The following is a 53,952-nucleotide window of genomic DNA, read 5'->3' on the forward strand; positions in this document are numbered from 1 at the left end:
GAGCACGGTTAGCCAGAGTTGAGGGGTGCTGAACCTGCTTTGGGCTAGAGCCCGTCCCCCAGGGCTCGTCTACACAGGGAAGCTAAGCTGGAGCGGTGAGTGAAAGTGGCAAAAGCCCCCATGTGGCCACGGTCAGACTGGAATATCGGCGCATACACGGGTCTGGGAAGGGAAAGGAGCCGAGCCAGGGAGAGGCACCGTCCCCCAGGGTAGCTGCAGCCCTGCTGGGGCTGGCGCTGGGAACAAATCAACCCCCACCCGCAGTCACCCCCGGTGAAACACCTCTGGGGCTAGCGACTGGGCGGCAGGGTGGGATGGGGGGGACAGATCATCCCCTCCCTGCTGCAGCTGGCAGAGCCGCGATCCTGGGCTCCGGCCCCATCTGTTCCCCCTCCCAGCCTGACATGGAGCTAGTCCTGGCTGTGCTCGCAGCTCGCCCCCTGCACCCTCGCGCAGGCTCCTGTGGCTCCCCTCTTCCCCAGACGCTTGGCAGCCTCTTGGGCTCCCTGGCCCTGCAGTGCCTCCCGTCCCATGTCACGCTTGGCAGGAGCAAAATCACAGGTTGCAGCCTCCCAGAATAGACCCGGGCCTGTTCGGGTGTGAGAGCCGGTCCCTGCCCGCCCTGCAGTACAGCTGGGACTTAGTGGGGGGGGGGGAGGAGTTCTGCCCTCCTGAATCAGCCCTCCCCACCCCCTCGGGAGTATTGCCCTTGGCCATCTCACTAGGGAGCATCAGCTCTGTCCCCAGGAGAAAGGCTGCTCCCCTGGTGCCCGACTGCCCCGCTGTAGTGTTGGGGGCAGGGGCAGGAAGCTCTGACCATGGGGGAAAGGACAGGGGGCAGCTGGGGATCCTGGGACCTGACTGAGCTGCCTGGCTCAGGCCCCGATAAAGCGACGTAGCCCAGAAGGGCTCAGACAGGAAGTGGTGCTGGGGAGGCCAGGGAGGTTCTGGGAATAGGCTACGGTGGCCGGCTCACTGCTACTTCCTCCCCCCTCTCCTCTCTTGCAGGCTGGCTGGTGGCCTCCCCCCCTACGCACCCAACTACTCCTCTTGGTTAGACTGCTGGAGCCAGCTGCTCAAGGAGGTGGTCAAAAAAGCAAACAGGATGTTAGGAATCATTAAAAAGAGAATAAGACGGAGAATATATTGCCCTTATATAAATCAATGGTACGTCCACATCTTGAATACTGCGTACAGATGTGGTCTCCCCATCTCAAAAAAGATATACAGGCACTAGAAAAGGGTTTAAAAGAGAACTGGATAAGTTCATGGAGGTTAAGTCCATTAATGGCTATTGGCCAGGATGGGTAAGGAATGGTGTGCCTAGACTCTGTTTGTCAGAGGGTGGAGATGGATGGCAGGAGAGAGATCACTTGATCATTACCTTTTAGGTTCACTCCCTCTGGGGCACCTGGCATTGGCCACTGTCGGTAGACAGGATACTGGGCTAGATGGACCTTTGGTCTGACCCAGTACGGCCATTCTTATGTTCTTATGAGTAACATGCCAGCCTCGCCCCAGCCCCATAGCGCAGCGACGCCGTGTGTGGGGCAGTCGTGCCTGGCACTCATCTCAGGGTGGGGGTTATAAAAGGGCTGGGAAGCGCTGGCCCTGTGTGTGGGTAGGAGGCTGGTGGTGCGGAAGGGCTAGGCAGACTGGGGCCTGGGTGACAGGCAGAGGGAAGCTGCCCAGGGCAGGGTAGGGCAGGGCAGGGCACCCTGAAAGCTGTCTCCTCTCCTCTCCGTGCAGGGGAACATGAGCCGAGGCAAGAGCCTGTTTTTCCGGAAGGTGCCTGCAGGGAAGCTGTACGTGTGGGAGGAGAAGCGGTTCCGCTGAGGCCGGAGCTGGGCCAGAGGCTGGGCCAGATGCACGGAATGATGGGAGAGTGGTGATTTCTATACAGTTTTTAAAATAATGATTCAATCTTGGGAAATGGAGACTGTGTGCAAGTCTGAGAGTCAAAGTTATGGGGCAACGCAGGCCGGCCGGCTGGGGGTGGGGGCACTGCACTGGGGGGCCAGTTCTCTGGCCGGCAGGGGGGCGCTGTGCCCTGGTGGGACTGTGCCCTGGCTGGGGGCAGGGCTGGCTCTACCCCGGGTCTGCCTGCAGATGTGCCCCCCCTTCTCTGCTGTCGGTTCTGGCTGTGAAGGAGACACCCCACACTGGCCTGGTGCCCCCGGCTGGGACCCACAGCGCTGCTCCCGGTCGTGGCTCCCCAGGATCGGTGCTAGGCCCCAGCTTTTAAACCACTCCTTGGAGGAACCCTGTGACGTGCCAGCCCCCCAAGGGGTCTCTCTTCCTCCAGGGCCGAGCACACGGCTCCAGCCCCCCTGCTTCACCACGTCCCACTGAGCCAGACCCCTGGAGAGACCTGGCTGCTCTTTGGGGACCAGTGTCCCCAACCAGTGTTTGCAGTGACATCCCAAAGCCTTTTCCACACAGCACACAGTTTATTGGTCCCCGGGAACCCGGCCTGGGAGGTCCCTGGGGCAGCAGAGAGAAGTGAAGGTGAAGACACAGGCCAGGGCCCCACCCAGTCAAGCTGCTGAAGAGCCAAAAATGGATCCTGTCTCCATCTCTTTCAGTCCTAGCTGGGAGCTCCTGAGTCCCACCGAACGCCAGCTCCTCTTCTTTGTGGAGCCTCCGTTGATCTGGGTTGGTTTTGATCCTGAACGCCCAGTTCCTGCCCCCCAGCCATGTGACACTCCCCCTCCTGTCCCTGCTCTGCCCCAGGAGAGGCTTTTTAACCTTTTGGCACCCACTGGGCAGACATGCAAAGTACAGAAGGAAACCGAGGCACACAGGCATCAAAACTAATACAGAAAATTCTCTCTTTGTCCCACCCCCTGAGAGGAAGGGGATGCGTGTCCCTGGGGCCTGCAAGGAGCCGGAGTGCCCCACCCCCTCTCCACACGGCTACTGACCTACCAGCAAGGGGGAGGAGAACCTTCCATGTCTGCTGTGGGGGGGTCCCCTCCCCCCCAACCCCACAGCTCACTGGGGCTGCAGCTGGGCCCAGCTACATGGGGAGGAGCAGCCTGTGCACTGGGGCTGGCAGGGGGCAGGTCAGTCCCAAGTCGCCTGCCCAGGGCCGAGGACGTCCATTCTGGGGGGCAGGGAGAAGAGCGGATGCTCCTCCCTGTGTTCGGGCCCAGCAGGGCTCTATGATGGGGTCCTATGGCCGCTCCCCTCCCGCGTGTAGTGCACCATCATCAATACAAGCCCTGGCCTGTTTTTCCAGCTGGCTGCTGGCCCTGGAGCAACCGTGCAAGGCCAGCACCTGCCCCCTATCACCACAGGGGAGGTAAGGGGTGGGCCACAGCTGGGACCTGTGGTCGGAGCCCAAAGGAGCTTGCACCAAAGCTCTGGCAAGACCAGGCGCAGCTCCTGAAAACGGGACCCCCCCACCACAGCCCCAGCCGAGCAACAAACTGCCTGGGGAAGGGAGTGGGAGAGCACCCCCTGCTGAGCCCGCAGCACAGGGCACGGGGGCAGGACTGTGAGTGGGGAGCGCCCCCTGCTGAGCCCTCACCCTGCTCTCTTTGGGGCCAGCACTGACTGCCGGGGAGAGCGCCCCCTACTGAGCCTCTGCCCTGCTCCAGGGGATAATGGAGCATGAGCTAGTCTCCTCTACCAGGCCCTGGCTTCCCAAGGGCTGACAGCTGAGCTCCCTGGTGGCTGGTCAATGTGTCCCCTTCTCGGGGGTGGCAGGTCCCTGGGCATGGCTGGGCTGTGTCCCTGTCTCATCCCCTCCCCGAGGGCTACGTGCTGGCAGACCGTGGCTGTCCCCAAGAGCTGTGCGCAGGGCCCTAGGCCATGTCCCCTTCTCCTCCTCTCCCCTCCCCCCGTGCTATGTGCTATGTGTGTGTGGCCGTTCCCCAGAGCTGGGCGCAGGATCCTGGGCCGAGGCCAGGGCACTGGCTGGCTGGGACTGGGTGAACCCAGGCCTCACCATCAGCTGGTAGAACACCCCAGGCAGGATGTGGAAGCCGAGGCGTTGCAGGGTGTGCAGTGAAGGCTCGTTGTGGGGCAGCACCCCAGTGTATACAGGGAAGCCGCGGGCATGCAACTGTGCCGCCAGCGTCCCCACCACGGGCCTCGTGTGGTGCTGGCCGCGATGCTCCGGGAGGGTGTAACCGTGCGTCAGGGCAGCCAGCTGGTCGGTGAGGGACCAGGAGATGGGGGTCCCCTCAGGGGCCAGCAGGCAGGCGTTGGGGAAGTGGCGGATCAGGAGGCACAGGTACCGCAGGCTCCGGCTGTTCCCCCCAAAGTTCCAGGTGTCTCTGAGCAGCATGGCGTGGGCGGGGGACACGGGGGCCAGCCTGAGCCCCTTGTCAGGCCTGCAAGACAGGGCAGGGGGGAGAGAGACACAGGACGGGGTGGGGTGAGCACAGAGGGGGTTGACCTGGCAAGGGGAGGATGTCAGCGCATGGGGGGCAGGGGGAATAGAACCAGCAGGAGAAGGGGTAAGTCTAGGGGAGGGGAGCGGGGAGCAACCAAACATGGGAGGTGTGAACATAGGGGGATATTGACCCAGCTTCGGGCTTGGGGTGCAGTGAGCTGGGGGTACAAGGGAATGAGCCCGGGGAGCAGAAATTGAGCTGGTATGACATGGCATAGGAGAGGAGCAGTGTCCGGCGGCGCCATCCTCTTCCCAGTTGTGGGGCTGAGATGGGCTGGACAGAAAAATGGAGGGGATGGGGGGTTGCCGAATCTCAAACTGGAGGGCATGGAATGTATCCTGTGGGGGAGGGGTGTGCCACCCAGCTCGGAAGGCAGCGCCATCGCCAGCAGCAGCCGAGACCGACGGGTGGCATGGTATGGCATTGCCATCCTTACTGCTGCGTAACGTTGGGCCTTTGCACTGGGAGGGGAGGCTATGGAAAATTCTGGGGTGTCTATAGCCCCCATATCGCTCCTCCCAGTGTCCCCCATGGAGGGGAGGGAGGCTGGAGGGGGAGTGACCTGGCACAGGGAGAATGGGGGGAGGCTGAGAGAGGATAGACCTGGTGTGGGGGAGAAGGGGGAGCCCTGGGGGGACGGGATCAAGTCAGGCCCTGGCACATGCGGGGAGGGGATCGACACACTCCCGCGGCCTCAGCACAGGGGCTGTCTGACAAAGCCCAGTCCAGCCCCAGCAGAGTCATCGGTGCCAATGGGCCTTGGCTAAGCTCAGCTCCCTGAGATGAAAGCACCAGGGCTCAGTGGGCAGCGAACACCCTTCCCGGAGACCTACCCGCTGACAGGAAAGGAGGGACCAGGGGACTCTGTGCTTGGAGCCCCCTCCCCTCAGAGGGGACGGCTCTGGGGTCAAGGACCCCTGGCTGTCCATCCCAGGATACTGAAGGGTTACAGGCTGCCCCTCCCCCTGCTCTCCCCATCCTGGGACCAAAGAGGTTCCTTGGCCAGGCTGCGTTGCCCCTGCCCCCTGGCGAAGCTCTAGGGCTGACTCAGCCCTGCCCTGGAGCAGGATGGGAAATCCTTGGCAGCATGTGCCCAAGGCCTGGGGCTGTGTGTGTGGCCGTGGTGATGCCCTCACTCTGCCAGCACCGTTAGCCTGGGGAACTCATTGCCACCAGATCTAGGGTGCAATGGAGGCCTCTGGCCTGGCACCCCGGGGTCCTTCCCTTCCCCCAACCCCGCTCCCCCCTCCAGCTAGCACAGGCTGCTTGTGTACATTGCCCCATTCTCTCACACACACCCCATATCTGGGGGGCACCTACCGGTACTGGGGCATGGCAGGTGGGTCTGGGTGCAGCAGCGGCCGGTACGGATACGTCTCCATCTCAAGCCCTCTGGCCCTGGCGATGTCCCTGATGGTCTCGTATACCCCGTCCTGCAGCCCTGCAGGGACAGCCGTGCGCTGTCAGCAGGGGCCCCTGAAAGGTGCCCATGGACGTGGGGGGCCCAGCCCGGTGCTGGAGAGCAGCAGGGAGGGGCCAAGGGCCACTGTGAGCCAGCATGCCCAACTGGGGGTTCCCAAGCTTGGCTCATTCAGGATCCCGGGTCTGGATGGAGAAGGGGCTCAGGTGAGCTCCTCGGGGCTATTGGCCCGTGGGGGGGAGGGGCCCAGGCAGGCTCCTCAGGGCTATTGGCCTGGGGGGCGGGGAAGGGGCCCAGGCAGGCTCCTCAGGGCTATTGGCCCATGGGAGGGGGGAGCGGTCCTGCCCCCCATGTGGCAGGTGCTGGATGGAGCAGGGCTGGAGGGGCTCACCCTGTATCTGGAAGGCCTGGCCCCAGTCCACAGCGCGGCTGTTCTCCAGCAGGGCCCGGCAGGCACCCTCGTCCCGGTAGAAGGCCGTGTACAAGTTGGTGAAATAATCGCTTGGGTCCCGCGCCACCTGCAGGGGGGACACTGCCTGGGGGTGAGCGCAGCCTCTGCCCTCCCCCCATGACCCTCAGGGACGGCATCGGAGGAGCGGGGCACAGTGGGCCCCAAGTAAGAGATTGAGGAGGGGGGAAGGGGCCCTGTGAACGGAGCCAGGGGGCTTAGGGGAGAATGGGAAAGGGGCTCTGGGCAGCAGAAAGGGGAAACAGGCTGTGGGGAGGTGGGGCAGACAGAAGGGGGAGGGGTAGAGATGACACCAAGCAGGGAAAGGGGCAAGAAAGTCGGGGAGGGGCAGTGATGGCATGAGGTGGGGGAGGGGAGCAGGGCAGTGATGGCGTCGGGGGGGAGGGGAGCGGGGCAGAGATGGGGTCAGGTGGGGGAGGGGAACGCGGCGGATGGGAGGGGCCCAGCAAAGGCCGCACTTCTCTGCGTGGCCGGGTGAGGACCGTTTTGAACGCTGGCCATGAATCCACCAGCACCTCCTGGCCAGCCGGGTTCCCGCGGTTCACATGCATCACAGCGCCGTAGACCTGCCAAGACACAGGGGTCAGAGTCCGGGGATGTCCCGGATCCCCAGGATCGATGCTGGGCCCCAGCTTTTACTCTGCCCCTTGGAGGAGCCCTCAAAGTGCCACCCCCCAGGGAGCCCCACTCTTCCTGCAGGGCAGGCCACCGCCTCTGAGGTTGAGCCTCTGGGCTCCAGCCCTCCTGCTCCACCCCGCGAGCTTTGCCCGGTGCCTCCCACTGAGCCAGACCCCGGGAGAGACCTGGCCGCTCTTGGGGGCTCCCACACCCCAGCCTGTGTTTGCAGTGACACCCGGCAGCATTGTCAAGCCAGGCTGGTTTATGAGTCACGGAGCGGCCTTAGGTCAGCAGAGAGAACTGGGGGTAAAGCAGTGTCCATTGCGGTCAGCCAGGGCCCAGCCAAGCTGGACTGAAAGTCCCTTTCCAGGCTGTCTCTGTCTCCGTCTGACCTCCTTGGCCAGCTCCAGGTGAGAGCCTCCATCTTTGTCCAGTACCCCCCACCTCCCAGTCCTGTGTTCTCGAGCTGGGGTCTCTGCTCAGCCTCCCGGCTGAGAGGCGGGGAAATCCAGGAGTCAGCAGCGCTTGCCTTGTCTCTCTGGGTCACTTAAACTAGTGACTGTCCCAGTGAAGTTCGAACCCCCAAATGCTATCCATAGAAGCCACAGCATCTTCCCCATCCCTGTCCTTCCAGGCACTGTCAGCATGCTCACAGCTGGCTCGAATCAAACTCACCCTTTCCAATACCCAGCTCAGAGCAGGCTCACATCCACCGTCAGGGCAGGTCTGTTCACTGACACTAGCAGGGGGCAGTGGGGAGTTTTCATGCAGTCTCAGCACATTTTGCCACCCCAAAACCTTTGGGTTTGAAACTGGGATGGGATCCAGCCACTGCACCCCCCCATCTGCCAGGGAGTGAAGAGTGTCATGACCCCACCCTTCCTCCATGTGTCGGCCATCTTGGCTGCTCACTGGGGTGTCCTGACCCCTTGAGCATTTGGGGGATCAGTGTAGGTGTGTCCCCCTGCGAGGCTGGTCTTAGCCCAGCCATGTCTCTGGGGTTCTGGTGTCCCAGGGTCTGGTGATGCAGGGGGCTCCCCTACGCTGGTTGTCCCAACCCCAGGGCTGTGTGTATGCCAGGAATCCATTTCCCCTCCTGGGGTTAACCTGTTGCCCTCACCCCAGGCCAGGACCCCCCTGCTGGCGATTCCGGGTCTTAACCTTGGCCATGCCCTGCCCGTGTCTGCCCATGCTCAGCTGGGGGCTCAGCTCCCACCAGGTTCTGCTCTGACTCTGTTTCCCCAGGGAGAGCAGGCTGTGAGCTGGCTCCCTTGGCCACAGCCTCAGGGAAGTTCTGCCGGAGCCCGTGTGACTCACATGTCCCGTGTGGAGATTGGGGGGGGGCGGTTCCCCTGCCCCACTCAAATACAGGGGGTCAACTTCCAGCCAGACAGGTGTCCTGAGCTCAACAGCCTTTCCTTAGTGTTACAGGCAAGGGGGGGAAAACCCTGCTCCCTGACGGCCGAGCTATTCGCCTTTTCACTGACACCTCCAGTCTGAACCTCTGGCTCCTGGGGTTCAAACCCTTGGCTGGGGCAGGATCAGGGACTGGATTTTGTCTTAAGGTGATACAGAAAATCTCAGCAGGAGGTCAAAGCCGATGTCCAGGAGAACCATGACTACCAGCCCCCCCCCCACCCTGAGTCCTCTGTCTGCACTGGGATCCGAGCTGTCAGGAGGGCTTCTCCCAGTCGGCAGGTGGCTTCCATTTAGGTCCCACCCTGGGTCTTTTGCACACCCCAAAACCTTTTCATATAAGCCTCAGGTGTCAGGTCAAACATAAGCAGTGGAGCCTTTTTGAACAGTTCCCAGTCCCCAGTATTAACGCCGTCCATCTGGCTGTACGTCTCTATGGCTTTGGGGGCCCGAGCATGGGGGTGAGACAGCAGAGCCGGTGCGAAGGGTAAACCAGGATCAAATCACAACCCTTCTCAAAGGCATTGAGGTTGGTGTCTACAGCCCCTCCTCCTCCTTAAACGGACAATTTAGTATCCAGCTCCCTGCGGAATTCAGCATCCCTGGGGCCTTTGCCCACTTACCCTTTGCTGCATTTCTTCACATTTTTGCTGCTTCTCACAGCCAGCTGGTTCCCTCTCACGGTTTGCTTCCCGCACTGGGTAGCCAGGGGAAACTGAGGCACACATAGGATTCATACAAATATATAAAAGGCCCATTTTGTCAATGGTTTAGCTGGGTGTGGTCAGAGCCACCCATGGTGAGGACCAGGAGGAAATTCAGAGCCAGGGGGGTGGGGGTGGTCAGAGCCATGCTTGGCTAGCACCCAGCTGTCCCACACTGTGATTGGCTGCCATGGAGCCGCCCACATGTTCATTGGCTTACGCAAACCCTGACCATACTGAGATTGGCTGGCACAGAGCCCGCTTGTGCTCTGATTGGATGGGCAGGTCCTGGCGGTTACGCTGGGTGAGCAGTAGGCATTGGTGCTGGATTTGGACTTTGGGAGGCAGGGGGGTGAGTGAGGAGAAGGGCCAGGGGAGGGCTCCTCCACCGCTACCTCTAACCTAGGGGAAGGGCCTGCCACCCCCCTCCCACCACTACCTCTAACCTGGGGAAGGGGCCTGCCCTCCTGCTGCTACCCCTAACCCAGGGCAGGGGGCCTGTGTGATGAAGTAGAAGCTTTCTGTAGTATCTTTCTGATTCAAATGTGTGTCTCAGTTTCCCTCTGCATCCTGTACTGCTCTGCGCAGCGTGTGAAGGGAAGGGACGGGTTGTGACTCATGTAACAGCCCGGCTGGAGACCAGCCTCATTAACCAAGGGAATAAAGTCTACACACACGCAAGGAGGATCTGGAGAGACCATGGAAACCCCAATGGCTGGGGTGGATGTTCACACCGAGCGAGTGAGATTCCCCCTCACGGCTCTGCAGCAGAGAGGCCCCCAGCTGAAGAACAGCGGCCACGAGGGGTCAGGATATGGGGCTAAGAGCCGGCTTTTGGGGGGTCTCAGCATCTTTCACCTTGGCCTAAGAACAAAGGGACAGAGACAGAGCGAGCCATGGGGCCCATGACGTCTTGGCTGGCTCATTGCCCAGGCTTGGCCAGGCTGGGCTGTGGCTTAACCTTTGATTCCCTGTGCTAACCTGAGGAGTCTAGCCAGGTGACTAATGAACCGCTACTGTGTTTTGCAAAGGCTGCCGGGGTCTCTGCCAACACACACCGCAGGGGCCCGGTCCAAGCCTCCCGCAGGCATCTGGTTCTGCTGCATTCGCTGCAGGGAGCCACGGAGAGAGATGGGAGGGCTGGTGTCAAAGGCCCAGTGGTGGAGGTCACGGGCCTGCCCCTGTGGAGCTGTGTGGAGCCTCGGGCCCTGGCTCACTACCGGGGTCGCTCCTAGGGGACTGGTGACAAGCTGGGGTACGGCACATCCCCTGTGGATCTATGAGAGCCTGCCCGGCCCCTGAACTGCTGCCCCCTGACCTGGAGAAAGGGTCTGCCCCCCAAACTGCTACCCCCTGACCAGGTGGAAGGGCCAGCCCTGCATGTACCCCAAACCAGGGGATTGCACCCCAGTCCAATATGTGCCCCATCACCCAGGTGTCTATCAGGGACTTTGCCCTGCTCTCTGCCCAGCCCAAGGGTGGGAGGGTTCGGCCCTGCGGGGGCAGGCGAGTCCTGGTCACCGGCAGCGTGTCAGGCAGGCCCCGCTGTAGCATCCCCTCCAGCAGCCGCAGCTTGGAGGAACAGCTCAGGATCAGCATCGCTGGCCGGGATGGGCCTTCACAGCTTCCAGCGGGACAGTGCGAGGGACACCTGCGGGGACAGGAGACCCATCAGTTCCCTGTGACTGTCTCCCAAGCCCAGAGACAAGCTGCCAGCTCCCAGCCCTGCCAAAATAGCAAACACTATGTGTAGAGCCCACAATAGCTCACCAGTCTGTGCGCAGCCCCCCGTGTGTTCACCAGAGACCCTACAATAACTCACCAGTCTTCTGTGCATGACCCCCGTGTTCACCAGAAACCCTACAATAACTCACCAGTCTGTGTGCCGCCCCCGCGCTCATCAGAGACCCTACAATAACACACCAGTCTGTGCATGGCCCCCGTGCTCACCAGATACCCCAAAAGAAGAAGGCTGCTGTAAGGCCATGTGATGCCAGGGCTGTCCGTACAGGGCTGGGGCTTCCACTCACCTGGGGTGACTCCGTGCCAGGGGAAGGAGCAGTTCCTGGGTGTCTGTGGAGCTGCGAGGTCCCTGTCTGTCTCTCCTTCAGGGGCTGCTCCAGCCTCTTATTCCTCAGCGAATGAACCATTAACAGAGTCTGCCAGTCCTGGAGCCCAGAGGCGGTGACATCCCTGCACCCGCTTGGCACAGTTGATTGGGATTTTGCTCTGGGCAGAGGTGGAGGGGCCTCCGGGGAAATGCAAATGCACCCAGAATGCACCAGGTCCAGGGGCAGAGTGAGAGCAGGGGCTGCCTGACCCCCTTCTCCACCGGTGCCCCTCAATCCCGACCTGCAGCCCCCTGCTATGCCGGCCTGGTCTTGGTCACTGTGTGTCCACGCTGCACCCAGCACAATGGGGTGCCAATGACCCTGAGTATGAGCGCCGCACAGCAGGAAATGTATTTCCTATAACATACCAGGATTCAGCTTGGGCCTTCTCATCACATTTGAAAGCCCCAGCGTCCTGGAAGACAGTGCCATGGTGAATAGAGCCACTTTGGGTCAGATCAGCCAGTGGGGGGGAAAAAACCAACAAAACCAGGGGATTGGTCCCTGTGACAAAGTGGGAATTTTTTGTAGTATTTTATGACCCGTGTATGTGCTTCAGTTTCCCCTATGTGTTGCAGTGTTACCCTGTGGGGAGAAAAAATAGGAGCAAGTTTGCTCTCAGGACAGGTTCCGAGCCATAGGTGGGCGTCACCTCCCTGTCTGGGTGGAGGAGGGAGTCATTAAGGAACTAGTTGAAATTGACCCACATCAAGAAAGGGGTCAGAGAGACAATGCAAGCCCCAATGGTTTATGGATTTCCCTGCCTCTCAGCAGGGAAGCTGAGCAAAGACACCACCTTGAGAACAAAGGACCGAGAGGGGGAAGGTAGGGGAGTGTGACAGAATGTACCCTTGTGCCCACGCCGTACCCACTGTTGTAATAATCTTTGTACAATCTTGCAATGTATTATTTGTAAATGTATAATTTGCCGGTCAGTATTGCCCTGATCTAATATGTGTGTGGCAACATTGTACGTGAAGTGATAAGATTCTCCTTTATGGTGTTAACACGTGCTCTAACCTGAGGTTGGCAAACAGGCCTGTCTCAACAAAGGAATGGGTGCTCTGTTTAATTTGCATTTAAGCAACAAACAGAGTCATCAAGCAGGAAGGGAAACAAAAGAAACTCCAACAGGGGAGGAAAAAGCAGCAGGAAGCATCCTTCCCTACAGACTCTCTCTCCTGAATCTCAGCTGCAAATGTTTTCCAAGTGTTTCCAGCCCTCTGTGGAGAAAGAAGTGGTTCAGGACTATTTAGAAAAGATGGACGAGCACAAGTCCATGGGGCTGGATGCATTGCATCCGAGGTTGCTAAAGGAGTTGGGAGATGTGATTGCAGAGCCACTGGCCTTTATCTTTGAAAACTCATGGCAAGTGGGGGAGGTCCCGGATGACTGGAAAGGCTAATGTAGTGCCCTGGAAAAATCATGGAGCAGGTCCTCAAGTAATCAGTTTTGAAGCACTTTGAGGAGAAGAAAGTGATCAGGAACAGTCAGCATGGATTCACCAAGGGCAAGTCATGCCTGACTAACCTAATTGCCTTCTATAATGAGATAACTGGCTCTGCGGATGAGGGGAAAGCAGTGGACGGTCTCCCACAGTATTCTTGCCAGCAAGTTAAAGAAGTATAGGCTGGATGAATGGACAATAAGGTGGATAGAAAGCTGGCTAGATCATCAGGCTCAACGGGGAGTGATCAATGGCTCCATGTCTAGTTGGCAGCCGGTATCAAGCAGAGTGTCCCAGGGGTTGGTCCTGAGGACGGTTTTGTTCAATATCTTCATTAATGATCTGGAGGATGATGTGGACTGCACTCTCAGCAAGTTTGCAGATGACACTAAACTGGGAGGAGTGGTAGATATGCTGGAGGGTAGGGATAGGATACTGAGGGACTTAGACAATTAGAGGAAAGTCATTGAACAAAATGCAGGGGCCAGGAAAAGGAGTGAAACGGTGAAGGTCAGCCAGGAACAAACAGAACTGTCTCATGGCCCTGAATCCGGTGTGTTTTGGGGAAAGTTGAAGAGACCACAGAAAGCCAGTTTGTTAAATGGGGAACATGGAGACCTGGGAGATGGGTCGGAAATAGGAGGGAGCGTGGGCTATAATGGCAGAGAGAAAGGAGGGTCAGGGCAAAACTGGGAGGCAAAATCAAATCAGTATTTTAGATGCCTATATACAAACACGAGAAGTATGGGTACTGGTGAGTTATTGTAGGGTCTAAGCAGGAAGAACTGGAAGTGCTAATAAATAAATACAACTATGACATTGTTGGCATCACCGAAACTTGGTCGGATAATACACATAATTGGAATGTTGGTGTGGATGGGTACAGCTTGCTCAGGAAGGATAGACAGGGGGAAAAGGGAGGAGGTGTTGCCTTATATATTAAAAATGTACACACTTGGACTGAGGTGGAGATGGACATAGGAGACGGAAGTGTTGAGAGTCTCTGGGTTAGGCTAAAAGGGGTAAAAAACAAGGGTATGTCATGCTAGGAGTACACTACAGGCCACCTAACCAGGTGGAAGAGGTGGATGAGGCTTTTTTTAAACAACTAACAAAATCATCCAAAGCCTAAGATTTGGTGGTGATGGGGGACTTCAACTATCCAGATGTAACCCTTCTGCCCATCTAAGTTGGCAGCAACAAGGGCCGGGTTCTGTATCTAGGGGTTCCGTTTCAATAACACAATGCAAAACCGGCTCGAGCCCCCACCCAGTGACCTGGGACAATTACATACCACCCCCCTGGGTACCTCTAAGAGGCAATACTTCCCCTCTCGCAAGCACGGAGTCTTAGTGTAGCAGAAAATGTTTAATAACATGAGGTAAACGACATCAGCATAAAATTGGAAAAACACCACAAACAGGATTCATAACACAAACCATGAGCAAAACCCACCCCAGCAAATTGGGCTGTGTCCTTTCCCTTTGGCTCTTGAATCCAACAACCCAAAAATCACCCAGAGTCCCCAAAGTCCAACACCCCCAAAGTCTCTTGGGTCCAGCAACCACCCAAAGTCCCAAAAGTCCAACAACCCCCAAAGTCTCTGTCCCTGGTCAGTGCAGCCCCAGAGCAAAAAGGGGGGGGCACGCAGGGTGTTAAGGGGCACCTTACGTGATCCGAGGCTGGCCAGTCGTCTGTTTCTCCGTGGGGGTTCCGCCGCAGCCTTCACCACGAGCCAGTCCACTTTCCTGCCATCCCACAAACTGCTCTGCTCTACAAGCTGCTCCGCTCCGCTCACCGACCTGTGAGCCGTTCCAGCCGTCCCCGCAAACAGCTCCGCTCGCCGTTCCTTGGGCCACTCCAACCGGCCCCGCAAGGCTCCGCGCCACTCGCTGCTCCTCCAGTCGTCCCCACAAATTGCTCCGCCAGCTGCTGAGCAATATAGCTTCAGGCTCCCCCACTAGTTAACACAGCACTCAGTGATCTCAGCTCTTAATAACTTTAGCTCTTTTGTGATTTCAGCTCATAGTATAGTAGGGGAGCCCCAGTGCTGGTGCACCATTGGCCCAAAGTGAATTCAGCTCAGCAGCCTGTAACTAGACTCCTAATGGAATCAAAGTTAGCTCTGACATTCAACAGTGGAGAGAGGAGGTAGTGCAATTGGTGTTTCAAACCCTCAGAGGGAGGCCCATACCATCAAGTACAAATACCTGTCCCCATCCTCTCTCAATTCACTGGGTTTTGTAACCCATGCCCCTTGTCAAGCAAGTGCTACTTAGGTAATGGTGAAGGACTCACTCAGTCCTTCTGTCATACAACAGTTCCACTGGCCTTGATTCACAGAATCAGGGTAACAAAACTTTATTCTTCCTGCCCCAATAATAGAGAAACTGGGGATCCCACACCAGCCAAAGTAACCACTTTCAATTGCTGTTGTTCCATGCCAGGCGAGTGGGTGTGCCTATGCAAACAAGATCAGCCCCTGGAGTTCTTTTCCACACTCGCCATAATTCACCACCAGATGTCAGGGTAGAGCTCATCCTGACTCTGCTTACATCCTCCCCCCAGCCGAGAATTTGTCGTCCCGACAAATCACACTCCCTATTATACCAACTCACTGGTTCCCTCCAAAGGGCCTCAGATAGCCCACTTTAGCTTCCACAAGCCTGTGTGCTAAACATATTGGTTCCTCACTAGTCACCCCAGGTGCATCATAAGTCAACCGTTTTACTGGTCTTATTACCCTGTCTCGTCTATTGAGACTCTCTGTTACCGTGGTAGAGTGGACAGCGTCTTGAACGACAGATGGGGAGGTTTCCTTTGAGGGCCCCTCGGCTACTGGCATAGGCCCCTGCAGTTCTAGTTCTAACAGTGGAGGGTCCAAGGTGCCCAGGACATCCTCCACCTGTATGTCTCCACTGTCCAATAACCTGTGTGTGTCATCACATGGGGGTCCCACCAGTGGCCCAGTGGTGTCAGGAATGGGCCTAAATACTTCTGCCATGGGGTTTAGGGAGGAAGAGGAGGAGCTCTCTTTTGATGCTGATCGAGACTGAAATCTTGTCTCCATCCCAGGATACACCATGGTTGTGTCTTCCTCCTCAGACTCACTCTCGCATGTGCTGCATAGGGGTAGGTTAGCTGCAGGGGGCTGGCTGTCCACGTTGGAGGGCAGCTTTGGTCCAGCACCTTCGTTCCGCCCGATTGCCCTGTTGTGGCCCATCTCATACGGGGTGTCTACCAATTCCCCCACAGGGAGCAAAAGGTTTCTATGCACTGTCTTTGTCTGCCCTGGACCATCTTCAGGTTTGATCTTGTAGACCGGCAGATCTCCTAGCTTTTCCATCACCAAGTAAGGTATTGCCTTCCATCTGTCAGCTATCTTGTGTTTGCCAGTAATACCCAAATTTCGCAGCAGGACTCTGTCCCCCGGCTGGAGTTCTTGCAGACGTACCCTAGCATCATATCGATGTTTGTTCCGGTCTGCGTTCTTCCGAGCCGCAGATGTAGCTAAGTGATAAGCATCCCGCAGCTTTTCTCTTAGTCGGGATACATATTGCTGATGAGTTTCATAGCTATCTCCATCCTCTGATACACCAAAGCACAGGTCTATGGGTAATCTTGGTTCTCGCCCAAACATTAAGAGATATGGGGTGACTCCTGTAGCATCATTCTTTGTGGCATTGTAGGCGTGCACCAGAAATGCAACATGTTGGCTCCAGGTTGCCTTCTGCTCTGGCCGCAAAGTCCCCAACATATCTAATAGGGTTCGGTTGAACCTCTCTGGCTGTGGATCACCTTGAGGGTGATAAGGCGTTGTCCTAGACTTTTTAATTCCCGCTATCCTCAGCACCTCCTTCAGAAGGTGACTCTCAAAGTCCCGCCCCTGATCCGAGTGTATCCGGGCTGGAAATCCATAAACTGAGAAATATTTCTCCCACAGTACTCGAGCAACAGTGATGGCCCTCTGATCACGTGTGGGATATGCCTGCGCATATCGCGTATAATGGTCAGTCACTACTAGAATGTTCCCAATATTTCTCTTGTCTACTTCTAAAGACAAGAAATCAATGCATACCAGCTCCAGAGGTTTGTTGCTGGTGATGTTCTTCAGATATGCAGCCCTCGTGGGCAGAGTTTTCCTTTGAACACATCTAGCGCAGGTCTCACATTTCCTGCGAACATCTTCAGCCATCCGAGGCCAATAGAACCTACTACGAATAAGTTCCAGGGTCCTCTCCATCCCTAAATGGCCAAAGTCATCATGCAGGGCCCTCATGGCCAGGGCTCTGTACTCTTTTGGCAGCACTAGCTGTGCTCGTTGCTTTTGTAAAGGGTCTGTGGTCACTCGGTGTAGCACTCCCTGAATCAGTTTTAGTTTGGTCCATTCTCTCAATAGTAGTTTACCCTCCGGGTTAGGTGGGACAACCACAGCTGGGCTTCGCCCCTCCCTTTTGGCAAGTAGTGTATCACGAATGTCAATATCTTGCAGCTGGGCTTCCTGCCAGTCAGCCGCATTGAGCATGGGCAAAGGAGATTGGTCCAACGCAATATAGTTCACTGAAGCAGAAGGCACGCATTCAGGGGGCAGGCCCAAAGCTTCTGCAGCACATCCATGAAGACTTTCATGGGACTCTGGCTCCCGGCGACTCACACTGCAAATAGCCCTCACTCCATCTGTGGGTATCACAGCAACTCCTGGTGCCTGTGGACGCCTGGACAATGCATCTGCATCTACATTGCTTCTCCCTGATCGGTATTGAATGCTGAAGTCATAGCTAGCCAAAGCGGCCACCCATCTTTGCCCTGTAGCATCCAGCTTAGCACTTGTTAACACATAGGTCAGTGGGTTGTTGTCTGTCCACACCTGGAACTGAGCACCATACAAGTAGTCTCGAAATTTCTCAGTGATGGCCCATTTCAAGGCCAAGAACTCCAGCTTGTGGGTGGGATAGCGAGTTTCACTATCAGACAGTCCTCGGCTGGCAAAGGCTACAGGTTTACGTTTTCCTTCCAGTTCCTGGTACAGTACTGCTCCCAGACCCTCCAAACTGGCATCAGTATGCAGGATAAATGGTTTGCTTGGGTCAGCAAAGACTAGGACTGGAGCATGAGTTAGGCAAGTAATGATTTCTCGAAAAGCCCTTTCACATCTCTCATCCCACCGTGGCCCAAATGGTTCAAAGGGGCCATAGTGTCTCTGCACAGGAGGCTTTGGGGACCTCCCCTTATTCTTGGTCTTAGATTTGTTCCTGCTGGACTGGTATCCCCTGGTAAGATCATTCAGAGGTTTTACAATCGTAGCATAGTTTTTCACAAATCTGCGGTAGTAGCCACTAAACCCAAGGAAAGTCTTGAGTTCTCTGTAGTTACTTGGACATGGCCATGTAGTGAGTGCTTCTATTTTATCGGGATCAGTACTCACACCCTCTTGGGACACGATGTGACCCACATACTTCACTGAGGTCCTGCAGAACTGGCATTTGTCAATTGAAAGCTTCAAACCATAATCCTCTAACCTATCAAGCACTTTAAGAAGTCTTTCTTCATGCTCCTCCAAGGTTCTTCCAAACACAATCAGGTCATCCAAATAAACTAACACTTGCAGTAAATTCATGTCTCCCACAACTTTCTCCATAAGACGTTGAAATGTGGCAGGTGCTCCAGAAATCCCTTGGGGCATGCGTTTGTCGTGGAAAGAATCACCCACGCAGTGATTTTAGTTCACAGACTCAGAGCCTGAGGCCTTTATTGCAATACATACCAACGCATTGGGGTGCAGTTTTTCAAACTGGCACCCCTAGCAACAGCTCACAGGCTGCTTTTATTCCATTAAACCACAAGCAGGGTACAAACAATACGTCATGAATTAAATCATTGGGGGCAAATCACAAGCTGAGCAAGGGTTGAGCACGAGCTTTGGGGACAAATCACAAGCTGGGCAAGGGTTGAGCATGAGCTGATCACGAGCTAGGAAGCAGGGGTTGGGGTCAATCTTCTCACCCCCCTCCCTACCCTCTGACTTAATTTCCGAGGAGTGGGTGTTTGTTTGGGTAGAAGGGCGCTTGGTGGTTTCCGCAGGGGTGGTGCTCGGCCCTAGCTTGGGTACATTTCTCAAGACTTGGACTATGTCATTTTCCGGGGGATTTCAGCAAAGGCTTAAGGGGGGGGGGGTTCCAGGGGAGCTTAAAGGAGAGCTATCATTGGTTAAATTGCAGATAGCTGGACTTGGAAAATATTGCAAATAGTTATAGCAGCAAGGATGATTAACTCTCTGCAAAACAATTTACAAATCACAAGCATCTTACGTTATTTCCGTAGCTTGCGGTTATCATATTTCATCAGTTATGAACATATTTCATTAGTACTGCTGCAGGGGGGGGGGGGTTATTCTCCCATTCCCTCCTCTGGACATGACCCTTGACCGAGTTTGGCAGAAAACTGTGCAGTTTAGTCTCGTTTAAGCTTTAGGCCTGCCCTACTCTGTGCAAAGGCCATCAGCATAACAGATCTCTGTTGGAGGGTTTATTTTGGGGCCTTCAGATTCAAAGCTCTGGCTATCAAAAAGAAAGCCCGCCCCCCCTCTATTTCCCCACAATTTCCCTCCTCTGATGCCCTATAGGCATCACTACTATTATTAAACAAAGGGGCCATAGGACAGTATTTGGATTTAGAAATGACACTAAGGTGGTCGATTTCCGGATTTGAGGGACAATACAGTGTGGGGTGGAAAATAAAGGGCTTCCGGTGGTGGTCGGGGCTGAACCGGGAGCCGGGGCAAACGGCAAAATTTACATAGACAACAAGCAACAGCCAACATTAATCTGCAACAAATTGCTAGAACAATCTAAAATAGAATGTGAAGAGTAGAAGAGGTTAGCCAACTGGGTGTAACTTGGGCGATTTCCTTAGAGGCAAAGCATGCAATGTCATAGGAGGAGCATAAGGTATGTACTCGATAAGCAGTTTGGAAGGCTTTGGCCTTTTTGTTGTATTCTATTTCTATTACATGCATTTGGGTTTTGCAGGTGAGATAAGTTGGAGAGCAGAGGGAGTAGAGAAGTGAGGTTTAGGAAGCGGTTAGGGATAGGGGAAGTCCAATTAAATATAAAAGGAACACTTGGATGGAGGGTTACATAAACCTGAGGATTAGCAGGCCATACAATAAAGCGGCTTCCTTGTGCAGCGGTTAAGTTAAGGTGAAAGGGGATAGGGATGTGGGGGTCCGATGGCAGGGCACATCCCTGGCTTTTACTAAATAGTAATTTTTCCTTTGGATTTTTACCTATCGCTTCCCCTTCCCAACATGCCAAATTAAAACGTTAACTACTTCTTCAGGATGCAATTTGCGGAGGCAAAATAGCTGTGGGGGTTCCAAGGGCCATAATGACCACAAGGTTCCGATACCCACCCAGATATGTTGAGCAGCGAAATCAGAGGGAGTGGTGATGAAATGGCTAGGTTCATGGGGTGGTTTAACTTCCCATACCTGCCGGTGGATAACCCAGTCCCATAGACAATTCGCCCAGGGTTTTGGCACAAGTAAGTGCACTGGAGCCCAGGTGCCATTTACCAGTTCCGAAGCTTGGAAGGTACATGCAACAGAGTCACAGCTTTATTTTGACAATGTTCACGTATTTCTCCACTTCCACAGCTTGGGTGGCACTCCCACAGTAGTGGTAAGGGTTTTAGGCCACCGCTGATTTAAAACATTGGTTTACATTTTTTTTCTAAGGGACCGTTAAAGAAATCCTGCATTTGACTACAAGCTGAATCCCAGACAGTGTTCTTTCCTGCTAAGGCAAGGGTGTTTAGTTAACCCTGCCTCAGTAAGGAGGCCTGATGCTTTTTCCAAATTTTCCAGGTGTTTTTTATGGCTTTGGGCTTTGTCTATTGTTCAAATAGCGGCTACTCTAGTTAGGTCATGTAAGATTCCTTCTACTACACCTCCCTTTCCCCAATAAAAACTTTCCCACTGCACAAGCTGGGCCAGTTGAATGGCCGCTTTCTGAAAACAATTAGGGTACTAGGTAGTTATTTGGAAAGCAGAGAGGGAAATGAGAAAGTGGTGGTTCTTATAGTAGCATTTAGCACAATTCACCACTGTAAACAACAATTCCATCGGTAGGATGTGCTATACCACATTTGTTGTTCCGAGACTTGAATTTCCCTGAGGCTACGGCCAGACAGATTTGTATGGGAATTGGAGAAGATACGAGGGGGAGTAGCTGGGGAGCAGGGACTACAACAATGGGCAACCATATAGAGCTGGAATACACTGCAATACGACACAGGCCAAACCGGAGGCTACTGATTGGCCAAGATTACTTTTTCCCTCCCCACACCAAGTTCGTTAAGGAGGAGAGGCTGAGAAATATTAAAAGTTTCATCTTCAGGTAGTTTTGGCTAGCTTCTGCAAGCTATTCTTCAAGATTTCATAGTCTTAGTTCACGTAGCTGTCCGGCAATGAGGCTGCAAGGGAGGGGTTACCAGCACAATCACCTTGCTTGGTTGGAGGCTTTATTGTGGCCTCAGGTGGAGAAGTTGTTTTCTTAGAGTAGTATAAGGGCCCTACCATCAATCAAACCCTAACCCCGCCCCTTGACCCCTTAAAGCCCGCCCCTTGACCCCTTGGTCCCTCCCACCTGTCACCGGAAGTCCCACCCCATGGGGCTATTACTTCCGGGGTCACGGTGCCACCTGACCGGAAGCAAGGTGTGTCATGTGACCCCTCTAAGAACTCCCCCCACCACCCTCTACCAATCAGGAGGGGTTTTGTGCCGAAAGGACCGCCCCGAGAGGAGATTTTGACCCATCAGGGGGACTTCCGGGGCGGGGGTGACCCGTCCGGAAGTGGGTCGTGTGACCCCTCTAAGTACTCCCCCCACCACCCTCTACCAATCAGGAGGAGTTTCGTCCCGACAGGACCTCCCCGAGAGGAGATTTTGACCAACCAGGGTGACTTCTGGGTTGGGGTGACCCCTCCGGAAGGGAGTCGTGTGACCCCACTAAGAACGCCTCCCAAGGCCCTCCGCCTATCAGAGTGCAGCACCATTACCCCATAAATCCCAGTGCCAGACAGAGGAGGCGGCCATCTCTTACCAAGGACACGTGTTTTCGAAAGCGCGGAAAGGCTGCTGAGAGGAAACATGGACTCCTTCACCACCCCCGTGAGAACTTCGGACTTTGTTTTAGCCCCGAGGGTCTTTGACCGTCCGCGGAGAAAGCGCTACATCAGCGACAGTTCCGAGGGGAGCCCTTTGGCCCAGCCGTTGCTGGATACGCCGGAACCCGACCCCGAAACCCTCGTGAGACACCCCGATGAGCATGGCGGTCTCTCTTTGTCCACCCCCTCAGAGGTGGAAGGCGATTGCGGCTCGGGGGAGTCACCGGCGGACAAGGCGAACGGAAAAGACGGCGCTCAGGTAAATGATTGCTTAAGAAGCGATGGTCGAGGAGGGGTTGGTAACTCTGAGGATGATGGCTATGAGGAGTTTAAGAGGCTTTGCATAGAAAGCGTGGAAAGGCTGCTGAGAGGAAACAGGACAAGGCGAATGGAAAAGACGGCACTCAGGTAAATGAATGCTTAAGAAGCGGCGGTCGAGGAGGGGTGGGTAATGGGTTAGGAACCGGGGGTTGCGTAAATTAAAAAACAAGCAGTGAGGGGTGCTTACACGTTTTCTTTTCTGAAAATTTCTCAACAGCTCGACGATGCCTTTCTAGAGGACCCGGACAGCGATGCATCAAGCAGCGAAGATGAACTGGGCCCACCATGTTTTTGCTCAACGCCAATACGAGTTGTTGAAGAGGACTCTGAGGATGATGGCTATGAGGAGTTTAGGAGGCGGCTTGGCATAGAACTAACTGAGCCAGTGCCACATCGTGAGCGTAAAAAAGTCATGCGGACTATTGTACGCGTTGCTGTTTATGCTATCCTTAAACACTGCCTTAGGGAAAAGCTTTTTGAAGATTGTGAGGGCTGTGTCATAGATGCGCCAGGCCAAAGGCACCATGATTGTGTGACTTGGACTTCAGTGGATATAAACTGCAAGCTCCGGGGCCTGTGTGCTGAGCTGTGTTTGGAAAGCTTATTAAACACTGTTGTTGCCATAGGCCATGGTATGCAATGTCTGTGCCTAACCCAAGAACATTTAGCCCAAGGGGTGACCTTGATAAATGCTGTGCAATTCAGTGCAGACCCTGACCGTGTTCTAAGGAAAATGACCAAACCGGAAGATGCCTGCTTAGAGCATTATATTGACCGTCTAGTCCGCACAAAGAGTTACAGAACCCTGCTTAAGAAAAAAACTATTTGTAAGAAATCTAAAAGGATTAAGTTAGAGAATGGTGAGGGGACAGACATGCTATATAAAACTTGGTAGCTGTAAATTTTTTTAAAAGGGGGGGAGGGGGTTTGTGACTATTGTGTTTTGTTAGAAGGCCTTTGGCCTTTAAGTGAGCTAAAAAGTTTTAATGAAGCATCTTGGTTTTGTTTTCAAGAAGCTGTATGTTTTTTAAATATAAAAAAAATAAATTGTTTGTGAGAATTAGCTCTTGTGTTTTGTGTGTGTGTGTGTGTGTGTGTGTGTGTGTATAGCAAAAAGCTGAAATGTATGTTGTGGTGGGGAAGGGGAAAAAATCCTAAAAATGTGCTTACAATAAAAGAACCAAGGCTAGTTCAGACATGTGTCTGAGTACAATAGAGTTAATATGGAGATATACTTATCTCATAGAACTGCCTTTACTAGCAGGGCCAAATATTGATTTTGCCCCAGAGCCCTAAGTGGCCCTCTCAAGGCTTGAACTCACAACCCTGGGTTTAGCAAGCCAATGCTTAAACCACTGAGCTAGCCTTAGTCTGTTGAACTGAATAGGGTTTTAACCGCACACCCCCAGACAAAATGGTTTCACTATCCCAGATCACAAAAGGGAATGCTATGGGAGGGGTGATTAAATTAACCTGTTAGCAACTATGTTGAAGTTTTGTTTGAAACAATGGGCTAAGAGGGTATAAAAACCTCAGGTATGCAGCAGTTTGTCCTTTTTCAACAGAAAACTTTCTTGGATAGCTGCTGGACTGCAAAAAGAGGTAAGACTTGCTGTCTTTAACTCTGAAACTATATATTATATAAGGCCACTCTTTGCCCATGCGGTCTTAGTAAATAATGGTGCCTATGTTTATTGCAGTGTGATCTGTTAGCATGGAACCAGTAACTTTAAACTGCATTTCACCACCAGGCCAAGGTAAAAAAAAAAAAACATTTTAACTATAGTTGTGCTTAATACTGTTGAATTTAAAAAAAAAAAAGTATTACACAGGCTGCATAGGGATTTGGTGGTAATACTAACTAACATTTTTGCTTGTTCTTGAACCAGAAGGCTCAAGCACACATGAGGGGGAACAGAACAACCATGTGCCTGCAACACTTTATCCCATAGTGAAAGGTAACTTTTTTTTTTTTTTTTTTTTTGCAACAGGCTTTTAAATGCATGTGGGGTTTTTGAAAAGTGTATGGCTGCGAACTTGGTTTGGTGTGTTTTATAAAGCTGCTGGTGTGTGTGTGGGGCCTGTGCAAGGCATAGGGTTTTTTTTAAAAGTACTTGGCACAGGGTTTTTTTTTTTTTTACTGTGTATAATGTGATGGGTTTGAGGCACTGGTGGGGGTGGATGCTACTAACTAAACCAAAACCAAAGGCACATGGCTGGGGTCAGAACATGCATGTGGGTTTTAAACTAACAAGGGTTTCTCTGCAAAATGGATTTTAAAAGCAGTTTTGGTTTTTATTCTGCAAAATGAGATGTATTTAAGAACATTCTCAGAATGGAGAGGGGTAACTAGTGGTGTTCCCCAAGGGTCAGTCCTAGGACCTATCCTATTCAATTTATTCATAAATGATCTGGAGAAAGGGGTAAACAGTGAGGTGGCAAAGTTTGCAGATGATACTAAACTACTCAAGATAGTTAAGACCAAAGCAGATTGTGAAGAACTTCAAAAAGATCTCACAAAACTAAGTGATTGGGCAACAAAATGGCAAATGAAATTTAATGTGGATAAATGTAAAGTAATGCACATTGGAAAAAATAACCCCAACTATACATACAACATGATGGGGGCTAATTTAGCTACAACGAGTCAGGAAAAAGATCTTGGCGTCATCGTGGATAGTTCTCTAAAGATGTCCACGCAGTGTGCAGAGGCGGTCAAAAAAGCAAACAGGATGTTAGGAATCATTAAAAAGGGGATAGAGAATAAGACTGAGAATATATTATTGCCCTTATATAAATCCATCGTTCGCCCACATCTCGAATACTGTGTACAGATGTGGTCTCCTCACCTCAAAAAAGATATTCTAGCACTAGAAAAGGTTCAGAAAAGAGCAACTAAAATGATTAAGGGTTTAGAGAGGGTCCCATATGAGGAAAGATTAAAGAGGCTAGGACTCTTCAGTTTGGAAAAGAGAAGACTAAGGGGGGACATGATAGAGGTATATAAAATCATGAGTGATGTTGAGAAAGTGGATAAGGAAAAGTTATTTACTTATTCCCATAATACAAGAACTAGGGGTCATCAAATGAAATTAATAGGCAGCAGGTTTAAAACAAATAAAAGGAAGTTCTTCTTCACGCAGCGCACAGTCAACTTGTGGAACTCCTTACCTGAGGAGGTTGTGAAGGCTAGGACTATAACAATGTTTAAAAGGGGACTGGATAAATTCATGGTGGCTAAGTCCATAAATGGCTATTAGCCAGGATGGGTAAGAATGGTGTCCCTAGCCTCTGTTCGTCAGAGGATGGAGATGGATGGCAGGAGAGAGATCACTTGATCATTGCCTGTTAGGTTCACTCCCTCTGGGGCACCTGGCATTGGCCACTGTCGGTAGACAGATACTGGGCTAGATGGACCTTTGGTCTGACCCAGTACGGCCTTTCTTATGTTCTTATGTTATGTTCTTATGTTCTGCAAAATGGATTTTAAAAGCAGTTTTGGTTTTTATTCTGCAAAATGAGATGTATTTAAAAAACTTGTTTGTTGTACAGCCTGAAATGGATTATTTTGTTGTAAAGCTATGACTTTTTTAAATAGAAAAACACCCTAATGAAGTAAGTGTGATGTATGTTTACAAGACGGTTTCATGAGTTTTATTATAATGTTGTTGTTTGCTCCACAGTACAGTCAAAACATGAGAGATCCTTAGACCAGAGGGAAAACAAGCTGAAAAGAAAAAGGAAAGAGACAGCTGAAAAGGAAAATTCACCAGCATCAGTGACTGATGGATGGATGAAGCCCTGTAAATATATTTTGCTTATTGGCTTGGCTGTTCTATGAGGTTTTGTATTTTAAGTAAATACATAGGTGTGGGTGAGAGAGGTGGTAAAGTTCAGTTTTTGTAAAATGTTGTTTTTCCCCCGTCATAGGCCTGGGCAACTTTTCTGACAATGCTGTAGTCAGAGATACAAGGACATCTCCTCCAGAACTGCCAACGAACCAGGAATCTGCTTTGAGACCTTTAACAACGCAAAACAGCGCAAGAGTGCAGCTGAAACATCCGGGCGGTCCAAACCTCATATACGTCAAACCCAAGGACAAAACAAAAGACTCTGGTAAAAAACAACCATGCCACCACAACTCCAGTTCCTCAGGGCTTGGTGTGGTGGTGGCCACTGAGGAACTGGAGTTGTGGTGGCATGGTTGGTTTTTTTAATTCAACAGTATTAAGCACAACTATAGTTAAAATGTTTTTTTTTTTTTTTTTTTTTTTTTTTTTTACCTTGGCCTGGTGGTGAAATGCAGTTTAAAGTTACTGGTTCCATGCTAACAGATCACACTGCAATAAACATAGGCACCATTATTTACTAAGACAGCATGGGCAAAGAGTGGCCTTATATAATATATAGTTTCAGAGTTAAAGACAGCAAGTCTTACCTCTTTTTGCAGTCCAGCAGCTATCCAAGAAAGTTTTCTGTTGAAAAAGGACAAACTGCTGCATACCTGAGGTTTTTATACCCTCTTAGCCCATTGTTTCAAACAAAACTTCAACATAGTTGCTAACAGGTTAATTTAATCACCCCTCCCATAGCATTCCCTTTTGTGATCTGGGATAGTGAAACCATTTTGTCTGGGTGTGTGTGGTTAAAACCCTATTCAGTTCAACAGACTAAGGCTAGCTCAGTGGTTTAAGCATTGGCTTGCTAAACCCAGGGTTGTGAGTTCAAGCCTTGAGAGGGCCACTTAGGGCTCTGGGGCAAAATCAATATTTGGCCCTGCTAGTAAAGGCAGTTCTATGAGATAAGTATATCTCCATATTAACTCTATTGTACTCAGACACATGTCTGAACTAGCCTTGGTTCTTTTATTGTAAGCACATTTTTAGGATTTTTCCCCTTCCCCACCACAACATACATTTCAGCTTTTTGCTATACACACACACACACACACACACACACACGAGCTAATTCTAACAAACAATTTATTTTTTTTATTTAAAAAACATACAGCTTCTTGAAAACAAAACCAAGATGCTTCATTAAAACTTTTTAGCTCACTTAAAGGCCAAAGGCCTTCTAACAAAACACAATAGTCACAAACCCCCTCCCCCCCCTTTTAAAAAAATTTACAGCTACCACGTTTTATATCGCATGTTTGTCCCCTCACCATTCTCTAACTTAATCCTTTTAGATTTCTTACAAATAGTTTTTTTTTCTTAAGCAGGGTTCTGTAACTCTTTGTGCGGACTAGACGGTCAATATAATGCTCTAAGCAGGCATCTTCCGGTTTGGTCATTTTCCTTAGAACACGGTCAGGGTCTGCACTGAATTGCACAGCATTTATCAAGGTCACCCCTTGCGCTAAATGTTCTTGGGTTAGGCACAGACATTGCATACCATAGCCTATGGCAACAACAGTGTTTAATAAGCTTTCCAAACACAGCTCAGCACACAGGCCCCGGAGCTTGCAGTTTATATCCACTGAAGTCCAAGTCACACAATCATGGTGCCTTTGGCCTGGCGCATCTATGACACAGCCCTCACAATCTTCAAAAAGCTTTTCCCTAAGGCAGTGTTTAAGGATAGCATAAACAGCAACGCATACAATAGTCCGCATGACTTTTTTACGCTCACGATGTGGCACTGGCTCAGTTAGTTCTATGCCAAGCCGCCTCCTAAACTCCTCATAGCCATCATCCTCAGAGTCCTCTTCAACAACTCGTATTGGCGTTGAGCAAAAACATGGTGGGCCCAGTTCATCTTCGCTGCTTGATGCATCGCTGTCCGGGTCCTCTAGAAAGGCATCGTCGAGCTGTTGAGAAATTTTCAGAAAAGAAAACGTGTAAGCACCCCTCACTGCTTGTTTTTTAATTTACGCAACCCCCGGTTCCTAACCCATTACCCACCCCTCCTCGACCGCCGCTTCTTAAGCATTCATTTACCTGAGCGCCGTCTTTTCCATTCGCCTTGTCCTGTTTCCTCTCAGCAGCCTTTCCACGCTTTCTATGCAAAGCCTCTTAAACTCCTCATAGCCATCATCCTCAGAGTTACCAACCCCTCCTCGACCATCGCTTCTTAAGCAATCATTTACCTGAGCGCCGTCTTTTCCGTTCGCCTTGTCCGCCGGTGACTCCCCCGAGCCGCAATCGCCTTCCACCTCTGAGGGGGTGGACAAAGAGAGACCGCCATGCTCATCGGGGTGTCTCACGAGGGTTTCGGGGCCGGGTTCCGGCGTATCCAGCAACGGCTGGGCCAAAGGGCTCCCCTCGGAACTGTCGCTGATGTAGCGCTTTCTCCGCGGACGGTCAAAGACCCTCGGGGCTAAAACAAAGTCCGAAGTTCTCACGGGGGTGGTGAAGGAGTCCATGTTTCCTCTCAGCAGCCTTTCCGCGCTTTCGAAAACACGTGTCCTTGGTAAGAGATGGCCGCCTCCTCTGTCTGGCGCTGGGATTTATGAGGTAATGGTGCTCCACTCTGATAGGCGGAGGGCCTTGGGAGGCGTTCTTAGTGGGGTCACACGACTCCCTTCCGGAGGGGTCACCCCAACCCAGAAGTCACCCTGGTTGGTCAAAATCTCCTCTCGGTGAGGTCCTGTCGGGACAAAACCCCTCCTGATTGGTAGAGGGTGGTGGGGGGAGTTCTTAGAGGGGTCACACGACCCACTTCCGGACGGGTCACCCCCGCCCCGGAAGTCCGTCTGATGGGTCAAAATCTCCTCTCGGGGCGGTCCTATCGGGACGAAACCCCTCCTGATTGGTAGAGGGTGGTGGGGGGAGTTCTTAGAGGGGTGACATGACACACCTTTCTTCCGGTCAGGTGGCACCTTGACCCCGGAAGTAATACCCCCATGGGGTGGGACTTCCGGTGACAGGTGGGAGGGACCAAGGGGTCAAGGGGCTGGGTTTAAGGGGTCAAGGGACGGGGTTAGGGTTTGATTGATGGTAGGGCCCTTATACTTCTTAGCAAGGTCCGAAGGCTTAATGGATTTGTCAGCGGACAAGAGTCCCTCAGCATGGGGTGAGGGCAGTTCTTTGCTGATGGACCCTTATGCAAACCCAGTCCCAGGTTTCAGCGAGTGGCAGGACTGCTGTATATAAAAAGACCTAACACATTTCGTTAGTACCGGACTATTGTGTCATTTATTAAATGACTGTTTATTTGAGCTAGGCCAGCAGGGCACTGTTGGTAGCTGCATTGGGTGCCCTGGTAAAAAATTTTATGAGGGCTGAATCTGGTCCTCTGATTGGGAGTGGCCTTTAAAGGGCATTTGGCCATACTGGATCTGTGAAGCCGCACATAGCTCTTTTATAATTAGTTCAGATATGCCAGATTGTGATACAAAATCCTTAAGCAAAAACCCCATAACAGCCCCCGCATGACATATTTTACCAATGCAAAACTGTTGCAAAACCTCCGTCCAAGATCCTGCATTTGCCCTTCCTCCATAAGAAAACACACCACCAAAACTAACACATAGTAATGTATCTTCCCGTAAAAAAGGCAAATGCCTGCAACACTCAAACACCTGAACAAATTAATCCAAATATTTAGAAAGAGTTCTTAAAGAGGGACTAACACATACTTACAATTATAACATTTAAACATTTGAATAAAATTAATTCAAATATCTAGAAAAAGTTTTTAAAGAGGGAAAAGTGCTGTCTGCCCAATCATCACGTCACTGGCAGTAGTGCTGGGCCACAGAGGAAAAGTTTTACTTAACTGCAGCAATCAACGGTGCACAGTCATCCGGTGATGCACGCGAGCAAATAGGGCCAGAGCACCTGAGGCGCAACCGTCCAGGGAGTGCCAAAGGTGTACAGGGTACAAGGTGTACCCAGCAACACTTCCAGATTTCTATTTGTGGCTTTTTAGTTGATATTAGCCTTTACTTGCTATTTGTTACCAAAACAGATTTAAAATTTTCCATTCTTTTGGCTTTGACTATTTTGCTGCAGCCACAACTTTGGTCTTTATTTTAAACACTTTAAATTTTGTAAAGCATTAAGTTACTTTAAGGATCAAATGCTAAATACCAAAATCAAACAACACTAGAAAACATCTTAAACTTATAAACAAAAAATTATACACACCAGGAGCGTTTCTTAACAAATTTAACTAACTTTTTTTATATAGTCAAATGATTTTACCTTAATCATTTGATTAATATCCTTTTGCCTGGATTACCTTACAGACACTCCCAAAGGAATGGCTGCAAAGAAACCAAGAATTTCTTTTTTTAACATTTATTCATAGTTTTACCGCTTATGCCATTTGTGATGGGTTGGATTACAGAAACCCCCCTTGGAAGCTGCCACCCAATGTACCAAGACTACTTCTGCTCCTGTTTTCCCTGCCAGCTCAGGACTCCAGCACCCCGTCTTGCTGAGCCAGACACTCCAGTCTGCTCTAACACAGACCCAGGGTCTGAATCACTTGTCCCAAAGCTGCAAGTTTACCTGAAAACAGCTCACAGTAGTGTGCTTGTCTCTAGCACTCAGATGCCCAAATCCCAATGGGGCCTAAACCCAAATAAATCCGTTTTACCCTGCACAAGCCCATGCAGGGCAAACTCATAAATTGTCTGCCCTCTATAACACTGATAGAGAGAGACATTTTATATTTCTAGTTTTAGATACAAGAGTGGTACAAATCAGATGACTATACTCAGTAGATTATAAGCTCTGTAATGATACCTTACAAGAGACCTTTTGCATAAAGCATATCCCAGTCACATTATATTCACTTATTACCATATTTTTTCCCTAAAACTATTCCAGTTACATTATATTGACTTATTATTAAGTTTTTATAAAATCATATAGACTGCACAACGTCACATCATTATTTAAGCAATTACTATTATGAAAGGAAAAAAGCAAGAAGCCAACCCTGCAATTACTTAATTTCCACCAGCAACTACAGAGTTAACCCCTCAACCCCCCCCTCTTAACTTCCTCAAACTGCGGTTGCCTGCCGGTTTGGGCCCAATGCTTTTTTCTTATGGGCACAGGCATTGTTTTACTATCAATTCAGCAGGGAGGGTGGGCTGTTTTTACCAACCCTCCTTGTAGAAGAGGATTAATTATTTAACAAAGCAATTACTATTATACTTAAAGAGTGGTTAAACAACACAACAACACTAAAACACTTGCTATCATGCTGGAAGAATAGTTAAACAACACTAAAATCTATATTACACAAATTAGAACACTGCAATAAGCTCTGCTCTCTCTTCCGGGGGAGAGCAATCCTTCCCTCTTGCTCCTTTTTAAACCGGGGTGTAGCCTCACCCCTTTCAACATTCACACCACTGGGGAGGATTTATAAGGAAGGTCCTCGCATGCACCCTGTCCGGCAATGAGTTACCAATTCGCCCTTTAGGGGAACGGGGTAGGATGCCCGATTGCCCCAGGTTTTGGCAAACGATTTCCAGGGGCTCCCCTTCAAACACAGCAAGGGGAGGGAGCTCACTCCATACGCGAGTCCTTGCTCCAGAGGAAGATTTGGGGAAGGGTTTTGGTCGTAGGCAAATCACACAAAAGTTTAGGAAAGCTTTGGTCACCGTACACCTCTCCCCCAGTAGAGAGCACTGGCCCGCCTTCAAGAGAACGGGATGGGATACTCTGCTACCTAGGAGTACGCGGACGGATTCCTTGGGGCCTCCCCGCTCTCCGAGCAAGGAGGTGGTCCCCGTACACCCCTCCCCCAGCAAAGAGCACCGGCCCGCCTTCAAGAGAACGGAATGGGTTGCTTCACTGCCTAGGAGTACGTGGACGGTTTCCCGGGGCCTTCTCTCTCTCCGAGTGAGAAGGGACACAATTGTCACTTAACGGGTAAGAAAAGGGTGGGGACCTACTAGAGCGGGGGTCTCCGATTCACGGTCCCTTACCCCGCCCGCAGCTGGTCCCGGAGTCACCTTGCGACCTACAATCACACCACACCTAAACCGGGATCTTTGCTATAACAGTCCTTTCCAGCCCCCAGCCTATTGCTAGTGGGAGTCCTGTCAATCCCCGGGCCGCAGGTCTCATCAGTTCACACAGCCTATTGCTAGTGTGGTCCACCAGCCTATTGCTAGTGGGAGCTACTCCGGCCCCTTCGGCTGCACCAGGACTTCCTGGATTACACCCTCACTCCTGTTAGAGTCCAGGCAGTGGATTCCGCCCCCCTTCTACTCCACTCAGGGGATTATACCCCACCTCGCTTAAGGGGTCCACCCGCGTCCTACAGGTTCGGTGGATTACGCCCCTACTCATTATGGGGTCCATTTTCCCGGGGTGCTCCTGCAGCCGGTCCCTCACCTCCCTCTGAGATCACCACTGCCCAGAGGGATATGGCCACAAAGCTAAGCAAGCAACTATATAGAAAGCTTAAAAAGGCAAAGCATAGGAGTTTGGCGTACTTCTTGTTCTTATTAAGATTAGAAACCCTCTCAGTTGTTTACCTCTAGTCCTCGGGCCACTCAGTTCTTGAGTCAGTGGTGGTTTCCTTTATATCCCAGAGAGATCACCTAGCCTATTCAGCCTCTGTTCCTGCCTGAAGAATCTCCTGTCATCCGAAACTTGTTTTTATTCTGGGCTGGCACTCTAAAAGTGTTTAACTGCCAGATGGATGTCCCAGTAATTTCACCGAGGCTGTTCCAAGGAAACCCTTGGGTCTAAGACCTCGTGTACACACCACAAAACAGACAGTCCCCTACGCCCCCCCCCAGCTTATAGCCTAAGGAAACAATGATAGAGAGAGCGCAGCATGATGCAAGAATTTAAACAAACAAGTTACAGAACGGACACACACAAAACAAACAGGCGTCAGGGAAATGAGTCTAACCTTAAAAGGTTCGGATCACAGCGCGTTCTCACCTGAACCTAGAGCCTATGGGCAGCTCCTTACCGAATCCCAAATAGAGACAAGGGTCTCTTACTTGGCGCCTGGGATCAGTGTGGGAGCGGTCCACGGTCCTCCGGTCCGGTGGGACGTCGAGTGATCCCGGACGAGCCCCCAAATTGTCGTGGAAAGAATCACCCACGCAGTGATTTTAGTTCACAGACTCAGAGCCTGAGGCCTTTATTGCAATACATACCAACGCGTTGGGGTGCAGTTTTTCAAACTGGCACCCCTAGCAACAGCTCACAGGCTGCTTTTATTCCATTAAACCACAAGCAGGGTACAAACAATACGTCATGAATTAAATCATTGGGGGCAAATCACAAGCTGAGCAAGGGTTGAGCACGAGCTTTGGGGACAAATCACAAGCTGGGCAAGGGTTGAGCATGAGCTGATCATGAGCTAGGAAGCAGGGGTTGGGGTCAATCTTCTCACCCCCCTCCCTACCCTCTGACTTAATTTCCGAGGAATGGGTGTTTGTTTGGGTAGAAGGGCGCTTGGTGGTTTCCGCAGGGGTGGTGCTCGGCCCTAGCTTGGGTACATTTCTCAAGACTTGGACTATGTCATTTTCCGGGGGATTTCAGCAAAGGCTTAAGGGGGGGGGTTTCCAGGGGAGCTTAAAGGAGAGCTATCATTGGTTAAATTGCAGATAGCTGGACTTGGAAAATATTGCAAATAGTTATAGCAGCAAGGATGATTAACTCTCTGCAAAACAATTTACAAATCACAAGCATCTTACGTTATTTCCGTAGCTTCTTACGTTATTTCCGTAGCTTGCGGTTATCATATTTCATCAGTTATGAACATATTTCATTAGTACTGCTGCAGGGGGGGGGGGTTATTCTCCCATTCCCTCCTCTGGACATGACCCTTGACCGAGTTTGGCAGAAAACTGTGCAGTTTAGTCTAGTTTAAGCTTTAGGCCTGCCCTACTCTGTGCAAAGGCCATCAGCATAACAGATCTCTGTTGGAGGGTTTATTTTGGGGCCTTCAGATTCAAAGCTCTGGCTATCAAAAAGAAAGCCCCCCCCCTCTATTTCCCCACACGTTCAAACTGATAAAACCCTAATGGGCAGATGTAGGCTGTCTTCTCCTTATCTTCTTCACCCAGAGGGATCTGGTAGTATCCACTCCGAAGATCCAACACAGAGAACCACTGGCTTCCTAGCAAACAGTCTAAGGCATCTTGGACTCGGGGCATTGTGTACTGGTCAACCACAGTACAGCGGTTTAGGGTGCGGTAGTCAATACACATCCGGATTTTCCCATTCTTTTTACGGACCACCACAATGGGTGAGGCGTATGGGCTGCGGGACTCTGTAATGATGCCATTCGCAGCCAGCTCCTGAAGATGTTGTCGCACATCTTCCATCTCGGAGAGGGCAATCCTCCTTGATCTCTCCCTGAAAGGTCGAGAGTCATGTAGTCTGATGTTGTGCTCTACTCCTTTTGCACATCCCACATCCCACTCATGCAATGAGAACACCTTGGATCTTTCACAAAGTTTCCTCCTCAGGCGATCTTTCCACTCCTCGGACAACGGTGAATCTCCAAAGTCAAACTTTGCCGGGTCTATTGTCGGAACTGGAGTCTCACACTGGGGTTTTACAATTGATTCAGGCTCGAAGAGGTCTGCTATCTTTTGTCCTTGCTTCACAACAACATCTCGACTTGTTTCATTAGCAATCAGTATAGTCACCTTTTCCTGGGCTTCAGCAGGTAGGGTTATGACTCCACTGGGGACCAGCACTCCTTCCGGGAGCTCTCCTTCAACTGGCTGCTCTACCATTGCTAATGCCCCTTTACTGCCTTTCAGCCGGGTACTCATGACAAGCACTTCCTGCTCTGTCCTTGCAGGCACTACTAAGGGGGTTGTACCCATGTACTTCAGCGCCCCAATCGGTAGCTCAGATGTCTCCTTTTTAGCACCCTCAATCTTCCTATAGGCTTCAGCACAAAGCGTATGGATCATCAGGGTATTCAGGTACTGGTCCCCAGCCCGTCGTCTGCAGTAATCCGCGAGCACCTTGAAGAGACTGGAGTTGGTCCCTATCAGCACAGACACATCAGAGGTCCCTTTAGGGTCAGGGCATATTAATGCAGCTGTGTCCACCTCTTCTCTTACCCCAGCAACCTCCTCTGGGAATTCCAGGTGCACTATGACATACCCTTGGTAGGGGTATTCATCCATGCTGAGGCCACACAGACCAACGCCAGTCAGTGGCTGTATAGGCAGGTGCCTAAGCATCTGTTGGTAGAATGACTGAAATATAATAGTCACTTGAGATCCAGTGTCAAGCACGGCTTTACACTCCGCCCCTTCAATCTTCACCATGACCTCTGCTCGAGGCCCTATCAGTCCTGCGGGGATCCCAGCTGGACGGTCGCTTCTGGGGGAATCTTCAAATCCTGCAGGCCTGGGTGGTCCCCGTCCCCGGACTCTCTGGCAGCTACCGGATCTCTCCCAACTGATCCTCAGCTTTCCATACACTAAGGAGGGGTTTTCTTCATTATGGCACTTGCCAGCACTGTGTCCATCCTGACCACATCGGTAGCAGAAGAATTGTCCTTTCCCCCTTCGCCCAGGTGGGATGGTGGCTCTAAATGCTGACTTCTCCATCGCCACAGTCAGAGGCGCCTTATTCCTGGAAGTCTTAGCTTGGTCAATGGTGCTTTGCAGTTCAGCTATCCGTTCTCTCAGGGCCTGCATTTGTTGGGCAAGTTCCTCTGTGGTGCTCACCATCAGTACACTGGCCGTTTGCAGTGGTGTTGTGCCGGCTGGCTCCAATGTTTGGGCTTCCCAAAACTCGCTGGCAGCCTGCCTTTCTTCCTCTTCTCTGACCTCCTTTATCAGCTGGGAATAACTTGGGGGATGTTCCCGTCGTTCTCTTAGCCGGAGATGGAGTAGAATCGGGTTCTGATACTGAGCTCCTCTTACAATTTGAGCCAGTCTGGTCTGATCCATCTGTTCAGCAGTCACTGCTCCCCTCATGACAGCTCTCTGAAGCAGTCTCTCCAGCCTCTGTATATAGGCTGAAATCTTCTCGCCAATTTGCTGTCGGGAATTAAGGAACTTACAGTAACTGTCTTCAGGGCCCTCTACGCTCCCAAAGGTATGATCAAGGGCCTCTAGGCAGTCCTTCACACTGACCCCAGGGTCAATGAGCTGCAGGGTGTGAATCACATCTAATGCTGGGCCACTAAGGCTCTCTATTAGACATCTTCGCTTTTCTGCATCGGGTACTGCCCACTCCCGCAGCATTTCAGTGGTATGCTCCAACCAGGGTTCAAACTCCTCTGCCCCAGCAAATAATCTTAACTCACGACAAGAGTTTAACATAGCCTGGGACAGCACAACCTTTTCCAATATTTGCCCCAGTGCTTTTGCCCAATCATTGGCTGAGGCTGCGGCCCCTGAGCTAGAGGCTGCAGGGCTGGGGCCCAACAAACCTGACATATTAGCCATTATACAAACAGTCATTTCCTCAAAATATAACCACAATTGTTTCCCAATGCAGTGGAACACTCAACAGGTGCTTGCGAGGGGTACTGACCCAGGGAATCCCGGACGAGCCCCCAAAAGTAACCACACCAGCCAAAGTAACCACTTTCAGTTGCTGTTGTTCCATGCCAGGCGAGTGGGTGTGCCTATGCAAACAAGATCAGCCCCTGGAGTTCTTTTCCACACTCGCCATAATTCACCACCAGATGTCAGGGTAGAGCTCATCCTGACTCTGCTTACACAGATATATGTTGGGGAAATAATACAGCGGGGCACAGACTATCCAATAAGTTCTTGGACTGCATTGCAGACAACTTTTTATTTCAGAAGGTTGAAAAAGTTACTAGGGGGGAAGCTGTTCTAGACTTGATTTTAACAATAGGGAGGAACTCGTTGAGAATTTGAAAGTAGAAGGTAGCTTGGGTGAAAGTGATCATGAAATCATAGAGTTTGCAATTCTAAGGAAGGGTAGAAGGGAGTACAGCAAAATAGAGACAATGGATTTCAGGAAGGCGGATTTTGGTCAGCTCAGAGAGCTGATAGGTAAGGTCCCATGGGAATCAAGACTGAGGGGGAAAACAACTGAGGAGAGTTGGCAGTTTTTCAAAGGGACACTATTAAGGACCCAAAAGCAAGCTATTCCGCTGGGTAGGAAAGATAGAAAATGTGGCAAAAGACCACCTTGGCTTAACCACGAGATTTTGCATGATCTAAAAAATAAAAAGGAGTCATATAAAAAATGGAAACTAGGACAGATTACAAAGGATTAATATAGACAAACAACACAGGAATGCAGGGGCAAGATTAGAAAGGCAAAGGCACAAAATGAGCTCAAACTAGCTACAGGAATAAAGGAAAACAAGAAGACTTTTTATCAATACATTAGAAGCAAGAGGAAGACCAAGGACAGGGTAGGCCCACTGCTCACTGAGGAGGGAGAAACAGTAACAGGAAACTTGGAAATGGCAGAGATGTTTAATGACTTCTTTGTTTCGGTCTTCATGGAGAAGTCTGAAGGAATGCCTAACATAGTGAATGCTAATGGGAAGGGGGTAGGTTTAGAAGATAAAATAAAAAAAGAACAAGTTAAAAATCACTTAGAAAAGTTAGATGCCTGCAAGTCAGCAGGGCCTGATGAAATGCATCCTAGAATACTCAAGGAGCTAATAGAAGAGGTATCTGAGCTTCTAGCTATTATCTTTGGAAAATCATGGGAGACAGGAGAGATTCCAGAAGACTGGAAAAGGGCAAATATAGTGCCCATCTATAAAAAGGGAAATAAAAACAACCCAGGAAACTACAGACCAGTTAGTTTAACTTCTGTGCCAGGGAAGATAATGGAGCAAGTAATTAAGGAAATCATCTGCAAACACTTGGAAGGTGGTCAGGTGATAGGGAATAACCAGCATGGATTTGTAAAGAACAAATCATGTCAAACCAATCTGATCGCTTTCTTTGATAGGATAACGAGTCTTGTGGATAAGGGAGAAGCGGTGGATGTGGTATACCTAGACTTTAGTAAGGCATTTGATATGGTCTCGCATGATATTCTTATCAATAAACTAGGCAAATACAACTTAGATGGGGCTACTATGAGGTGGGTGCATAAGTGGTTGGAAAACTGTTCCCAGAGAGTAATTATCAGTGGTTCACAGTCATGCTGGAAGGGCATAACAAGTGGGGTGCCGCAGGGATCTGTTCTGGGTCCGGTTCTGTTCAGTATCGTCAATGATTTAGATAATGGTATAGAGTGCAAATATTTAGATAAGAATGTGCGAGTTTCTAGTCCAAGTTTAATGTTAAATGCTTGTTTCAGTGTTGTTTGCGCTCCCAATCTCCATTTTGAATTTCACGTGGTGCCAGCAACCTGCCATTACTGGCTACATGCGGCTGCCTGCGGCTTGCAATACATTTTGCTTTGGGTAATAAATTGGAAATCCCTCCCATTCCTAGATTAATAACAGATGTGCCGCCAGAAACTGACCAGGCTCAGGGGCGACCTCTGCCTCTTGTGTTTCTGATGCTGGTTCCGCGGTGGGCAGCCCCTCTGCGGGGGGTCCTCAGAAAGCCCCTCCGAGTAGGGAACCAGGATGTGCCACCTCAACCAGCGCTTGAGGGGCACATTATAGGTAACGTTATAAGATTCTGCTGTATGATGTTTGTGATGTTATCTGATTAAAATATAACCATATAGATCATTGTTGCAACCACTGTTATATATTTGCAAAAAATCTTGTACAAAATGTGGCATGTAAGATGTCTATGAAAAGGTTATGATTTGCTTAATATGATTATGCTATCTGTATGCACGTATCATTTTTGTATTTGAAGTTATGAGTATTGGCTCTATACCTGGATTTCAACTGTTTGCTCCTGGGGTAACACCCACAAGGTATTTAGTCTGCACATCTTGGAGGGACTATTCAAATTAAGGTTTCAGAGTAGCAGCCCTGTTAGTCTGTATCCACAAAAAGAACAGGAGTCCTTGTGGCATCTTAGAAGCTAACAAATTTATTTCAGCATAAGCTTTCGTGGGCTACAGCCCGCTTCATCAGATGCATAGAATGGAACATATAGTAAGAAGATATATATACATACAGAGAACATGAAAAAGTGGAAGTAGCCATACCAACTGTAAGAGGCTAATTAATTAAGATGAGCTATTATCAGCAGGAGAAAAAAAACCTTTTGTAGTGATAAACAAGACGGTCCTTTTTAGACAGTTGACAAGACGGTGTGAGGATACTTAGCATGGGGAAATAGATTCAATATGTGTAATGACCCATATTAAGTGGCTCATCAAGAAACACTTAACCGACAGTTGACCATGGGAGACCATGTAAACTGAATGGACTGTCCTGCAGATGTGCTGTCTGGGGTATAGGTAATGATTTCCTGCTGTGCCTAATCAACATTCTGCCTGGACATGTGACTTGCCCATATCATTCCATACCCCATCTTTTACCTGTAATTTTCTACTAGCTGTGCAGAGGGCTTTGTTTGAAACAATGTTCCACATGGCAGAAGCTATAAAAGGCCCTGGAAACACCTCCATTTTGCCTCTTTCAAGTTTGCAGATGACACTAAACTGGGAGGAATGGTAGATACGCTGGAAGGTAGGGATAGGTTACAGAGGGACCTACACAAATTAGAGGATTGGGCCAAAAGAAATCTAATGAGGTTCAACAAGGACAAGTACAGAGTCCTGCACTTTGGATGGAAGAATCCCATACACTGCTACAGACTAGGGACCGAGTGGCTAGGCAGCAGTTCTGCAGAAAAGGACCTAGGGGCTACAGTGGATGGGAAGCTGGATATGAGTCAACAGTGTGCCCTTGTTGCCAAGAAGGCTAACGGCATTTTGGGCTGTATAAGTAGGAGCATGGCCAGCATATTGAGGGATCTGATCGTTGCTGTAGGAAGCACATGAGGCAGATTTGGTAAACATAGTGTGAAGGGGCTATTCAAGTAATTGGGAGTACTTAACTAAAAATGGACTTTGAGAGACGCCAATCCTTATCTGACCTTTCCTGGGAATGTTCAAACTAACATGTAAACAATGGTGTCGGCCTGCAAAAAGCTGAATCATTCATAGACAGGTGACTTGCCCAGGTGGCTAGAGACCCCATTCTGTGGCTGTGATGTGGCACAAGAGAAAGACTATATAAGGCCCTGGAAGTCCCTCCATTTTGTCTTCAGCTGGCTCAAGAGGTAGCCTCTCCACCCCAAAGAGATGCCTGAAAGAAACTGGGAAAAAATGACAGTAACTATGGGGCTGGGAGTGATTGTTGGACCCAGATTAGGAAGGAGTCTAGTCTGTCAAAGAAGCTTATTGGAACATCTCTGAGGGTGAGATTTACCTGCATTTAGTTTCCTACTGCATTAGGCTTGGATCTCTGTGCTTTGTTTTATTTTGCTAGGTAACTTACTTCGTTCTGTCTGTTATTGCTTGGAACCACTTAAATCCTACTTTCTGTATTTAATTAAATCACTTTTTACTTATTAAGTAATCCAGAGCAAGTAATTAATTCCTGGGGAGCAAACAGCTGTGCATATCTTTCTATCAGTGTTATAGAGGGCAGACAATTTATGAGTTTACCCTGTATAAGCTTTATACAGAGTAAAACGGATTCATTTGGAGTTTGGATCCCATGGGGAACTGGGTGTCTGGGTGCTAGAGACAGGAACACTTCTTAAGCTCTTTTCAGTTAAGTCTGCAGCTTTGGGGCACGTGGTTCAGACCCTGGGTTTGTGTTGGAGCAGACTGGCATGTCTGGCTCAACAAGACAGGATTCTGGAGTCCCAAGCTGGCAGGGAAAACGGGCTCAGAGGTAGTCTCAGCACATCAGGTGGCAGTCCCAAGGGCGTCTCTGTGACTGAACCCGTCACAGTTCATCTAGGATTGCCAACCCTCCAGGAATTAAAGATTAATCTTTTATGTCATGTGATGAAACTTCCAGGAATACGTCCAACCACAACTGGCAAATCTAGGCCCAGCTCTGAAAGATTGCTCGAGTTTCTAGTCCAAGTTTAATATTAAATTCTTGTTTCAGTGTTGTTTGCGCTCCCAATCTCCATTTTGAATTCCAGGTGGTGCCAGCAACCTGCCATTACTGGCTACATGCGGCTGCCTGCAGCTTGCAATACATTCTGCTTTGGGTAATAAATTGGAAATCCCTCCCATTCCTAGATTAATAACAGATGTGCCGCCAGAAACTGACCAGGCTCAGGGGCGACCTCTGCCTCTTGTGTTTCTGATGCTGGTTCCGCGGTGGGCAGCCCCTGGGGGGGGGGGCATCAGAAAACCCCTCCGAGTAGAGACCCAGGATGTGCTGCAGCTGCTCCGGCAGCAAAGCTGCCTTGGAGACCACAGTGAGCCCGAGAATCACTTTGGCCGCCTCATCCAGCGCTTGCTGTCTCCCCACTGGCCCTGTGCTTGGTTCAGGGGTGAGAAGGTCGCTGTCCAGGCTGGCGCGGCTGTTGTGAAGCGCTGGGGGTGCAGCACAGCCAGTAGTGTAGCTAGTGGGGTGCAGGGGAAGCAGCCGCTTCCCCTCAGCACATTTCCCAAAAGCGGCGCCTGCTGGGCCGACGCTGGGGACAGCACGGCCGGAGGAGCCATGGGGGGGGGGCGGCAGGCGCGGCCGGAGGAGCGAGGGGGATGGCTCCTCGGCCATCGCGCCCCACACGGCCCCAACATCGCCGCAGGCGCAGCCACCTCCTGCGGCAGCTCAGGGCTCGGCAGCCAAGCGCTCCCCGCTCCGAGCCGGAGCCGGGATCCCCCCGCGGCGTGGGGCCGGGATCGGCCGGGGACAGGCGGCGGTGCAGGACAGCCGGGCCGGCGCTGGGGGCAGCACGGCTGGAGGAGCCATGGGGCGGGGGGCGGCAGGCGCGGCCGGAGGAGCGAGGGGGCCGGCTCGGCCATCGCGCCCCACGCGGCCCCAACATCGCCGCAGGTGCAGCCACCTCTTGCGGCGGCTCAGGGCTCGGCAGCCAAGCGCTGCCCGCCCCAAGCCGGAGCCGGAGCCGGAGCCGGGATCCGCCCGCAGCGCGGGGCCGGGATCGGCCGGGGACAGGCGGCGGCGCAGGACAGAAGGTGAGCGGCGGGGGTCTGGTGCCTTGCACTAGGGAGACCCTTCCGGTCTCCACACCCCCGGGAAGCCCGCAGGAGTCCTGAGCCGAGCCCCGGGGTTAATCTGGGGGGGAAATGGGAGGAGCCAAGGGGGAGCATGGCCAGAGGTGGAGCCAAGGGGGGGGTTGCCTTTTTTATGTTTGCTCCCCCTACACTTAGACCCTGGCTACTCCACTGAGCACAGCACCCAGCACCTGGTCAAACTCCTCGTAAAAAGGGGCAAGCTCCGAGCGGGGTGGTTCCCATCCCTGGCTTTCTGGCATCTGCTCCCTGCGATGATCACCGGTCTCCACTTGGCCCAGACAGTAAACAAAGTGCTGCCTCCAGGGATGTTCAGGATTTTCAATATTGATTGAGTTAGCTCTGAGACCCACCTCGCCTCAAGTGACATGTCTCCCTTCAACAGTTGTTCAACCCAGTATTCTACATAGCTTGTAAACTGTTTCCCGTACAAACATCTTGCAATAACCATAATGGTCAGCGAGCTTGAAATCTAGTTCTTAGCTCTTGGCAGACCATTGTGACACACTGTACCCCAATGTTCACCACTTTTACAAGACTATGATAAATTTTGTAAAAAGTATGCGTTGTGAGGTATCATAGGAAAACTCATAATTTGCTGATAATTATTGTCACGGTAAAATATGTGTGGCAACATTGTAGGTAAAGTTATAAGATTCTGCTGTATGATGTTTGTGATGTTATCTGATTAAAATATGACCATATAGATCATTGTTGCAACCACTGTTACATATTTGCAACAAATCTTGTACAAAATGTGGCATGTAAGATGTCTATGAAAAGGTTATGATTTGCTGAATATGATTATGCTATCTGTATGCATGTATCATTTTGTATTTGAAGTTATGAGTATTGGCTCTATACCTGGATTTCAACTGTTTCCTCCTGGGGTAACACCCACAAGGTATTTAGCCTGCACATCCTGGAGGGACTATTCAAATTAAGGTTTCAGAGTAGCAGCCGTGTTAGTCTGTATCCGCAAAAAGAACAGGAGTCCTTGTGGCACCTTAGAGACTAACAAATTTATTTGAGCATAAGCTTTCGTGGGCTACAGTCCACGTCATCAGATACATAGAATGGAACATATAGTAAGAAAATATATATATAAATACAGAGAACATGAAAAAGTGGAAGTAGCCATACCAACTGTAAGAGGCTAATTAATTAAGATGAGCTATTATCAGCAGGAGAAAAAAAAACGTTTGTAATGATTATCAAGATGGCCCATTTTAGACAGTTGACAAGACGGTGTGAGGATACTTAACATGGGGAAATAGATTCAATATGTGTAATGACCCATATTAAGTGGCTCATCAAGAAACACTTAACTGACAATGGACCATGGGAGACCATGTACACTGAATGGACTGTCCTGCAAAGGTGCTGTCTGGGGTATAGGTAATGATTTCCTGCTGTGACTAAGCAAAATTATGCCTGGACACGTGACTTGCCCATGTGATCCCAAACCCCATATTTTACCTGTAATTTTCTACTAGCTGTGCTGAGGGCTTTGTTTGAAACAATGGGTTTCCCTCCACATGGCAGAAGCTATAAAAGGCCCTGGAAACACCTCCATTTTGCCTCTTTCCAGCTCAAACCTCTGGACTAAGGACTTGTACTAATGGAACATTCTAACCAAGGGACTGAGGTCCTTCCAATGATTTGGAAGTAACCAGAGACTTATCAAGCCAGCAGTTTATTCCATCACTGCTACAAGCCTGAACCAAGAACTTTGCAGTTATTGTACTTATTTGATTCCTTGAACCAATTTTAACTCTCACCTTTTTCTTTCTTTCTTTGAATATACCTTTAGATTTCAGATACTAAAGGACTGGCAACACTGTGATTTTTGAGTAAGATCTGAGTTGTATATTGACCTGGGCATGGTCCTTTGGATCAGAAGAACCTGTTATTAGATTAAATTGGCTTTAAAGAACCACTCATCTATAAGTCTAGTGTTTTTGGTGGCGATACAAGGATTGGAATGCTTAAGGAAACTGCTGTTCTGACTGCTTGTTAGCCACTGTGTTGAAATAGCAATTTACTTTTGTTGCTGGTTTGGTATATCTCATGAGAGAATAGCCACCAGCTTTGGGGCATATCAGCTCTATTTTTCAGCAGTTGGTCCTGAATTTGGTATTCTCAGTTGTGACCCACGAAGGCTCAGTTACCATGTTGCTAAGGCATATTTCAAATCTGGGGAAGCAGCCCAAATCAGTTCCTCAGAGCAAACAGGGAAATTGACATGTCAGTCAGGTGTCAACAGAATCAACTGGACTATATCACTTAGTTAAGCGGCCATTCTTTGACAGGAAGAAGGATGTGAGCGAGAAATTTACATCTTGGCAAACAGACTCGCTGTTGCCTGAACCCCAGCTAGAGGTGATTCTCAAAGAGGAGCTAAAGGTGTAAAAATGAGGAACAGATGCCCCAAATCACCTCTCTCTCTCTCCTCATCTCTACTCACGGCATCAATAAGGTTTGAAAGACAAAGGAAGCATCACTGAACTGGGGGAGTCGTCCTGGCTGAAAGAATCCAGCCAGACAGTCGTGAATACACGGCGAGAGAAATCCATTTGCTTTAAGTTCACTTAGCTTGTAAAGTTAGGTATTAGTTTGCATTTTATCTTTTATTTCTTTGTAACCGATTCTGACTTTTATGCCTCATTACTTGTAATCACTTAAAATCTCTCTCTCTCTCTGTGTAGTTAATAAACTTGTTTTGTTGTTTTATCTAAGCCAGTGTGTTTGGATTGAAGTGTTTGGGACCCTCCACTTGAGATAACAAGATTTGTGCATGTCATTTTCTAGTAATGAAATGATGGACTTTCTATGAGCTTGTATTGTCCAGAAGGAGAGAGCTGGGCAATACAAAACGCATATTTCTGGAGACAAGTCTAGGACTGGGAATTTGCTACTGTCACTCTGCAATATAATTCAGGAGTGGCTGGCTAGAAGCACTCATATATTCAGCTGGGAGTGATTTTGCATGCGAGAAGCCGTGTGTGAACAGGCCAGGAGTGGCTGCTCTCACAATGAAGCAATGTAAAAGGCTCCCCAAATTGGAGAGCTGAGGGGACACAGCTGTCCATCGGTCCAGATTGTACCCTGAGGAATGTACCAATCACACACGACCCCATCAGTGTAATAGTGAGAAAATGGTTGTTGGACATGTAACGTACCTGCCTGGGCGTGTTTGGGCACATCTGTGTCCTGTCGCCTCCTGACATTGACGCCCTAGGCCTAGCCACTGGCTATTCCGAATGCATCTGCTCTGGGCCCTCTTGCCTGGATAGCGCGTCTGCCCCCATGACATGTTGAGTCTCCATCTCATGCCTTTGGAGGGCTGTACTCCAGCGTACCAACCAAGAGTTGGTGCCTTTGGTTCTGTGTATCCACGCTAAAGGGGGGCAGTCAGTCAGTACCCAGCGCCTCCGGTTGAACAGGTAGGATCTTAGCTGTCGGACAACCCACAGTTGCCGAGCGTTCATGTTCTATAACGACGTCATTCCATTCACTTGGAGTCCATTTTCTGCTCAGAAAGGGATGGGATGCTGCTCGGTGCCCTCCCCTGCTGGCATCATCAGCGCTCCCAAGCCTGTGTTGGATGTGTCAGTGCACAATTCACTGGCCAGAGTCCGGCTTCGCCTTTCCTGACAGAATTTGTTTTACATCTTCAATGCCCCATCCTGCACTTTGACACCTTTACACTTAGACCTGCACCTTTGAGGCTCTTCAGCACCATTCCCAGGTGATCCTTATGCTCTGGCAAGGAATTGCTGAAGACTGCAATATCCTCAATGTAGACACGAGCAAAGTCCTGTCACCCAGCCACTTGATTCGCAAGCCTTTGAAAGGTGGATCCTGCACTCATTAACCCAAATGGTAACACTTTAAGCTCAGAAAGTCCCAAATTGGTTAGGAAGGCAGATTTTTTTCTGTTTATCACTATCCTAAGGCGATGTGCCCGTATCTCTTTGCTAAATCCAGGCTGTTCGGGTCTCTGTCAGAGCCCCACCTCCTCCTGCACTGTGATTCAAGGTCTCTTGATTGAGATAACCCACCACATCTGTAGCCACCCTCTGGCAAGGGTATTCTTTGTTACGTACCTACAGGGTCTGGTCTATGCTCCAGCCTGTAACCAGTCCCCTGGGAGCAACCCCTTTGGCATATGTGCTGAGCCACAGGGACCCACACAGTTCCACAGGGGCAGGCCTGTGGCTTCCGCAACTCTGAAACTGGGCCTTCAGCACCAGCGACCCTGTCTCCCTGCAGCAAATCCAGCCAAAGCCAGACTCCTGCAGGAGACTTGTACTGGGCCCCTTCAGTACATGATGCTCCCAGTGAGGTTCTGCAGCGACAGCGGGCAGCCTGTGCAAAACAGGGCTGAGTCACCTGGCTGCAGGAGGTGAGCATCCTTACGTCAGTGCAGAGAGACAGGGGCTCGGCCAGCATTCAGTCCCCCCGGTGTGAGGGGTCTACCCAGCCGAGCTGCTGTCTCCATCTGTCAGTCCCAGAGCAGAGCTGCTGTGTCTCTGTGAGACACGGTCTTATCACCCCTCTTGTCTCCTCTCGGTCCGTTGTCCTCCCCTAGCAAAGCATGCTGGGTTCACACGGTCAGCCTGCATGTGCTTCCGCTTCGTCTTGATTGGTCAGTCCTTGGGGTTCCCATTGTCCTCTCGGCTCCTCCATTGATGTGGGTCAGTTTCCGCCAGTCTGGTAACGCCCATGCGCACCTCCCCAGACCGGTCCGTGACACACACAGCTCATGTCTCCTGCTCAGCCCCAGGAGCAGCATTTGAACCCTTCTGCAGCCACTGGGGAGCGGCACCAAAGTGGTAAGTACCGAGTCATGCACACAGTTCATTAAACTATTACAGTTTCCACTTGTCAGCCCCCGATACATGACCAAGGAGTGGGAGACCCGGGGCCATGGGTGCTGCAGCATTTGGCTGCTCAGGAAACTGGGATGTGGCTTTGCTTATTAGGGGCTGGGCTTGTACCACCCCTCCCAACCTTGGGCCATAGAGGAGCTGTCACCAGGCAGGGACCGGCACCATGCAGGAGCTGTCACCAGGCAGGGACGGGCACCATGCAGGATTCTGCTGCCTCTCTGAACTGTACAAACAAGGTTGCTAGAGGGCTTCTTTTTTTACTCACTTACTTCCCTGGTTCTTCTCGCATGAACAGAGAGCAATAATACCCGAAGTTTGAAGGTGCAAACAATTCAATGTTTATTGGGGTGAACTTTTAGCTAGAAATGATTTTAATTTTTTTTTCAGTGTCCCCCTTCCCAGCTCTGACACCACAAAGCCTTGCCTGTGGCCCTGTTCCCATTCCCTATTCCCATTCCCTCCCTTAGCAAAAAATTATTCCAATTCCCCCCCATTCTCTGTTTCTATCCCCCCCTTACTTCCTGATTGACTGCAGAATATAAAAACTTGAGTTCTGCTTAGCCATACCGTAACCAATTATTTTAATGAAATTTAACTGACCAATTTTAACATATTGTAACATGATTATTTAACCAATGTGACAAAGTTCCTCCTCTATCTTGGTGGGTCCTGCGCTTATTGGCAGATTTTCTTGCCTCAGAGATTCACCATGTGGGTTGGGGAACAGCCCAGAGACCTTCCCCTCTGGAAGAACCCACAGTCCAGGTCAATTGGGAGGTTTCGGGGGGAACCCGGGCCCACCCTCTACTCCGGGTTCCAGCCCAGGGCCCTGTGGACTGAAGCTGTCTAAAGTGCCTCCTGTAACAGCTGCATGACAGCTACAACTCCCTGGGCTACTTCCTCATGGCCTCCTCCAAACACCTTCCTTATTCTCACCACAGGACCTTCCTCCTGGTGTCTGATAACGCTTGTGCTCCTCAGTCCTCCAGCAGCACACCCTCTCACTCTCAGCTCCTTGCGCCTCTTGCTCCCAGCTCCTCACACTCGCACCACAAACTGAAGTGAGCTCCTTTTAAAACCCAGGTGCCCTGATTAGCCTGCCTTAATTGATTCTAGAAGCTTCTTCTTAATTGGCTCCAGGTGTCCTAATTAGCCTGCCTGCCTTAACTGGTTCTAGCAGGTTCCTGATTACTCTAGTGCAGCCCCTTCTCTGGTCACTCAGGGAACAGAAAACTACTCATCCAGTGACCAGTATATTTTCCCTCTACCAGACTCCTGTACCCCACTGGTCTGGGTCTGTCACACCAGTTATATCCCACCACCTTAATTGGTTTACACCCAACAAAATTAATTATACAGAAGACAGAAACAATCACAGAACCAAACAGCGATTACACAGACAAATAATAGGGAAGTGATAGAACAACACAGAAATGAGGATTTCACACCCCAGCTATTGATGAGTTCTTGTCAGACAGGATGCTATCAAACTAAGTGTTTTTTAAATCTTCTAGGCTCTTCCCTTTCTCTGGAGGTGAAAAATTGGATCACCTTTTTAACAGCCCAAAACTGCCTTATTTCAGTGTGACTGGTGAGGACGTGACCGTTTGCTTCCCAGCTTATGGCTGCCTTTGCTGTTTAGCCAAAGGCCTTAGCCTAAGAACAGGGCCTCAGACTGTCATGGTGAGAGAAGGCCCAGACACAGGCAGACTGTGATTTTGATTCTTGTTTTGTTCCTCTATAACTAGCTAAGTGATAAGAATACACCTACATTCTTAAAGTCTAGGCCTTTGCTTACAGGCCTGAATATCTATATCCTAATACTCCACCCCTTTTTTTTTCTTTTTCTTTTGGGATCCTTCTGCCCAGGTATCCCTGGAAAAGCATAGGACATATGGCAACACATTTTTTGTTAGGGCCAGGCATTAAGGTGGAAGGTGTTGATATTTTATTTGTTTTACTGCCTCTTTGTGTAGTATAGTGCCCTGCACCTTCTCTCCTACGGGCGTACCACATCTGTTTTAATTAGTGTTTCAGACTTCCCATTATAGCGGGCCCGAGAAGGTTGGATTCCGATTGCTTGTCCCGGCCGGGGAGCCTGTCCTAGCAGCGGCCGCAACCCGCGTGGGGACAGTTTGGGTTTCAGGCCCTGGCGGAGCCCAGCGTGCAGACTCGGTGCGGGGAATCGGGGCAGAGGCAGCCCCCTGTGTCTGGGGATGGAGGGGCCGGGCTATGGCAGGGTGCGGGGTCTCCTTGTTCAATGCGTTTCCCTCCCTCTCTAGGTCTCCACCATGAGCGAGATGAAGAGCTACTCACAGGCTGTCACTGGAGTGCGTGTGTAACCCCTACTCTCCTCTCAGGTCTGGGGGGGGGGGTAGCCCCACAGAACTGCTCTGGGATGGGAGTGGCCAGTTTGAGGGAACCATGGGGTGTGAGGTTGGTGCGCTTACGTGAGTCTAAATCACTAGCTGGTGCTGCATGGTGGGTGAGCTCTCGTGCACCTTGGCCTGGCCCCGCCCCGCCCCTGGTGCTCTGCCCAGCTGGCCCCCTCCCCTTGGGCATGTTGTGCCCACTGCCCTACCCGTCCAGCCCATATCTGTCCTGAGCCTGGTCTCTCTGGTGACCTGGGAAGGGAAGGACAAAGACCTCCTTGCCCAGAAGAAAGTCAGTGAGTGCCAGTGAGATCCCTCTGTGGGCAGGGCCCCGCTGAGACACCCTCCCTCTCCATTCCTTGTGCTCCTGTGGCTGGGGGCTCCGTGCGGGGCTGCGGAGCCAGCGCCCCGCCCTGCTAACTGTGGCCCATCTCTCGTGCCTGCAGTTCTTTGCCAGTATGCTGACGTACCCCTTTGTGTTCGTCTCTGACTGTGGGTGAGTGCCCTGCACGCCGTCCCGAGCCAGCTGCAGCCTCCCCCTGCAACGCAAGGGCGTCTGCCCCACCTCTGAGGAGCAGGGGACGCAGCGGCTCCTGTTCAGGAAGCAGGGAGATGCAGCATCTCCCCCCCACATCCTATAGGGTTTGCTCTGGGATGACGATGTTCCGGCCTCTAAGGGGCTAGGTAGAAACCCTTCAGGGGGGAGCGGAGCTGCTGTCATTGGCTGCTGATGTGGAATGTGAACAGCTGGCACCGGCAGGCGAGAGCGCTCTGCCCTGCCCAGACATGGCACCGGGTGGGTGGCCGGGGACGCTGAAGGCTGGCACATTCAGATAAAAGGAGGTGGCTTTTCCCCCAATGTGTGAGGGGCCTGTGGAACTCACTGCCACAGGAGGGAGCTGAGGGGGGTTCAAAGAGGGACTGGACCGTTTGAGGGAGAGCACGGTTAGCCAGAGTTGAGGGGTGCTGAACCTGCTTTGGGCTAGAGCCCGTCCCCCAGGGCTCGTCTACACAGGGAAGCTAAGCTGGAGCGGTGAGTGAAAGTGGCAAAAGCCCCCATGTGGCCACGGTCAGACTGGGATATCGGCGCATACACGGGTCTGGGAAGGGAAAGGAGCCGAGCCAGGGAGAGGCACCGTCCCCCAGGGTAGCTGCAGCCCTGCTGGGGCTGGCGCTGGGAACAAATCACCCCCCACCCGCAGTCACCCCCGGTGAAACACCTCTGGGGCTAGCGACTGGGCGGCAGGGTGGGATGGGGGGGACAGATCATCCCCTCCCTGCTGCAGCTGGCAGAGCCGCGATCCTGGGCTCCGGCCCCATCTGTCCCCCCTCCCAGCCTGACATGGAGCTAGTCCTGGCTGTGCTCGCAGCTCGCCCCCTGCCCCTCGCGCAGGCTCCTGTGGCTCCCCTCTTCCCCAGACGCTTGGCAGCCTCTTGGGCTCCCTGGCCCTGCAGTGCCTCCCGTCCCATGTCACGCTTGGCAGGAGCAAAATCACAGGTTGCAGCCTCCCAGAATAGACCCGGGCCTGTTCGGATGTGAGAGCCGGTCCCTGCCCGCCCTGCAGTACAGCTGGGACTTAGTGGGGGGGGGGAGTTCTGCCCTCCTGAATCAGCCCTCCCCACCCCCTCGGGAGTATTGCCCTTGGCCATCTCACTAGGGAGCATCAGCTCTGTCCCCAGGAGAAAGGCTGCTCCCCTGGTGCCCGACTGCCCCGCTGTAGTGTTGGGGGCAGGGGCAGGAAGCTCTGGCCATGGGGGAAAGGACAGGGGGCAGCTGGGGATCCTGGGACCTGACTGAGCTGCCTGGCTCAGGCCCCGTTAAAGCGACGTAGCCCAGAAGGGCTCAGACAGGAAGTGGTGCTGGGGAGGCCAGGGAGGTTCTGGGAATAGGCTACGGTGGCTGGCTCACTGCTACTTCCTCCCCCCTCTCCTCTCTTGCAGGCTGGCTGGTGGCCTCCCCCCCTACGCACCCAACTACTCCTCTTGGTTAGACTGCTGGAGCCAGCTGCTCAAGGAGGTGGTCAAAAAAGCAAACAGGATGTTAGGAATCATTAAAAAGAGAATAAGACGGAGAATATATTATTGCCCTTATATAAATCGATGGTACGTCCACATCTTGAATACTGCGTACAGATGTGGTCTCCCCATCTCAAAAAAGATATACAGGCACTAGAAAAGGGTTTAAAAGAGAACTGGATAAGTTCATGGAGGTTAAGTCCATTAATGGCTATTGGCCAGGATGGGTAAGGAATGGTGTGCCTAGACTCTGTTTGTCAGAGGGTGGAGATGGATGGCAGGAGAGAGATCACTTGATCATTACCTGTTAGGTTCACTCCCTCTGGGGCACCTGGCATTGGCCACTGTCGGTAGACAGGATACTGGGCTAGATGGACCTTTGGTCTGACCCAGTACGGCCATTCTTATGTTCTTATGAGTAACATGCCAGCCTCGCCCCAGCCCCATAGCGCAGCGACGCCGTGTGTGGGGCAGTCGTGCCTGGCACTCATCTCAGGGTGGGGGTTATAAAAGGGCTGGGAAGCGCTGGCCCTGTGTGTGGGTAGGAGGCTGGTGGTGCGGAAGGGCTAGGCAGACTGGGGCCTGGGTGACAGGCAGAGGGAAGCTGCGCAGGGCAGGGTAGGGCAGGGCAGGGCACCCTGAAAGCCGTCTCCTCTCCTCTCCGTGCAGGGGAACATGAGCCGAGGCAAAAGCCTGTTTTTCCGGAAGGTGCCTGAAGGGAAGCTGTATGTGTGGGAGGAGTAGCGGTTCCGCTGAGGCCGGAGCTGGGCCAGAGGCTGGGCCAGATGCACTGAATGATGGGAGAGTGGTGATTTCTATACAGTTTTTAAAATAATGATTCAATCTTGGGAAACGGAGACTGTGTGCAAGTCTGAGAGTCAAAGTTATGGGGAAACGCAGGCCGGCTGGCTGGGGGTGGGGGCACTGCTCTGGGGGGCCAGTTCTCTGGCCGGCGGGGAGGGTGCTGTGCCCTGGTGGGACTGTGCCCTGGCTGGGGGCAGGGCTGGCTCTACCCCGGGTCTGCCTGCAGATGTGCCCCCCCTTCTCTGCTGTCGGTTCTGGCTGTGAAGGAGACACCCCACACTGGCCGGGTGCCCCCGGCTGGGACCCACAGCGCTGCTCCCGGTCGTGGCTCCCCAGGATCAGTGCTAAGCCCCAGCTTTTAAACCACTCCTTGGAGGAACCCTGTGACGTGCCAGCCCCCCAAGGGGTCTCTCTTCCTCCAGGGCCGAGCACACGGCTCCAGCCCCCCTGCTTCACCACGTCCCACTGAGCCAGACCCCTGGAGAGACCTGGCTGCTCTTTGGGGACCAGTGTCCCCAGCCAGTGTTTGCAGTGACATCCCAAAGCCTTTTCCACACAGCACACGGTTTATTGGTCCCCGGGAACCCGGCCTGGGAGGTCCCTGGGGCAGCAGAGAGAAGTGAAGGTGAAGACACAGGCCAGGGCCCCACCCAGCCAAGCTGCTGAAGAGCCAAACATGGATCCTGTCTCCATCTCTTTCAGTCCTAGCTGGGAGCTCCTGAGTCCCACCAAACGCCAGCTCCTCTTCTTTGTGGAGCCTCCGTTGATCTGGGTTGGTTTTGATCCTGAACGCCCAGTTCCTGACCCCCAGCCATGTGACACTCCCCCTCCTGTCCCTGCTTTGCCCCAGGAGAGGCTTTTTAACTCTTTGGCACCCACTGGGCAGACATGAATAGTACAGTGGGAAACTGAGGCACACAGGCATCAAAACTATTACAGAAAATTCACTCTTTGTCCCACCCCCTGATGCATGTCCCTGGGGCCTGCAAGGAGCCAGAGTGCCCCACCCCGTCTCCACACTGCTACTGACCTACCAGCAAGGGGGAGGAGAACCTGCCATGTCTGCTGCGTGTGGGGGGTCCTCTCCCCCAACCCAATGGCTCACTGGCTCTGCACCTGGGCCCAGCTACACGGGGAGGAGCAGCCTGTGCACTGAGCCTGGCAGGGGGCAAGTCAGTCCCAAGTCACCTGTCCAGGGCCGAGGACGTCCATTCTGGGGGGAAGGGAGAAGAGCGCATGCTCCTTTCTGTGTTCCGGCCCAGCAGGGCTCTACGATGGGGTCCTATGGCCACTCCCCTCCCACGTGTAGTGCACCATCATCAACACAAGCCCTGGATTGGCTTTCCAGCTGCCTGCTGACCCTGGAGCAGCCGTGCAAGGCCAGCACCTGTTCCCTATCACCACAGGGGAGGTAAGGGGTGGGCCACAGCTGGGACATGTGGTTGGAGCCCAAGGGAGCTTGCACCAAAGCTCTGGCAAGACCAGGCGCAGCTCCTGGAAAGGGGACCCCCCACCACCACAGCCCCAGCCGAGCAACAAACTGCCTGGGGAAGGGAGCGGGGGAGCGCCCCCTGCTGAGCCCACAGCACAGGGCACGGGGGCAGGACTGTGAGTGGAGAGCGCCCCCTGCTGAGCCCTCACCCTGCTCTCTTTGGGGCCAGCACTGACTGCCGGGGAGAGTGCCCCCTACTGAGCCTCTGCCCTGCTCCAGGGGATAATGGAGCATGAGATAGTCTCCTCTACTAGGCCCC

The 53,952-nt window shown here is 51.6% G+C and overlaps 1 protein-coding gene across 1 annotated transcript; it reads right to left on the reverse strand.

The window, feature by feature from the left end:
- Positions 1-3,850: 3,850 nt before the first annotated feature.
- On the reverse strand, positions 3,851-45,448 carry LOC135878751 (glycine N-acyltransferase-like protein 3). Its single transcript, XM_065404493.1, has 6 exons — positions 45,297-45,448; positions 10,552-10,681; positions 6,751-6,858; positions 6,215-6,341; positions 5,724-5,844; positions 3,851-4,340 (listed from the first exon to the last, which is right to left on the reverse strand). Exons 1-6 carry the CDS (start codon positions 45,446-45,448, stop codon positions 3,851-3,853), a joined length of 1,128 nt encoding a protein of 375 aa, XP_065260565.1.
- Positions 45,449-53,952: the final 8,504 nt, after the last annotated feature.

This window comes from Emys orbicularis, chromosome 4, assembly GCF_028017835.1.
Source record: "Emys orbicularis isolate rEmyOrb1 chromosome 4, rEmyOrb1.hap1, whole genome shotgun sequence".
Lineage (NCBI taxonomy): Eukaryota > Metazoa > Chordata > Testudines > Emydidae > Emys > Emys orbicularis.

What these genes read in the sequence shown, in the direction of transcription:
- LOC135878751 (XM_065404493.1), bottom strand. Translation starts at nt 45,448, where the DNA reads ATGAGATGGAGACTCAACATGTCATGGGGGCAGACGCGCTATCCAGGC. An exon ending in GCCCAAACACGCCCAGGCAG is followed by an intron (nt 10,682 to 45,296) that starts GTACGTTACATG and finishes CTGTCCCCGCAG; the next exon opens with GTGTCCCTCGCACTGTCCCG. An exon ending in TCACCCGGCCACGCAGAGAA is followed by an intron (nt 6,342 to 6,750) that starts GTGCGGCCTTTG and finishes TCCCCCCTGCAG; the next exon opens with GTGGCGCGGGACCCAAGCGA.